Source organism: Arachis ipaensis, chromosome B10 (genome assembly GCF_059453495.1).
Source record: "Arachis ipaensis isolate K30076 ecotype BB chromosome B10, ASM5945349v1, whole genome shotgun sequence".
NCBI lineage: Eukaryota > Viridiplantae > Streptophyta > Magnoliopsida > Fabales > Fabaceae > Arachis > Arachis ipaensis.
In genome coordinates this window covers 127,335,400-127,407,488 of record NC_142435.1, presented here as the reverse complement: position 1 = coordinate 127,407,488, position 72,089 = coordinate 127,335,400, and the positions used below count along the sequence as shown (strand labels likewise).

The following is a 72,089-nucleotide window of genomic DNA, read 5'->3' as shown; positions in this document are numbered from 1 at the left end:
AATTGCGGCAGTCATTTTTGCTTTAAGGATTTGGAGGTACTACCTTTATGGTGAGACCTGTGAGATCTATACGAATCACAAGAGTTTGAAGTATATATTCCAACAGAAGGATTTAAATTTGAAGCAACTGAGATGGATGGAGTTGCTAAGGGATTATGATTGTACCATTTTGTATCATCCTGAAAAGGCAAATGTTGTGGTAGATGCCCTTAGTAGGAAATCTATGGGTAGTTTGGCCCTTATCACTCTTGCAAGGAGACCAATTGTTGAAGAAATCCATCAATTGGAGGCCGGTGGAATTCAATTTCACTTTGGAGAATCAAGAGTTTTCTTAGCACATGTTCGAACCCAATCTTCCGTGATAGAACAGATCAAGGCTGTACAAAGTGATAACCCGAAGTTAAGAAAGCTTATGGAAGATGTTCGCAATTAAAAGAACTTAGACTTTTCTCTTGATCAAGATGTTTTGCATTGTGGTCAACGCTTATGTGTGCCAAATAACCATGAATTGAAGAAAGCTATTTTGGAGGAGGCTCACAATTCTAAGTACACAGTTCATCCAGGCTCCAATAAATGTATCAAGATTTGAAACAATTGTTTTGGTGGGAAGTGATGAAAAAAGACATAGGAGTTTTTGTTTCTCATTGCTTAACTTGCCAACTAGTTAAAGCTGAACATCAAAGACCTGCTAAGTTATTGCAACAAATTGAGATACCTAAATAGAAGTGGAAAAGGATTATGATGGATTTTGTAACAGGTTTACCTTGCAATTTTAAAGGTTTTGATTCAATTTGGGTAATTGTGGATAGAATGATGAAGTCAGCCCACTTTCTTCCGGTGAAAACAATTTTTAGTGCGGCTCGGTATGCTAAAATTTATGTTGATAAGATAGTTATGCTACATGGAATTCCAGTGTCCATTATTTCAGATCGTTGACCTCAGTTCACCTCTCATTTTTAGAAATATTGTCAAAGAGTGTTATGAACTTCTCTGGATCTTAGCACAGCTTTTCACCCTCAAACCAATGGATAATCGGAGAGGACAATTCAAACATTAGAAGACATGTTAAGGTGTTGTGTTCTAGGTTTTGGTGAAAATTGGGACAGCTATTTACCTGTGATTGAGTTCTTTTATAATAATAGTTATCAAACCAGTATTCAAATGGCACCATTTGAGGCTCTTTATAGAAGAAGATATAGGTCACCTATTGGGTGATTTGAGATTGGTGAGGTTAAACTTTTGGGGCCAAATTTGGTACATGATGCAGTTGAAAAGATTCATTTAATAAGAGAACGTTTAGTAGTAACTCAGAGTAGGCAGAAGACTTATGTTGATAATAGAAGGCATAACTTAGAGTTTTCAGTGGGTGATCAGGTGTTTTTTAGAGTGTCGCCAATGAAAGGAGTGATGAGGTTTGGAAAAAGAGGCAAGCTTAGTCCTCGTTATATTGGTTCATTTGAAATATTGGATAGAATAGGTGCAGTTGCTTACCGCTTGGCATTGCCGCCTGAGTTGTGCATGATCCATCCAGTGTTTCATGTATGACCTATCTCATGTGCTCGCGCCACAAGCCATACAGCTAAAGGAGGATTTATGATTTGAAGAGGAACCAATGGCTATAGTTGATCTCCAAGTTAAGAGACTATATTTTAAAGAGATAGTATCTGTAAAAATTATTTGGAAAAATCATTCAGAAGAAGAAGCAACTTAAGAAGTTGAGGATTCCATGTGCGACAAGAATCCATATTTGTTTGAGTCTGAAAGTAATTATTATATGAGTTCAAAATTCGAGGACCGAATTTCTTAAGGAAAAGAGAATGTAATAACTAAAAGAAAAAAAAGAAAAGAGAGAGCATGTGGGGGCCACTTAAATATCCTTTTCTCTCCTTACACTCCTCGAGCTCTCTCTACCCCCTCTTTATCTCTCATTTTCTGTTTTTTTTTTACATTCTTTCATAAGAGAAAAACACTCAAACCCTCTCTTTTCCTTTATCTCCTCTTCCATTCTATCTTCTTTGTTCCAAAATTTTTACCCAACCACAACATACTAGATTTTATTTTATCTTTCTATTTTATGGCTAGTTTAATACATCACTTATACCCAAAGAAAAAAATTTATTTTCTCACAACCCCAAATCAGAGAGTTCATCTTAATGAGTGAAGGAAGCATTCAACTTTGGAGTTCTGGTTATTATTGAGATTTCAAGGTAACTCTTTGACTCAATAATAAGTTATACTCCAATTTTTGTCATCCTTATATTTGTGGATATAGAAAAATTCGAATTTAGGGTTATTAGGTTAGAAAATTTGAGAATTTTGTCAAAGTGAGTAAGATTATGTTAATTGACAACATTAGTAGCTCACGAATATCATTATTGTCATATTTCTAGAATTGTAGAGTTAATGAACATCATTTGGTAGTTCATTGACGGGCTCAGAGTTGCTTCTGGTTTCTTGGAATCAAATTGTGAGTGAATATTATATCTGTAATTGTTTTTAAATGTATTATCATTGGTATCTAACTTGGATTTTGAATTTTTGCATTTGAAATTATTTGATATCTATAAATTTTGAATTATTGGAATAGATATTTATTTTTGGAAACTCATAACTTTATAAAAATACACACGAGATGATATTCATATATTTTATAAAGCATACATATGTTTCTTATTTGACTTTGTTAAACTTTAATTAAATTTTTAGTATGCATGCTTATATATATATTGTATTTATTATGAAATTTAGTAATGTGTTATAAGCATTAGAGATTTGTTATAAGTAATTTGGCTTGAATTGGTTTGCGAGACTCTGACTAGAAAACCGTAGTTAACGGCGGTTATGACGTTAACCTAGTCGCATCTGGCTTAGACCTCAGCTAGCAGGGACGTTGCTAGCTTAACATGTAGGCCACACGTTGGATCTGTTATACCGTATAGGTACACTAGAAGAAAGGACTACCCTTAGAGTTTGAGCTGTCCTAAGGGTATAATATTCGATTTGATTTGACTTCTGGAATGAGAACTCCCATTTCAGTTCATCCATTCAATTACTTATATAATTATTACCATATTTACTTAATATGAATTTATTATCTCTAAAAAGAAATATTACTTTTAAGGTAAAGTTTGTATCATCTTGTGTGGGTTTTAAATATGATATTTGCTCACTGAGTTGCAAAATTCACCCTATTATATTCCCATATTTTTTTAGATACAGGTGTCATTCCAGGTTCCTTTCCACCCGCCCCTCAGTAGATTTTAGTCATTTCGGTGAGCCCTTCTTCCTACCAAGGGCTATGTGTTTTCGCAATGGAACCTTTGCTCAAAACTCTAGATTATGTCAATGATCTATATGTCACAAGCAGGGTCCTCATATGGGTTATGTTATTTTGAATCTCGAATTGTTTAGATAGTAATTATGACTTGGTTATGTAAAACGTATGGATTTAATTATATACTTTAGTTATCAACTTAATGTATATGATGCGAATTTTGACATGTTTGGTTATGGATATGATTGGAATATATTGTTGTTGTTGCCTTTGGAAATAGATGTTTATTATTCATATAGGAAGATAATATTCATGTTGGTAAGTGATGCGTAAGCATCTTTCCTATCTTTTCCTAGTGAATTTGTATTCAAATTGTTGAGTTTAATCAAGAATTAATCATCTTCTAGCCACTATGAATGCTACTTTGAGTTGTGTACAATTCTGTTTATTTCAGATAGCATTCAGATAGATTTGATGAGTTTCCATAGAAAAAGAGAAGAAAGTGAATGATGCTGTCAACTCTGACCTCCCTGTACTCCAACAGGAATAACATGAGCTACAGAGGTCCAATTGATGTGATTCTAGTGGTATTAGAAAGATAACATCCAGAGCTTTCCAACGATATATAATAGTGCACACTTCTTCTCCAGCACACTCGGCCTCAATGGCGCCAAACTTGGGATTCTCCAAGTTTGGCGCCACACTCAACCACTCCATGAAGTATAGGACGTTCAACCAAAGCCAAACTTGAGATTTCTCAAGTTTGGCACCAAGGGTGCACACATTGAAGAATGCATACAGTTCATTTGAAGCCCAACTTGAGATACCTCAAGTTTGGCGCCAGCTAAGGAGAACTTGGAAGATTGCATGCGGCCTCAACGGCACAAGTTTGGCGCCACCTTTAGCAAATCAGGTAGCCCCCAATTGACCAAGGAGCAGCACGAGATATATTTAATTAATTCTGATTAAACTTTTATTTTATTTATAAATAGGAAAATATATTATTTAGTTTTCAGAAATATAATTTACATTAATTAGGATTAGATATAAAAGGGAAAAGATTCAGCCCTTCAGGCTTCTCTTCTCTTCGACCTCATTCTGCAATTTTACAATTTTTTGAATCCTAGTTTTTCTCTTTGAACCATGAGCAACTAAACCTCCTCTATTAAGGTTAGGAGCTCTATTTATTTTATGGATTGATACTATTATTTTTCTGTTTTAATTCATGTACTGATTTCTATTTCAAGAATTATTTTCGTTCTTTATCTTATGAATTTGGGTGGAACAGAAGTATGACCCTTGTTCTAATTGAGTTCTTGTATAATTTGGAAAAACTCTTTACTTGAACAACAGCTTGAAAATAATTTCTCCTAAATTTCTAATTATTTGGATTTAACTGGATACGTGACATATAATCCTCTTATATTTGGGTAATTAGGGTTTTTGTGGCATATAAACTAGAATTGAACTTCACCCTCTAATTGGAATTAAGTGACCAAGGAATTGGCAGTTGATGAAGGTTAGAGGAGACTAAAAAGGTCTAAGGAATTATGGTTTAGTCATATATAGTTTGCCATGAATTGAATCTTGCATGATTAAAATGATTATTAAGAAAAGTCAATCCAGAAGATAGATATCTCTGAAGTCTTAACTATTTCTCCATATATATTTCACAACTTGTTTACTGCTTGCTTTTCTAATTCTCTGAATTACTGTTTGATGCATTTGAACTCTCAACACTCTTTTCTGTTTGTCTAACTAAGTAAATCACTCAACCATTGTTGCTTAGTCCATCAATCCTCGTGGGATCGGCCCTCATTTACTTGAGGTACTACTTGGTACGATTCGGTGCACTTGCCGGTTAGTTTGTGGGTTATAAATTCCACACCAAGTTTTTGGCACTGTTGTCGGGGATTGATTGTGATTGACAACTATTAGTTGTTTGATTGCTTAGATTAGGCGCTTTAGCTTTAATTTTACTTAATTTTACAATTTAATTTTTGAAATTTTTAGGTACTATTTTTCTGTAATTTCTGAAATTAAGTTTGGTGTCCCCTAGTTATTTTTATTTTAATTTTTCCTGTTTAATTTTCAAAAAAATTTCGAAATTATTTTGTCCTAGTTTTTCCATAATTTTTGAATTTTATTGCTTAATTTATTTAGTTGCTTCTTTTTATTTCTTTTACACAGGTTACCTCATTAGGAATTCTCTACACTCTGACATAGAGATTTTCACTTTTTTTCTTGTTTTATGTCTATTTATGAGCAGGAACAGGGACGAGGAACCCCTTATAGATTTTGATCCTGAACCTGAAAGGACTTTGAGGCGGCGCTTGCAACAAGCTAGACTTTACAAGGCTAGTAAAAATCTGAGTGAAACTCTTGAAAGGGAAGCTGCAGAGTCCACCATGGATCATAATCGTGCTGTGAATGCCATTATGGCAAATCTGAATGAGAATGAGCAACCTAGAAGAGTGCTTGGCTCATACACTTCTCCCAATGCAGATCTTTATGGAAAAAATATTGTGGTACCTCCTATAGCTGCAAACAACTTTGAGCTGAAGCCACAGCTGGTCACTCTTGTGCAACAAAATTGTCAGTATCATGAAATCCCTCAAGAAGATCCAAATCAGTTTATTTTTAATTTCTTGCAGATTTGTGATACTGTGAAGACGAATGGAGTGAATCCGGAAGTATACAAACTCATGCTCTTCCCATTGCTGTGAGGGATAGAGCAAAGCTGTGGTTAGATTCTCAACCCAAGGAGAGTCTGGATACTTGGGATAAGGTGGTCACTGGATTTTTGACTAAATTTTTTCCACCACAAAAGCTAACTAAGCTGAGGGTGGAGGTTCAGACCTTCAGACAAAAAGATGGTGAGAACCTTTTTGAAGCATGGGAGAGATTCAAGCTACTGACCAGGCAATGCCCTCCAGACATGTTTTCTAAATGGACTCAGCTAGATATCTTTTATGAGGGCTTATGTGAAATGTCCAAAATGTGTTTAGATAATTCTACAGGTGGTTCATTGCACATGAAGAAGACACCAGAGGAGACTACTGAGCTTATTGAGTTGGTTGCTAACAACCAATATTTATACTCATCTAACAGGAATCCTGTGAACTCTGGGACTCCTCAGAAGAAAGGCGTTATGGAAGTAGAAGCTTTTGATGCTCTTCTTTCTCAAAACAAAATTCTGTCTCAGCAGATGAATTTGATTACTTAACAATTGAGTGGGATGCAGGTTTCAGCTGTCAACACTCATAATGCACCTCAAGAGGGCCCTTATGACATGACTGGTAGCTCTATGCAAGGTGAGAATTATGATTATGCTCAATCTTCTTCTAAACAGGTCAATTACATAGGGAATACTTCTAGAAACCCAAATAATGATCCATACTCTAAGACCTATAATAAGGGGTGTAGAAATCAGCCAAATTTTGGGTGGAGAGAGAAACCTCAGAGATCACAAAATTTTAACAACAATTCTCAGGATAATTTCCATCAGAATAATCATAATAACCGCCAGTTTCAGACTCATCAACAACAACCACCTCAGCAGGCAAATTCTCAACCTCAGAAGACCACTGATTGGAAAGCATTACTGAATAGTTTTATGCAGGAAATTAGAGCTTCCATAAAAAACTTAGAGGTGCAAGTAGGCTAGTTGAGCAAGCAAATACTTGAGAGCCCTCCAAGTACATTTCCTGGTGATACAGTGGTGAATCCAAGGGAGGAATGCAAGGCTATCACTTTGATAAGTGGACAAGTGGCAAGTACAAAAGCACAAGTTACTGAGGAGCCGGTTGAAAAAGAAGCTCCAGAGCAGACTGAAGACACAGTAGTACACGCCCTTCCTAGGCGTGCAGACAATCCCTTCCTAGTCTCTCTTGACACTCATCCTACATTGCCTAAAGCTCCTAAGTAAAAGCCTAAGATGCCATATCCTCAGAGACTTCAAAAGGAGACCAAGGACAAGCAGTTTCAAAGTTCTTGGAAGTTTCAAAAAGTTACAAATTAATATTCCTTTTGCTGAGGTTTTGGAGCAAATGCCTCTCTATGTTAAATTCATGAAAGAATTGTTATCAAAGAAGAAGCTTTTAAAGGGAGATGAGACAGTGGCCTTGACTAAGGAATGTAGTACCATAATTCAAAATAACTTGCCAAGGAAGATGCCAGATCCAGGGAGCTTTCAAATTCCAAGTACCATTAGGAGCACAACCTTTGAGAAAGCGTTATGTGATCTGGGAGCAAGCGTCAATTTAATGCCCTTGTCTGTGATGAAGAAGTTGCAAATTCAAGAGGCACAACCCACAAAGGTAGCATTACAGATGGCAGACAAATCTATAAAGCCTGCATATGGATTAGTGGAGAATATCTTGGTCAAAGTGGGTAAGTTCTTTCTCCCAACAGATTTTGTGATTCTTGACACGGGGGAGGATGAGAATGGCTCTATAATCCTAGGAAGACCTTTCCTAGCCATTGGAAGAGCTCTAATTGATGTAGAAGTGGGTGAATTAGTGCTTAGAGTGCATAATGAGCAACTGGTCTTTCATGTCTTCAAGGATATGCATTCAGCAGGTGAAGAGGAGAGGTGCATGCAGATTGAGCTTATTAATCCAAACCTTCAAGAACCCCCTGATGATGCACAATAGAATCTGTAGCTCAAACCTCCTTTAGTGACAATCAATAAAATTCCTCCTGACATCAAATCTATGTTTGGTGTCGAGAATGCATCATCCATAAAGGAGGAGGTTCCCAAAAAGAAGAAAGTACCTAGGGCATGGAGAAACAAAAGGATTCCCACTGAAGACTTCTCCCCAGGAATGAAGGTGGTATTCATTGCATGTCCAATCCTGCCTCATACATTGAACAGGATCCTGTCTCTTGAGCATATAGAGTTGATCAATGGGAGCACAGGAAAGAAGTTCACAGTGAGGGCTAAAGAGCTGAGCCCCTATGATCCTCCTCTTTAGAGGTGCTGACTGTCAAGCTAGTGACGGTAAAAAATCACTTGTTGGGAGGCAACCTAACTACTAGTACCCTTGGTTTTGCAGTTACTTTGGTTTTAACTTTATAGTTATTTTTATTTTAGCATTATAGTTATTTGAGTTATGATTTTAAATTACTTTATCTCAATTTTTTTAGAATTTTCTTATTTTACATGTGTTTTGGTCATACAGAGTGATTAGAATAGGAACAGGAGCAATTAAAAGGAATTTTTGACACCCTGGAGTTTTTCTTTGCTTGGGGACAAGCAAACTTTTAAGTTTGGTGTTGCTTTTAATTTAAAAAAAATTGTCTCATGTACCACTCACGGAGCTTGAATTTAAAAAGAAAAGAAAAGAAGTGATGCATTGCATGGGAAATTGAGTTTATATTAAAGAATAGTCTTATTACTTAAATATGGCGGTTTTATCTGTGATTCTAAATGCATGATATGAACAGTGCATATTTGAATTTGAATCAAAGGATGTTGATGTATGAGGAATAGGAATTTAGAAAACTATTATGAATTCTCTGAAGTAAACAAAAGCTTAATCCTTGAAGAAAAAAAAATAGAAAAAGAAAAATAAAAGCAAGGTCCAAGGCTCTGAGCATCAATGGCTAGGGAGGTCAGACATGATTAAAAGCTCAAAGAGTTGTTTCCCTAGTCATGTGCTTGTGGTGTAAATGTGTCAAGTAATCCTTGAGACAAAACTCTAAGAGTCAAGATCAATTGCAATTAACAGAGTATGCCAAAGGCTTTGAGCATCACTGTCTGGGAGCAACTGAAAGAAAAAAATTAGAGTTTAAAGAGAGTTTCCCAGTTAAGTGCTTGTGGTGTTTTTGTGTCAAGTAAAGATTGAGACAAAATATTTAAAGTCACAGTTAGGCTCAAGGTGCAAAGCACCAAAGAAAAGAGAATTAAAGGATATTTGCTGTATTCAAGGATTAAACTGAAGTACAAAGATTAGAGAATTCATAATAGTATTTGGATTCTAATTCTGAGTGACAGTGACATTCCTCTGATTCAAAGGAGAGTGAGATGCCAAAACTATTCAGTATTGCAATAGATAAACCCCACTTCAAGAAGAGACATGAGCCTAATTGAACTCTCACTTCTCATGCAAATTCACATCTTAATCATGTATTAGTTTTGGTTGCTTGAGGACAAGCAACAATTCAAGTTTGCTTGAGGACATGTATTAAAAATTATATATCAAAGACTTCCAAATAATAATAATCACATAATTACTACTAGTAATAAATGTTATACAAGTAATTCAAAATAAAACTCAGATACAACACCTATCCCTCTGTATAAAATAAAAATCTTAAGCAACAAGGGAGAGAAAATTATATGAAAGCAACTTATCTCATAAATAAAGTCAAATAATCGCCCACAGCTTCAAACTGAGTCTTCGAACCTGTGTCACTGAAAGTGTGAAAAATTTTGGGGAGAACTAAACCACATGTTATCAGTAGAGAATGGGAATGCCGTAAAAGTATTGAATAAGATGCGAATAATTAACTTTACTCAATAAAATAATTTTTATCAAATCCTTGAAAATACTTTTTGTTTTACTCTAAATAATGAATTACTTTTCTTTAAATTTCTAAATTCAAAACAAATTCTAATCACAAAATTAGTGATAATAACCATCTCTCAGCCACATAATCTTTTCTCAATCACAACATCAGTTCTTAGTCACCTCAATACATCCACAAACTAATAGCACAAGTAAGAAATAGATCAACACACAAACAAATTGCAATAAGACAAATAGTACAATCACAGAGAAACAAGATAAGCAAACACAACCAAATACAAATGTACAAACAAGGATGATGCATGTCTAACCCTAGTGTAGGTAACGAGCTCATTTATCATTTACATACCCACTTCTGATGTTACCCGGAGTCCTTTGACCAGGTAAGGTTTTCCTGTTGGCAATACCCATCGCAAGAGTCTTTTGACTTGCTGGAAATCCACTGCAAGAGTCCTTTGACTTACAGGAGCATATGCTAGTTATGTGTGTTCTTGATACCTCTGTAAGAGTCCTCTTACTTACAGAATAGCATTATAGCTAAGTATTCCAGGAAAGCATTCTTAGTGGTCGCACCACCATTTATCCGACTGCCTTCTTGCAGCAGATTCTTGCATAATCATTCTTATTATCATCATTAGTTATCATTATCATTATTCATCACCAATTTCACATTCTTATACAGTATCTCTTCCTTCTCTATTTAATCATACTGTATAAACTTTACAGTTTTCACTTTTGCATCATCTTAACTCAGACCATTTTCAAACACTTTAAATCTAACCTTACACTTTAATAGAACACTCACTTTTTAATTTTATAAACAATCGATAACCATCATCAAACAAGCTCTTAAATATTCACTTTAGTTAAATCCTTATATTTTCATTAAGCTCTTATATTTTTATAAAAATTTGGACATAATCTCCCCTAAAAATAGGACTTAGCCACCCTTACGAGTTCTCTCTTTTTCAACAATTCACCAACTCTTTTATCAGCAATTATCACAACAATAGATTCTCAATAAATATCTCATCATAATTCAGTTTAACGGCTAACATTATATCATCAATTAAAATTATAATTTCCATCAATTATACTTTAAAAGTAACCCAGTCCAACTTCGAGAATTCATAACTAATATTCCAAAAATTAGCTTTTAACCTCATACAGTTTCGTTCACTATCGAATTACTAACTCGTTTTCAAAACTACTATTTTATCTAAAGATTCAGGTATTCAAAAAAATTGATTTAGTAATCAAACTTCAAACCCTTTAACAGTTTTCAAACCGAAATCTAGTTAATTATAAACCAATATTAACAACAACCATAGTGTCATCAAATAAACAATTCAATAGCAACCAACTTGACATAATCAACTGAAATCAGAATTTTCAGCAATTCTAAAACAATCAAAAAACCAGTAATAATCACAGCCTCAAACCAAAATCAATATGATCAGTTAATCACAACCATAACCCAAACTCAATTCACAACCGCATCAAACTTCAATCATAATTTAGAGTAATCATAATAGCTAACTATTCTCAAACATATTTCAAGCCATTTACATCAATTAATCAATTTTCAACCATTATTAAATATTTACAATTATCCAATTAACTTTGTAGGCATTCTAAAATTAAAATATTAAATTTTAAAAATAAATATCCTACCTCAATGTGTAAAAACCCAGAAGTTAAATGTGATAACCCCTTTTTATTCTTTAATTCACAATAGTAACGGTGACATCAGTTCTCTTGGAGTAGGAGCAACAACGACCTCAACATCAATTATAGCTTTTTCGAACGATAAACCAGCAGCGACTAAAATAGAGACCCATAATTCTATAATTAAGCCAGGAGAAAAATAGAGAAACAAGATGAAAATAGACCAAGGTTTAAAGTGTTACAGTTTCAAGAATACGAGAATAAAAATCAAAACAGGAAGGCTGGGGCTATCTTCGACAGCAAAGTAGCATCTCCATCAAACTTGATGGTGACAAAATGGCTACTCTGATGGCGATGCATGACTCACGGGCGACCGTGCCAGCAATGGCGAGGACAGTGACTCCTCTAGCTCGCATGGCTCTGTCTCCCTCTCTCCTTCACGTCGTTCTCTTCTCCATGATGGAATCCAATAGGGACGGCGGCGACATCAACCGCGACGGAAGTGGCTTCAATCAACAGTAACGGCATGCATAAAGGTGACAGAACCCTTGGTGGCAAGACGCGACGGCTTCGTTCACCACCTCTCCTTTCTCGCATCTTCGGTCTCTCGAGCTCCCTGAGCGACCATGGAAACGCGGCAGGACGAGGTTGAACGGGGGCGTTGCAACTCAGTAACGGCGACGCGATGGCAGCTCACAAGGATGACAATGACGGTGGCTCCTCGTGGCGGTCGCACTCCTCCTTTCGACCATGTCAACGGCGACAATGAGCCCCTGTACCATCGGTGCGGAATCCCTCCCCCTCCTCTTCTTCCTTCTCTTCTCCGTTCCGTTACTCTCCCTCTTTGATTTTCCATTTTCTGAAGTGTGCGTTACATTTAGGAAGAAAGGGGGTAAGGGGTTAGGGTTAGGATTTCTCAATTTAGGAATTAGGATTTCTGATTTGGAAACTTAGGGTTAGGGTTAGGTTTTTATAAAGGAATATAGATAGAATAGATATTTTGATAAAAATTAGTGGATAGAATAATAATTTTAAAATCAAATATACTATATTATAAATATTTAGAAACAATTTTTATCAACATGTTGCTAAGTTCAAATAATTATTTCTAATTTAAATTATAAAATAAATATATTAATCATATTCTATAAAGTACGATTTCAATCCAAATATCAATTATCTAAATTAAATTATATAACTTTTTATCATTTTTCCAATACCAGAATTTTAATTTCAAATTATATAAGATAACTAATTATAATAAAATTATTCAAGAATATTAATTAACATAAAATCAAAGTATTTATAAAATCAATTTAATCATTCTTAATAGATTATTTTTTAAAAATAAAAAATTTGAATTAAATCATAAATTATTCGTAATAGAAGTTACTTAAATTAAATTACACAATTCTTTTTTATTTTTCAATTACCAAAATTATAATAAAGATGATATAAAAATCCTAATTAATTTAAACTCCTACTGTTATGAAAATTACATATAATGTAACAGCCCAGACCACCCGCTAGCACGATATTGTCCGCTTTGGCACACAAGGCCTCACGGTTTTGCCTTTAGAGATAGGGATGATAGCCGAAGCCCCAAACACTCACTCGTCAAAACGCGTCATGCTACAGAGAGATATCCACACCCTTATAAGGCATGCTTCGTTCTCCTCTCCAACCGATGTGGGACCTTACATATAACTCCTAGCTAATTATTTTTAAATTCAAAGTATCATAAAGTTTTATTTAATTATGTTTAGTAAAATAATTTTCTTAGAATAAAATTCTCATCAAATATAATAAATTTAATTTTTCAAAAACTCAGGATGTTACACCATCTACCATGACCATGTGACCCACTCGACCTACCTCTACTACCTGTCGTCATGTTTGAACGTCGAATATATTAATCACATATTAATAACATAACAAATACCAGGAATAATAACATAAGAAGAAACTCAAAAAATAACAAATAATTCTAAAAGTGTTTTAGTTTAGTAAACTAGAAAAAAAGGAAATTACATAGCGTTTTAGTTTTAAAATAATTAAATTATAATGAATAAGTGTTTTGAATAGTTTAGTAAACTAACAAGTGCCTATAGAGCAATAAAACACTAATTGCAAAGGAGAAAATTTTCTTTCATAAGAACCAAAATGAATATATACATGTATAGTTCTCTTGTAAATGTAATAAATATTTATCATAACACCAACTTAACAAAATCAAAAACATAAACTAAGATCAAAATAATTATTATTCAAATTAACAGTTGCACAAAAATACAACAACCCAATAATCAATTATAACCATTTTAAAAATATAATTTTAATTTTTTCGATTTCACTAATAATCTTATAAAAATTTCGACAGAGTCTCTCCTAAAATTTGGATTTCTCCACCCTTCAAGGATTTCATCCAAACCAAATATCCATCAACTATTCTCAATTGGTTAATTTTTTCAATCACTATTAAGGTAACATACAAACAGCTCAATCATTATTAATACAGTCAAGTATTTTTCAAACAATTTCAATAGCAGGAATCAACAAATAGCTCAATAATATAATATTTTTCAGTAACCTCAGAATCTAATCTAACCTATTCTAACCTATCCTAACCACCTAATTCCACTAAAACAGAAAGTTAAATTAACTAAACTCTACTAACTATTTAATTAACCTTGAAAGTAGACCAAGAGAAAACGAAGAAGAGGGGTGGAGGTGCAGTAGTGGTAGAAGCAGAAACGGCAGAGGCATTACAACAGCGACGACAGGGACGTTCAGCAGTGGCGACAACGTCAAAGGTAGAGGTGGCAACGTTTACAAAAGTGGCAGTGGTGGAGGAGGATGACAAAGAGGAGAGATAAGACGGTTAGAAAGAGTGTAGGAGGGTAAGAGGTTAAAGAGAGAGAGAGGGGGGGAGGAAGGTGAGAAGTTAGAGAGAGAGAGAGAGAGAGAGAGAGAGAGAGAGAGAGATTGAATTCGAAATGAAGGGGAAAGGGGTTTGTGGTTCCAATTTAGGGCACGGTTACCGTGGATTTACCGACGAATATTTTCGATGGTAACGCGATGCAGATCACCAAAACGCAGCGTTCCACTAAGCGTGTCTACTGTCAGATTCTTCCGACGATTGTAAAACCCCAGATTTTTAGAAATTAAATAATATTTTATTTATGATTTATTATATTTATTTAAAATTATTTTTTCAGAGATTTTTATATATAAACCGGGCAATTTCTTTATTATAATTTAAAGCTTTAGTAATTGAAAATAATGAGAATTTTATATGCTTTAATTTGAATATTAATCTTTTGAACCTTATTTTATGAATAAAGCAAAATTTATTTAATTTTCTCTAATTCTTGAATTAGATTATTTATTTGAAAGTAATTTGTAAGTTAATTAATAAATAGTATTTTTATAGATAATTATTGTTGGATTAAAACTGGTTTTCAATTACTACATCACCCATATTTTTATTAAAAATACACTAACCCTATTTTCCCAGAACAAAACACTAACCTAAGTGACACCCTCACCTCTCTTCTCACCACAGCCGCCAACCCCTTCACCCAAAACACACACCTAAGGATGCACTCCCTCACCCACCCTCACGCCGTCGCTCATCCTCAGACAACTCACCCATATTGACGCTTGGAGGAGAGGAAGAAGAGCGTCGCCAGACCGGAGAGGGATGTCGCCCCACCGCTGTTCATGCTTATCGCTGCCAGCTGCACCGTCGCAGAGGAGGGAGCCCGAAGGAGAAAGAGACGAATGCAAGAGAGAAACCACGAGCGAGGGGTGATGACGGGGCCTCTATTGCTGCTACCATCATCACCATTGGAGACCTCGTTGTCGAGCTACTGCGCCACCGCTACCGCTGTTGGAGTCGCCAAGAAGAGGAGTTCGAACGGGAGAGAGAGAGAATATGGAGGTTGCTGCTGTGAGTGTCGCTGTTGGAGGAGAAGGAAACCTCGCCACCGTGTCTGGCTTCCAGAGAACGGCGCTGTCGTTGCTGGAAGCACCGTCGAAGGTGCTGCTGCCCCATGTTCTTCATTCCTTTGATGCAGTAAGTTGTTTTGCTCTGAAAATTCGTTTAATTGCTATTCCGTTATATGTTGCTGAGATTTTTACGGCATTATTGTCGTAGGGTTGAGTTTTGATTATTGCATGTCACGATTAAAGTTGCTGCTGTTACTGCGAAAGTAGTATGGAGCTGTGGTTGTGATTGCGGCTATTGTGGGCAGGAAGGATAAGAGTCTTGACACATTTTGTAGCTTACGGATTTTGACTTTTCGAGGTAGGGGCTTTTTCTTGAAACCGTTTTATTATCAAGAATTGTTACAAGTCGATATTGATATGAAAAATGTAAAGCCCGGTTAAATTATAGATAATAAATTAATTATGTGCCAAGGAGATTAATAAATTAAAATTTATAATTTGAAAAAGTAAAAATAATTAGGCTGCAAATTAAAACACTAATCTCAAAGGTTTTGACCCAAAGTTAAGCTAAAAGGCCTAAAACGAGTGAACTAGGCCTCACTTGAGCCCAAGGCCCACTCATAACACCCACCCACTTAGCCATTTCAGCACAACTTTTCCCCTTCATTAAAGATAAGAAACCATTGAAGAACAGAGGAAGTGAGTGCCCTAACTATTGTCACTATTCACCTTCCCTTTTAATTTCCCATATCTTCCAATCTGAAACTCTGATTGACGAGCCATTTGTGATCACTTGTTCGTCTCGGAGTCCTCTTCAATTCTATTTAAACAAAGTGGTAAGAAACTCTAAATTTCTTGCTCAGTTTGCTCTCTTTATTAATTCCGCACTTTTGATTTGGGAATTGAAGAAATTTCAATTTTTTATGTTTAGGAGAGGTTCAACCTTGAGTTCTAGTGGAGTTTGAACCCAAGATTGTGTAAGACAAGGTAAGAAATCCCAATCTCCCACTTTTTCTGGTGAATATTGGTGCTAGATTGGATTCAAGGATCACTTTAGTGTGGAATTGGCGGAGTTTGGACCGGCGGAGGTTGGAGTTGCTAGGAGGAAATCAAAGTGTTAGAGAAACTGCCGACTAGAGATATTTGTTTTAGTTTCAAGTAGGTATTATGTAAGATTATGTGAATGCTTAGGCTAATTGTCCCTAAGATATGATTGAATAGAATTGGTTGATGTTGTGTTAATTTGTTGTGATTTTTGTGAATTGAGTGGTTAGTGAATGATATGAATGTGTATATAAATGAGTTGAATTAAATATGAATTGTGGTATGCTTGATTTATGATGGATATTGAGATGAAAATTGGGCTGGAGGCCGTGATAGGGTGAGAAAACCCATATAAGGTGAGTTAAGGTAAGTTGATGCAAGTATTATGTTGTGGAATTGATGGTTTGGTTTTTATTATTAATGAATTAAATGTTGGGATTGATTGATGATGTTAAAATTGAGTTGATTAAACTTTGTATAGTTAGGAAATGATAATTGAGTGTTTAGAAGGCCTAGAAATGGTATTGGTATGGTTTGGAGCAAGTTCAATTTGAGAATTTGTCAAAATGAGCATTGTGCAATATTTGATAAAAATGAATTTTTGACCAACTTCGATGGGCCATAACTTGGCGCTTGGAGTTCGAAATTGAATGAAATTAGTCTTGAATTAAAACTAAGGGAAAGATCTTTAAAACTATATAAGAATGAGAGAAAATGAAATTTTGTAGAGGAAGTTATGAATGTGTGAAAACTGAGGCTTAGGGCTGCAATTTGAAATGTTGCAGAAAACCAAAATTTTGGCATGTGTGCCCACGCACACAATGGTGTCCACACACACAATGGTGCCCACACACAGAACAGATTGGGTAAAAATACTCACGTGTACGCATGCCCAGAAAATTTTCAAGTTGTGCATACACACAGGGGTCATACCCACGCACAAGCTGGGAATGGCATTCTGGTGGATGCATACGTAGAAGCCATGTTTTCTAAAAAAATTTCTCTATTTTTAACTGTTTGGCTTTTTTGGCAAGCTTGTAAACTTCTGTAACTCCTAATTAAGGTCTGATAACTAGTTTTTAGACTTGGAAACGAGTGTGAACTTATAGATTTGATTAAATTGATATTTTGAAAGAGGTTGTGGATCAATATGAATGGTTATTAATGAAGGCTTGTGACTAATATAATTACTGAGTAAAGATTTTACTGTAAAATAAACTGAGATGTATTCTAGCAAGGTCGGTGGTATAAACCGCTTGTGTACGCGTTGATGTTACTCTTGGCAAAGACGTGACAAGGACAGTAGTGAATCTCGCTTGCGCTGAGCTGAGTTATGCCAAGACAAGGACCATGGTTGATCCCACTTGTTTTGTGCCTCTCTTTGATTGTAAGGGTGGCTGGGCTTACAATTTTCAGAGTAATGCCTCCAAAAGAAGGTGACAGGGCACTAATCCCTTTTAGACCAACATCTGACAAGTCTGGGGTAAATCCTTCTGGTGATGCACGACAGAGAAACAATATTCAGGTTAGCTACCGGATCAGGTTCTAGCAGTATAACTAACACGTGAGCTCATGGCCAGTAGGACAGACATGCATCATATGCATTATGTAAAATTGTTTGAGTGTGAATTGTTTTGATTTGCCTACTTGTATATCTCTACTTAATTGCTAACTGTTATATATGTTATAACTGTTATTGATTGTGTTTGCATCTACTGGTTACAATTACTAAAATCAATGCCAAATTTTTGTGGTATTGAATTGAAAAGAGACAGGCCGAGTAAAGTATGGGATGAGATTGAGAATTGGACCATGAATATAGTGAAGTATATAGAGTGTTTTACCCGGTTTTAGATTAGTATAACCTTAGGCTTGGATCTCGGTTGTTGGAGCTTAGGATTGCCTAGTGGATTCAGGTAGTTTTATATCGTCTCTATTTATAACTATTACCCTGTTGGAAACCTTTTGGTTCTCACCCGTTTTGGGAAACAGGACGTCACGCACCTCGCTGAGCGTGTTGGATTCTCTCTGTAACATGTAATACCCGGTCTAACCGAAATTAATTAAATAATAAGTTAAATGGGAGCGACTATGGTTGGAAGATTTGGCAATTGAAATTTGATGATTTAAATATGATATTTGGATTCAGTGAAATTTTCCGAGTCGAAAAATATAGTTTTCTGCGCAAAAGCGCGCAGTGAAATTTTGACCGGCAGTACCGGCTGAGATCTGTCTGGTACTACAGCTGAGGAAATTGATTATGAATAAATAAGATTAAGAAATGAGGAATTATAATTAGGGAAGGTAGAAATATTTGAAGTGCGATTTAGAGCGCTAATCTTAAAGGTTTTGGTCCAAAATTGGGCCAACGGACAAAAATAAGTGAACCGGGCCTAAGTGGGCCCAAGACCCAACATATATAAACATTAGTTATGATTATTTCAGCTCATTTTGCCCTAAAGAAGGGGTGTTGGGCGCTGATTTGAGAAGAGAGAAGAGAAGAGAGAAAACCTAACTCTCTTTGATCTTCAAACCACCATAACTTGAGCTACGGAGCTCCGATTGACGAGCCGTTTGTGGCCACGCATCGCTCTTCTCATCCTCTACAATTCTATCTAAGTTTTGTGGTGAGTATTCCATTAATCTCTGCCCAGTTTTCGAAATTCCCCACTGTTACACGTTTTTGGATAATTAATGTTGAAATCTTGTGATTTTGGGTGTTTAGGGATACTCCAACATGGATTCTAAGTGGGTTCTATCCCTACTTCATATGGGCTGAGGTAAGAAGTGCTCAAACCCTTGTGATTTGTCATTTTTATGAGCCCTAGGTTGATGTATATATGTGATATTAGTTATGTTAGTGTATTTGGTGATGTTGGTGCACAATTGGGAGATTGGTATTGCTTGAGGAGCTTTGGTGAGGTTTGGAGCTAAGGTTGGTGAAGACTTCCATAGAAGAGGCTCAATTGGTTTGGCTACAAGAGGTACGGTTTAAGTTTCATTTAAGTACCGTGTGTTGTGATGAGAATTCCTAGGCTAGATGCCCCTAGGATTAAGTTTGGATTGTGTAAATGGTTGGTGCTAATATGCATAGTTGGTATGTAATGTGAATTAATGATTTGGGTTGAGAATTGTGTGGCCTTGTATACTTGGTGTATTGAGAATTTGATGTACTGGGTAATGAGTATTGATTTGTGGTTTATGCATTTAAATTATGAAATTGGGCCGGAGGCCGTGAATTTTGGGCCGGAGGCCGGAAAAAGGTAAGAAAGATAAGTTGATGTGTGCATTGTATGATGACACAAGTGATTGGATGAATTTCAGATAATGAATATATGAATGATTGGGTTGGTTATTGAATAATAAGGTTTGAGGAGTTGAGGTGTGGGATTTGGTAAATTTGGGTGCAATTATATAGATGAGGTATATTTGGTTTTGGTTGAGATATATTATATGGTCATATATGTGATTATGATTATTGATGCCTTGATGGTATGATGATGCATTAGAGATATGTATGTCGTGATATATGCTTGAGGAATGATTAAGGTTGATTTGTGGGTGAAGCCACGTGATAGTGAGTACGATATTGATTATGTATAATGATGGTTGATTGGAAATAGTGTTGTTGAAATTTGGCATGAGAAAGAGTATATGATATGTAAATGTGTTTGAGTTTGAGAAAGTGTCAACGTGCGAGTTGAAGAGGCTTGATGTTGATTTTGGTATATTTTGATTGATTTCAAAGAAAAGGCTGAAATTGGCATGTTTTGATTGATTTTGAAAAGAGTTGAAAATGTCTTGTTTTAAAAATGGCACTTTGTGGTTTTGTATGAAAATATGGTTTTTGGGCATACTTTGACGGGACATAACCTGGACTACGGATCTCTGTTTTCTGCCAAATCTGTTTAGAAATGAAATTGGATCCGGGATGTCCATGCCGTTCAAAGAACGGGTGAAAAACGATTTAAAATGAGAGAGTTATGTCCGTCGGAAGATTGGGGGTTGAATCTGTAAATTCTGCAGCTTTTAACTTAGAAAATTTTTAGCAGAACGACCCTACGCGCGTAGGCGCACCTGGCGCGTGCGCGCCGTTCTTCCAGAAAGCACCATCCACGCGTGCGCGGGCGCGTCGATGTGCTGTACCAAATGCCCAGCCATTTTCCAGAGAGTTGTGCCAGAGTTGTGCCAGTTTTGTGCCTGGGCGCAAGAGCACCCACGCGTACACGTGGCTGACGCTTGCGCGCCGTTTGGATATTTTTCAACCCGCGCATTCGCGCGTATAACACTTGTGCGTCGATGAGTTTTTGGCCATCCACGCGTGCGCGTGGAGTACGCGTGCGCGTGGCTCTGTTTTCATGCCAAAGTTGATTTTTGAGTTTTTAAAGCCAAACCTCATACTTTTAAGCCTCCGATCTCACCCCTTATGTATTAAATCATTATGGTATGCCTAGCAATGAGGAAGGAGCTAGGGGATGTGGTAACTTGCGAGTGAAGCAAGGGAAAAGGTTATGATCAATGATGATCAGATATGATTATATGAGATATGGAGGATGACGGTGGAAGTACCGTGTAAGCCATGAGCCGAAAGGCTATAATTATTGATAAATGGCCAGTTCTTGATTGAACCATGGGCCGGATGGCTGAGTTATTGTCGGGTTACGGCAAAGCCATTAATGTTTATGGCTGAGTATAAATGCATATACGATTAATGAATGAATGTGTTAAATGGATAATAATGGAAAATGTTGAAATGTGATGTGTGACCCCGGGTAGTAGGCAGTGGCGTTGTCCACTTGCTCCTGGTATGAGACGGAAAATGATGTTTATGATAAATGAGTTTAATTATGGAGTTTTGAATGAATGTATTTGTGATACCTGGGTAGTAGTAAGGGTTGTGGTTCGTCCCACTTGCTCCAGGTTAATGTTTGAGATTTGATAACAATGAGGATTTATAATATGAATTGAGATTGAATGAATAATGATGAAAAATGTCAAATGTAGGCATGCTTGTGTTTTCTCTCTGGTTGTAAGGGTGACAGGGCACCGATACCCTCTAATGGCGACAGGGCGCAGATATCCTCTAATGGCGACAGGACGCAGATACCCTCTAATGGCGACAGGGCGCAGATACCCTCTAATGGTGACAGGGCACATATTCTCTCTAATGATATTAATACGCAACAGAGAGACTGTGCCCGGGTTAGCTACCGGACATGTCGGGTTGGCTTGATAACCGACAGATGATATCATCAGCCATAGGGCAGGCATTCATCATTTGCATATGTTTGAATTGTTTGGGTTTGCCATTTGTTTTGGATTTCTACATCATATATGCCATGTTACCTGACTATATGCTACTTGTTCTACTTGTACCATATTTGTGTATTACTTGCCTGTATTGCTTGTGTTTGTACAACTGAGATGCCCTCATGCTGGTGTCGGTGGGTGTGAGGGCTGTTCTTGATGGGATGAATTGACGATGCAATTGCATGATGATGATGATTATTGAATGAGATAATCGGAGCTCTCTGGGTAGACGCAGTGATGTAGTTTCACTAGCTCCAGGCGAGGGTATGATGTATTGATATAGAATTGCTGAGGCAGAACAACTAGTGATGGTTTTGCTTATAATTCTGAGTCTGATTCGTGAAAGAGTCAGCGAGTTGGGAAATATGTGAAACATGAATTAGATTTAGCACTCCCTTATGACAGTTGCCTATTCATGGATTAGCGAGAACCTAGGATGAATATTTGGTGAAGAAGTTTAGGATGCTTAGTGAGTTTTTATTACAGTGCATTGTATCTATTTGGCACTTTTACCGTACTGGGAACCCATGGGCCCGGGGTTCTCATTCCGTATATATCTCTTGTTTTTCAGATACAGGTCCAGGTGCTCAGAAGTAAGTTGTGGGTCGTCTGAGAGACGGCGAAGATCTTTATTTCCTCTACTTTGTGTTTTGATTAGAATCTCTCCACCTTTGTTTTGAAAAGATTATATTATGTATTGAACTCGTTCGGAACTTGCCTATAGAGGCTCTTATGTTTCCTTTGGGAGAGATTAGGATATGCTGTTGTCATCTACTTTCATACTGTACCCTAGCCGGCCTAAACTTCGCGGGTCGCGACTAGTGGCTATTTACTTATGTTATATATATCTATCTCTTAATCTCCTTTATGCCTTGTCCGTATATCGCGTTTGGCTTAGCAGTTTAACTTTTCGTTGTCGAAACGTGAATGATACGCCTTCGTGATTTTATTTCTACTCTTTTCAGGCTTCTCGATTAATACTCTTTTCGAAAATTACCTATATTTATATATTAAAAATCCACCTGAGAGTCGTACCACCGTAATATCATTGACTTATGACTCGAGCATAAGAATTTGAATATTAGGGTGTTACATTATGGTATCAGAGCAGTTCGTCCTCGTGAGCCTGAGGGATGGAACTGCTTATGCTTCAATGCATACTCTGAGTCTGTGCCTGTGCTAGTTAGGGTATCTAACTGATACATCTAGCATGAAGTCCATGAGTGTACCTTTGGTACTTTGAAGCACTATACTTCCGATATTGAGACTGATCAACTTAATATCGATTATTTAGTGTGTATAGGAACCAGATGGCGCCTCGTGGACCCGATCGTAGACGTGAAAAAGACCGTATTAATACGCAGGAACCGGAAATTAACCCGAATAACCCGATAAACCTTATGGCTGCGTTGGAGAATATGACTACTGCTATGCAGGCCACTACGGAGGCTCTTGGGCAACAGATAAACAATAATGGCAATGGCGGAAGGGAAGCTCAGGGCCTGATGACACTGGCGACTTTCTTAAAGGTTAATGCACCTAACTTCAAGGGAACCACCAATCCGACTGAAGCTGATACTTGGTTTCAGGCCATGGAGCGAGTACTGCAAGCGCAGTTGGTACCTGAAGAGCAGTGTGTTGAATTTGCTACCTATCTACTCACGGGAGAAGCATCGCATTGGTGGCAAGGGGCTCGACGCCTCTTGTAACAGAGGAATGATCTTATCACTTGGGATGCCTTCCAGGTGGAATTCTATAAGAAATTTTTTCCGAATTTCGCCAGGACAGCCAAGGAATTGGAGTTACTGCAACTAAAGCAAGGTGCTATGTCCGTATCTGAGTATACAGACAAATTTGAGGAGCTATTCAGATTTTCCCGCATGTGTCAAGGAGCTCCGGGAGACTTCGAGAAATGAAAATGCATTAAGTATGAAGGAGGGCTCCGGAGCGACATCTTAAGTTCAGTGGGACCAATGGAGATCCGAACTTTTTCAGAGTTCGTGAATAAGAGCAGAATTGCTGAAGAGTGTGTGAAAAGGAGGGTTGCAGAGAAAGGAAGTCATAGAAAGCACAACCAAGGATTCGCACCAAGGAGTCGAGAGTTTAAGGAGAGAGGATACGTACAACACTTTCTCCAAGGACAGACTAACTTTGCGACGAGTGAGGAGTCCCAAAGGAATGGTAAGGAAAAACGGACAGCGGCTGCTTCTGATGTTTCGAGCTGTCAGAGATGTGGGAGTCATCACCCAAATAGGCCGTGCCGATTGGGGTTAGGTATATGTTACAAGTGCGGGTTACCAGGGCATGTATCAAGAAATTGCCAACAAGGAGAGAGTCAGGATGCGGGCCGATTGCGACTGTAAGATTGAGGTAATTGCAATAATCAGGCTTAAAGGACAGTGCGTGATTTTATAATACTGCCTGTACAGTAAAACTGGGAATGTCAAGCTTAATATTAGACTGAGAAGCAAACCGGATGGTCCGAGTAAGGATTTGCCTTACTACAAATGGATAAATGCCTGAGATGTAAATGATTTTCTGTTGAGAATGATGTGTTGTGTTTGTTATGTAGTTGGTTGATTTCTGGATTTTTGGTGAAATGGATTGAACCCGTGACTTTTAGTTCCTTTGATTTAAATAGATAAGGAATGGTCCTAAATGATGGTTTTGGAAACGTTGGTTTGAAATGCCAGTCATGCTAAGTTGTGGTTGTGAGGAAGTAAGTGATAGAACTCGTACTAGACGAGAGATCAGAATAAAGCAGCGGAAACTTGTGGAAGCAGTAACACAGGATAGCTATGAATAAGAGCTGTAAAAGTTTACTATAGTATCTTATGTTTGAATACTAGAAGGGTTAAGTGGGTTACTGCAAGTAATGATCCCCAATAGTTGGAATTGATTGCGGCTGCGAGCTTTGATGGTTCTAAAGCAGATGAGAAAATTATCATTGATGCATAATTGGATTTAGATGATGAGAGAGTGCAAGTTGTCGTGTTTGAGAGATGAGTATCATGATGTTTGGTCATAGTGACCTTGGAATTAGATTGAGATTTATAATGATTGGTTTTGAAGGACGAATGTGAAAACCACTAAATTGGAATGCTGATGCGGTTCTGAGATTGGTTTGAGGGAACCCGTGACGGGTGGTAAACCCCAATTTTTGGGGAGGTACTGTTGAAAATTATTCCCCAACAATTTGAAAGAGCATTGGTTATGGTTTTGAAGATGATTTTTGATATGAGTAACTTTAACAAAAGAGATGTGTCTCGAATGCTTTTATAGATTGTTAAAGGAAAGCGGATTCTTATGATTTTGTTAAATTGTTAATTCCAACTCATTTGCTTTCTAGAAATGAAAGGGGTTTCTGATTGATGAGTCAGAGACTTTATAACAGCAAGTCATGTGGAAATTCGAGGGTTTGAGAATAAGAAAGTAAGTTTAGAGGCTATGCTTGGAGTTGAGCTGTGATTAGTGGTAATTGGCTTGGCAGAGAGCGAGGATAGTGATGGAGTATCATTAAGGTGTGGTGATGATCTTTGATTGATTACAGTGATGTGGGACAATGGCTGTGATTAACGACGATGGTAATATTATTGATGACATGATTTGAGATTTAATAGGGTGAGTTGATGAGACGATAAAAGTAAGGAACAAGACTGTTGGTCGGCGTTGGACAAATGACCGAGGACCTCGAATATAGAGAAGTCAGAGCGCGGCAACGGAAGCGCGTAGAATAAAAGGACCTTGGGACTGTTATGCGTTGGATATAGAGGCAGACTATGCTCGCGTACTCGCAGTGATGGATGGAATTTTCGAGGGCGAAAATTTCTGTTAGGGGGGTAGAATGTAATACCCGGTCTAACCGAAATTAATTAAATAATAAGTTAAATGGGAGCGACTATGGTTGGAAGATTTGGCAATTGAAATTTGATGATTTAAATATGATATTTGGATTCAGTGAAATTTTCCGAGTCGAAAAATATAGTTTTCTGCGCAAAAGCGCGCAGTGAAATTTTGACCGGCAGTATCGGCTGAGATCTGTCTGGTACTACAGCTGAGGAAATTGATTATGAATAAATAAGATTAAGAAATGAGGAATTATAATTAGGGAAGGTAGAAATATTTGAAGTGCGATTTAGAGCGCTAATCTTAAAAGTTTTGGTCCAAAATTGGGCCAACGGACAAAAATAAGTGAACCGGGCCTAAGTGGGCCCAAGACCCAACATATATAAACATTAGTTATGAGTATTTCAGCTCATTTTGCCCTAAAGAAGGGGTGTTGGGCGCTGATTTGAGAAGAGAGAAGAGAAGAGAGAAAACCTAACTCTCTTTGATCTTCAAACCACCATAACTTGAGCTACGGAGCTCCGATTGATGAGCCGTTTGCGGCCACGCGTCGCTCTTCTCATCTTCTACAATTCTATCTAAGTTTTGTGGTGAGTATTCCATTAATCTCTGCCCAGTTTTCGAAATTCCCCACTGTTACACGTTTTTGGATAATTAATGTTGAAATCTTGTGATTTTGGGTGTTTAGGGATACTCCAACATGGATTCTAAGTGGGTTCTATCCCTACTTCATATGGGCTGAGGTAAGAAGTGCTTAAACCCTTGTAATTTGTCATTTTTATGAGCCCTAGGTTGATGTATGTATGTGATATTGGTTATGTTAGTGTATTTGGTGATGTTGGTGCACAATTGGGAGATTGGTATTGCTTGAGGAGCTTTGGTGAGGTTTGGAGCTAAGGTTGGTGAAGACTTCCATAGAAGAGGCTCAATTGGTTTGGCTACAAGAGGTACGGTTTAAGTTTCATTTAAGTACCGTGTGTTGTGATGAGAATTCCTAGGCTAGATGCCCCTAGGATTAAGTTTGGATTGTGTAAATGGTTGGTGCTAATATGCATAGTTGGTATGTAATGTGAATTAATGATTTGGGTTGAGAATTGTGTGGCCTTGTATACTTGGTGTATTGAGAATTTGATGTACTGGGTAATGAGTATTGATTTGTGGTTTATGCATTTAAATTATGAAATTGGGCCGGAGGCCGTGAATTTTGGGCCGGAGGCCGGAAAAAGGTAAGAAAGATAAGTTGATGTGTGCATTGTATGATGACACAAGTGATTGGATGAATTTCAGATAATGAATATATGAATGATTGGGTTGGTTATTGAATAATAAGGTTTGAGGAGTTGAGGTGTGGGATTTGGTAAATTTGGGTGCAATTATATAGATGAGGTATATTTGGTTTTGGTTGAGATATATTATATGGTCATATATGTGATTATGATTATTGATGCCTTGATGGTATGATGATGCATTAGAGATATGTATGTCGTGATATATGCTTGAGGAATGATTAAGGTTGATTTGTGGGTGAAGCCACGTGATAGTGAGTACGATATTGATTATGTATAATGATGGTTGATTGGAAATAGTGTTGTTGAAATTTGGCATGAGAAAGAGTATATGATATGTAAATGTGTTTGAGTTTGAGAAAGTGTCAACGTGCGAGTTGAAGAGGCTTGATGTTGATTTTGGTATATTTTGATTGATTTCAAAGAAAAGGCTGAAATTGGCATGTTTTGATTGATTTTGAAAAGAGTTGAAAATGTCTTGTTTTAAAAATGGCACTTTGTGGTTTTGTATGAAAATATGGTTTTTGGGCATACTTTGACGGGACATAACCTGGACTACGGATCTCTGTTTTCTGCCAAATCTGTTTAGAAATGAAATTGGATCCGGGATGTCCATGCCGTTTAAAGAACGGGTGAAAAACGATTTAAAATGAGAGAGTTATGTCCGTCGGAAGATTGGGGGTTGAATCTGTAAATTCTGCAGCTTTTAACTTAGAAAATTTTTAGCAGAACGACCCTACGCGCGTAGGCGCACCTGGCGCGTGCGCGCCGTTCTTCCAGAAAGCACCATCCATGCGTGCGCGGGCGCGTCGATGCGCTGTACCAAATGCCCAGCCATTTTCCAGAGAGTTGTGCCAGAGTTGTGCCAGTTTTGTGCCTGGGCGCAAGAGCACCCACGCGTACACGTGGCTGACGCTTGCGCGCCGTTTGGATATTTTTCAACCCGCGCATTCGCGCGTATAACGCTTGCGCGTCGATGAGTTTTTGGCCATCCACGCGTGCGCGTGGAGTACGCGTGCGCGTGGCTCTGTTTTCATGCCAAAGTTGATTTTTGAGTTTTTAAAGCCAAACCTCATACTTTTAAGCCTCCGATCTCACCCCTTATGTATTAAATCATTATGGTATGCCTAGCAATGAGGAAGGAGCTAGGGGATGTGGTAACTTGCGAGTGAAGCAAGGGAAAAGGTTATGATCAATGATGATCAGATATGATTATATGAGATATGGAGGATGACGGTGGAAGTACCGTGTAAGCCATGAGCCGAAAGGCTATAATTATTGATAAATGGCCGGTTCTTGATTGAACCATGGGTCGGATGGCTGAGTTATTGTCGGGTTACGGCAAAGCCATTAATGTTTATGGCTGAGTATAAATGCATATACGATTAATGAATGAATGTGTTAAATGGATAATAATGGAAAATGTTGAAATGTGATGTGTGACCCCGGGTAGTAGGCAGTGGCGTTGTCCACTTGCTCCGGGTATGAGACGGAAAATGATGTTTATGATAAATGAGTTTAATTATGGAGTTTTGAATGAATGTATTTGTGATACCTGGGTAGTAGTAAGGGTTGTGGTTCGTCCCACTTGCTCCAGGTTAATGTTTGAGATTTGATAACAATGAGGATTTATAATATGAATTGAGATTGAATGAATAATGATGAAAAATGTCAAATGTAGGCATGCTTGTGTTTTCTCTCTGGTTGTAAGGGTGACAGGGCACCGATACCCTCTAATGGCGACAGGGCGCAGATACCCTCTAATGGCGACAGGACGCAGATACCCTCTAATGGCGACAGGGCGCAGATACCCTCTAATGGTGACAGGGCACATATTCTCTCTAATGATATTAATACGCAACAGAGAGACTGTGCCCGGGTTAGCTACCGGACATGTCGGGTTGGCTTGATAACCGACAGATGATATCATCAGCCATAGGGCAGGCATTCATCATTTGCATATGTTTGAATTGTTTGGGTTTGCCATTTGTTTTGGATTTCTACATCATATATGCCATGTTACCTGACTATATGCTACTTATTCTACTTGTACCATATTTGTGTATTACTTGCCTGTATTGCTTGTGTTTGTACAACTGAGATGCCCTCATGCTGGTGTCGGTGGGTGTGAGGGCTGTTCTTGATGGGATGAATTGACGATGCAATTGCATGATGATGATGATTATTGAATGAGATAATCGGAGCTCTCTGGGTAGACGCGGTGATGTAGTTTCACTAGCTCCAGGCGAGGGTATGATTTATTGATATAGAATTGCTGAGGCAGAACAACTAGTGATGGTTTTGCTTATAATTCTGAGTCTGATTCGTGAAAGAGTCAGCGAGTTGGGAAATATGTGAAACATGAATTAGATTTAGCACTCCCTTATGACAGTTGCCTATTCATGGATTAGCGAGAACCTAGGATGAATATTTGGTGAAGAAGTTTAGGATGCTTAGTGAGTTTTTATTGCAGTGCATTGTATCTATTTGGCACTTTTACCGTACTGGGAACCCATGGGCCCAGGGTTCTCATTCCGTATATATCTCTTGTTTTTCAGATACAGGTCCAGGTGCTCAGAAGTAAGTTGTGGGTCGTCTGAGAGACGGCGAAGATCTTTATTTCCTCTACTTTGTGTTTTGATTAGAATCTCTCCACCTTTGTTTTGAAAAGATTATATTATGTATTGAACTCGTTCGGAACTTGCCTATAGAGGCTCTTATGTTTCCTTTGGGAGAGATTAGGATATGCTGTTGTCATCTACTTTCATACTGTACCCTAGCCGGCCTAAACTTCGCGGGTCGCGACTAGTGGCTATTTACTTATGTTATATATATCTATCTCTTAATCGCCTTTATGCCTTGTCCGTATATCGCGTTTGGCTTAGCAGTTTAACTTTTCGTTGTCGAAACGTGAATGATACGCCTTCGTGATTTTATTTCTACTCTTTTCAGGCTTCTCGATTAATACTCTTTTCGAAAACTACCTATATTTATATATTAAAAATCCACCTGAGAGTCGTACCACCGTAATATCATTGACTTATGACTCGAGCATAAGAATTTGAATATTAGGGTGTTTCATAACACCCTACCACACAGAGTCTTTTGCTTAAGTCATAAAACTAAGGTGGCGAGATATTACGACCTCTAAAAATAATATAATAATAATAATAATAATAATAATAATAATAATAATAATAATAATAATAATAATAATAATAATAATAATAATAATAATAATAATAATAATAATAATAATAATAATAATAGTTGAAAGGAATTTATACCGAGGAGCCTGTGAAGAAAAGTTTAAAACAAAAGTCATAACGCTCACGTAAATGAAAAACTTGCGTATGAAGAAATGTAAGATATATTTATAGGAATAATAAAAAGGGAGTGTCAGAGATACAATTAACAAAGCTTTCAACTCGGTTCGCGAAGATAAATCAGCTATAACATACAAGTATGTATGTATATATATATATATATATATATATATATATATATATATATAAGAGGATCCCAAAATGACCCAAAGTAGAAAATGACAACATGTTTCTCTGAGTCAACCCCTAAGAGGGACAAACATAAAATACAAGGTGGAAAATCTATATACATACATGAATATAAACAAAGATACGACCCTGAGTCCCAAGAGTTCTTCGCTTTATCAACATTTCCAGAATACAGAGTGGTACTTCTCAACCTGCATCTGAAAAATAACAATATTATATGGGATGAGAACCGGAGGTTCTCAGTATGGTTAAGGTGCCACATATATAATAAATAAGGTCCTGGAAAAGGCAGAGGCAATCCTAGAACTCCGACACTCAAATAAAGTCTTAAAGGAATAAATTCAACCATAAATTTGGTAAAACTCTCTAAGGTACCCAAGTCACAATATAACTCTAACCATTTCTTTCACTTTCATCTAACATAACATCCTAATGCATTTTACCGCTTATTAATAAATCATTGTTAACCAACCTTTACCACTGGTCCAACCAGTCACGGCCTATGGCCCAAATAAACTCAACCCGACCTCCGACCCATTTCAAAATAAATCATCATTATTATCGGTCCACCACCAAAGTACCCAAAACGGAAAGACAATCACAAACACAAGAAAATACAAGGCAAACATATTTAAAGAACAGTTACAGCAATTACCACAGTTACCAGTTATATAGAATTTATCAGATAGGCAAACAAAAATAAGTATGCTCACCCAAACAAAGCAAACAAATGCAACATGATGCATGCCTGTCCTATTGGCCGTGAGCTCACGTATTGGTTAAACTTCCAGAACCCGACACATCCGGTAGCTAACCCGGACATTGGTCTCTAGGTTGCGCATCTCTCGGATAAACGAAGGAGAGTGCCTTTCCACATCGAAAGAGTGTGCCTTTCCACCTTGCAACCAGAGAAGAATGTGGGAGAAACAATACGAAGGAGAGTGCCTTTCCACTTTCCCCACAACCTCATCACGACAAAAGAGGGAACTTCCGTCCTTAACTTGCCATCCAAACACATTTTCAAGTTAACACGCAAGCGGGATCACACCCAGATCTTGCCATCTCGACCATTTCGGCCACACACAAATCTCGACCATTCTGGCCACACACAGTCATCCCTAATCTCATCATTAATATCTCAATTTAGTTACTCTTGACCTTCCTTTACTTTCAAGTAACCTTCCTTTTCATAGCCTAATCTCATCACTACACTTAAAACTAATCTTTAGGGGCTAAAGAAATGAAAATAGAAGTTTAGAGGTTTAAAATCATGTTTAAAACACAAAAATCTCATTTGCTAAAAATAGCGGTCACACATATGTGTGGGCCACGTGTACGGGTGGGAGTTCATTTCTGAAAGTTCACGCGTACGCGTGGGCCACGCGTACTCGTGGGAGTACAATTTTCTTTGCTCGCATACGCAAGCACCCTACTCGCGTGCGCAAGATACCCAACCTGAATAGGTTGGTCGCGTACGCAAGTTATGCAGAACAGCAAAAATGCTTAATGCTGCAAAATTTTCAGCTTTGCACTCCAAACTTCCGATGTGCATAACTTTTACGTTTTAAAATATTTTTTATCCGTTCTTCGAACGACGTAAACTTCACGGACTCAATTTTCATAGAAAGCAAGTTTGAAATCTTTTGGGGTTCCAGAAGCCATGTTATGACTCGACAAAATTTGGCCAAAAACCAATTTTTCACGAAGCTCAAACCTCAATTCCATTTACACCAAATACCATTCCCACTTCCTATCTGAATATTCAGCACATACACATATCATAGCATTTCAATACAATTCTACTACCCACTCACCAAATCACAATCCTTCAAACTTCACTTTTTATCAATTTACACCCTAAGTTTCCACTTCCATCAACAACATCATCACTATTTTATTTCACACACACACACACACACACATATATATACCATCCATATCATCAACTTGTCGACAATACACAAACACCAAAGAGCATTATATTCCCACCATAACCATGATCACCAACACATGTTTAACTTATATCATCAATCAAAATCATAGATACTAGGCATCCAATACACTTAAACATTCCAGCCTATCCTACGGTTCTCTAACCTAAGCTTTCACACGATATTATATATTAAATACCAGAAACCTAAATCATAGCTTAGCCGATTTCCCAAATTAGTAGAAAAAGAAATTGAAACTATAAAGTGAGTTTCTTACCAAATTAGTTATTAGGTTTTGTAGAGCTTGACGCTGCGATCGCGTGGCCGCAAACGGTGCGGCGATCGGAGCTCCGAATCAAAAATTATGTGGATTTGAATCACCACCAAGGGTTTTGCATGTTCTTTGCTCTCCTTCAACAATTCCCAGCGTGTTTCATTATGAAACAAGGGAGAGCAGCTGAAACTCTTATTAATTATGGGCTTGGATTGGGCCTTGGGCCCATTTGGGCCCGGTTTGATCGGTTCGGTCCGTTTGGCCCAATCTTGGGCCAAATTTTTTGAAATTAGTGTCTTATTTTAATTAGCTCTATCATATTAAACTATAAAATTTTATTTTCTAATTTCTTAGATTAATATTTATTTTATTGACTAATTATTTACCCATTACTCAGGGTTTACACTCTACAAACAAAGACTACTTTTGGGATTTTTATTTTGTACTTAGCATATATACGTTTATTTTCTCTACTTTTGTATTTTAACTTGTACATCCCTCTTAGAGGTTAATTTTGGAGAAGCAGGATTTATGTTTATGTTAGCATTTTAGGGCTGTATATATATGTACTCTAGACGGCCTTTACTTCACAGGTCGGAACTAGTAAATTGATATGTATCTATCTCGTATATATATATATATATATATATATATATATATATATATATTATATATATATATATATTATCTCTTCTAATATATATATATATATATATATATATATTTCTGTATATATATATATATATTTCTGTATATATATATACAGAAACAGAAGAGATAATATATATATATATATATATATATATATATATATATATATATATATATATATATATATATATATATATATATATATATATATATATATATTATCTCTTCTGTTTCTGTAAGAACGTATTTTTCTTTTAGATGTCGTAACGTCTCACCACCTCTGATTTATGACTTAAGCGTAAAGTTCTGTGTAGTAAGGTGTTACATTATGTTATCAAAGCAATCATTCCCGTAGAGTCTGAGGGACGGACTGACTATGCTTCTGAGCATACTCTGAATTTTGTTTATATGCCATTTAGGATGTCTACCTGACATATATAACATAATTGTTCACGAGCATACTTCTGGGAATTTGAAGTACTAGGCCTGAGATATTGAGACTAATCACTATAATATCGATTATTTAGTGTGGACAGGACCTAAATGGCATCTCATGGACATAGACGAGGTGGAAGACGAGGACGGAGAGGTAATGAGGAAACCGTACTGGTAGGTACTCTGACTGATTTCGTCACCGCGGTGAGAACGTAGCTACGACCATTAATGTTGCTACTACTGCAACCAACCGAGCGGTGGATCAGATGGAACAACAAGCTGGAAGTGGTAATGAAAGTGGTAATGGACATGGTGGTAGAGGTGATATTCTAAGTATCATGGTACCAATGGAGATAGGGAGCTTTTCGGAGTTGGTCAACAAGAATTGAGTGGTGGAAGAGTGCTCGAGAAAGACTGTTTTGGCTAAGAGTAACCGCTAGGAATCCTATCGGAAGGAGAAAGGAAAGAGCTTTACACCAAGGAGCCAAAATTTCAAAAGAAATAGTTACGTCCCTCTACATCCTCAGGGTTAGGACAATTACCGAAGGAATGACAACCACCATGGAAATGGAAAGAGAAAGCAGGCGAGAACATATTCAGATGGATTGAGGTGTTTCAAGTGCGGGTTACCAGAGTATAAGGCAAGAGATTGTCCATGTAGGAGGGCTAAAGATGCCGGTCGAGCTCAATAATAGGGCCAGAATTTTGCCATGATGACGAACGATGCAACTAGATCTGATTCTTTGATCCGAGGTGATAGGGAAGCTGGTAACCAAACTCTAATTGCATTGTATAATATTGAAACACCGTGTTTATTCATATTTTATGATGGAGATGAGGGTTTAGGACTGAAAGTATCAAACTTAAAACCAAACTTTAACTCAATTGTGCCATTTAGAATGTTGTTGTTAGGGCTGGCAGAACTTAGGATTTAGTTAGAGGGAGTAACGGAAGAAGAAATTTGTTTGACCGAGTATTTTCCTGTAGGGAGCATCAATTATGTCTGTGAAGAAGAAAGACGACAACTGGAGGCTTTATGCGAGAGAAAGTGCTAATGAATCTTTGTAACTCGATCTGTATTTTCTTTTGTAAAATACATTAAAGTTTTTGTTTCGGATTCCTTCTTAGAAAATAATTTGATCATCTTCCCAATTCTATTCTTTTATCGCATGTATCCATGCATGAATAATGTACCTTTCACGTGAGCCTGAGCTTTTTTTTTAAACAGTCAAACGATCCTTAAATTCTTGGAAACTTGCCATTGAGTTGAGTTGCCTTCCTTTGTGAACTTGCATATCTTTAAAATCATCTGAGACTTATTTTATTTCATATTCCTTGTTCTTTTTATCAAGAATTCTTGATTTAGATTCTTTTCTTGAGATGCACTTTAATTCTCTTTCTGATGCATTTCGTTGTTTTTCTACGATCTCGCTTGATCGCAGTACAAGGTATCCTTCCGATTTCTCGTGAATACTGATCATGTTGTTTGTTCTCTTTTGAGCTTAGTATCCTTGTGATATGGATTTTACAAAACCACAAACGATCGGTAAGTGCACTAAGTCGTACCAAGTAATACCACGGGAGTGGGTTATCGTTTTCACGAGAATTAACGGAGTAAACAAGCAATAATCACTTGATTATTCTAGTTAGACAAGCACAAACTTAGGGTTTCAATATCAAATAGCATAAAAACAAAGAATTAAACAAGAGTAAACTAAAATTGGTTTAGAAAGTAATATGATTAAGAGAGTTAAGGTTTTAGAGATGTTGAGACTTCCGAAAAAAAACTTTTCACTTTCTACCTTGATCATGCAAAGATGTATCTATGGCAAATAATTAGTAATCAAACCCCAATCCCTTGGTAATTCAATTTTCCTTTAACCTAATTAATTGCTAATCCCTTAGTCAATTATTTAAGAAAAGAGGTGAAGCACTTCTACTAATTTAAAGACCACACAATTCACAAGAATTATTCTTAGTTGATTCGATGTTACTTATCATGTCTAGTTTTCAAACTTAAGAATTATGAAAATAAGTTTTCAAGCTTAAATCAATTAATTAACTTTTCCAAGATATTTAAAGAATTCAAGTTAGAGAAGAATTGTTTCCCAACACATTCAAATCATTCGGATGAAGAACGAAAATTTTTTCTTAAGAAAATATCAATACATTAATCAAAGATAGAAAAGATAGAATATTAGTTCATAAGAATCAATAGAGCTCCTAACCTTAACCGAGGAGATTAGTGGCTCATGCTTCAAGAGAAAACCTAAAAATTATGAATTGTAAAAATTGCCGAAGAAGAGAAGGAAGAAGGATCACGTGTGTGGCTCTCCTCTCCTATTTATGCTAACCCTAAAAGCTACTTTAGAATTTATACTAATTTAAAAAGATACTAAATTAAATCCAATCTAATTAATTAAGTCTTAATGACTCTTAATTAGCTAATGATCTTTCTTGTAATTCTAAATTTGGAGCCTTGCTAAGTTGAAATCATGGGCTTGAAACTTCAATCTTGGGCCAACAAAACACTTGAAGTTTGAGAAATTAGTGAAGGATTAGAAAGGATTAGAGAATCATTGGAGGCCCTGGAAGGTGGCCCATTTGTGCGTGGAATGCATGGCCTGCCGTGCAACGTGTGGCCAAGTTTTGAGAAGTGTGGCCTCTGTTTTAAGCTAGCCGTCCCAACATGCATTCCCGCTTCCCATGGCCAAGTTTTTGGCATCAATTGGCCCTCTGTTTACTTCCATGCATCCCACAACTGGATCCCCATGTCCCACGGCCAGGCTTGTGGCAGCCATGGAGTGTATTTTATGGCATGAGTGTAGCTACCTTAGCCGCATGTCCACTATAGGCTATTATATATTATTAGAAATCTCTGAATGTTAGATTTTTAACTCCACTAGAATTGCATAATTTGAATTTTTGTAGCTCATGTTATGCTCATTAGAGTGTGGAGAGGTCACGTTGCACGGTTAGGTGTCCATGTTGCAGGCTGGTTGTTTTTAGACGCTGAAAGGAAAGGGTCGTTCAAGGCCCAAACTAAATGGCCACTATAGACTATTATATATCGTTGGAAAGCTCTAAATGTTATCTTTCTAATGCCACTAAAACGACTTTATTTGGACCTCTATATCTCATGTTATCCTTACTGGAGTATGAAGAGGTTAGGGTTGCAATTTCTCTTTGAACTTTCCTAGCTTGTTTCCAACTCTTGCTTCCCTGGGAGGTTACTTCCTTTTGTATGCAATATTTCTTGGATTTCCCAAAGGCTTATTGGGTTTCCTCTCCCTTTCTTGGTCCTATTGTTCCTCTTGCTTGTTGATTGTGCTTGATTTTAACAATTTTCTACACACACCAAAACTCAAAGCAAACTCGAAGAAACATTGATTAAAGCACAAAAATCTCCATTATAACAAGAAAATCACTAACTATATTTAAAGAAATCATAAATAAAATAACTAAAGATGCTCATGCATCACAATACCAAACTTAAAATCTTGCTTGTCTCCAAGCAAGAAAAGAATTATGCACAAAAGAGTCCTCTAAATTGGAGTGGGTTGAAGAATTCCTTGACATTTCAGTGAGTGAAGTGATCAAGTGACAGTGAGGTGAACTCTGAATTGTGTGAGCATGTATGGATTCCAGTGCTTACTAGGCTTACAATTGAAAGTCTTAGAACTTAGCAACTTCATTCAGATGATATTTTATAGGTCTCTTTATATATTTTCACCTTGAAGACCGCTTCCTCTTTTTCTTTTTTTGGGTGTTTTGTACCTTGAGCCTAGCCGTGACTTTAAATGTTGTCTCAAACTTTGCTCGACACAGAAATACCACAAGCACTTAACTATGGGACTCTTTGAGTCCATGCTTCTTTTTATTCTTCCCAGTCAGTGGTGCTCAAAGCCTTTGGCTTCTCTTTTATTTGCACTTGGCTTTGACTCTAAATATTTTATCTCAAGATTTTCTTGATATAGTCACACCACAAGCGCTTAACTAGGAAAACAACTCTTTGAGCTTTAGTTCTTTTGAACCTTCCTAGCCATTGGTGCTTAGAGCCTTAGGCCTTACTTTTTGTTTTATTTTTTCTTTCTTGCTGTTATAGATTTTTGAGATCCTCTATAATACTTCTATAAACATCATTCCATGTCTTAGAGCTCCCCATGTAAAATTTCACAAACACATAACCTCATGACACAATCATACTATCAGGACTTCCATTTCTCTTAATCTTTACTTGCCCCAAAATTTAAAAATTTTCTTCAACTTTTTCCATTCAAAAACTCTTTGTTGCATGATTAAGGATATTGGGTGCAAACAATTTCAAAAGTGAGGTAAAATAAGGAAGATTAAATCATGATTATCAAAATAGATGCAAGATATAAGAAATAAAAGCTCAAAGATAGAGTTACCTCCCTTTTCATCATCTTTTAGGCTATGTAGAGCATAGCCTCCAACACCAAAATTAGAGTGGTTGCTTGTCCTCAAGCAACAAAGAAAAACAATGGTGATGAAATTATGAATAAGCGTGGTTGGCTAGTAAAAACAAATAAGTGATGCAAGAGCTTATTCAAATAAAATAAACATAATTAAAAACAAAATGAAATTAAAGACACAATGAAATAAAATAAATAAGTTGCTAATGCGTTTGCATGGGTGAAGTGTGGCAACACCAAACTTAGTGTGACACACTCAATGAGAGGTTGGGCCAAGTACCCAGTGAAAAGCAAGCATCATGTTGGTGTAGCAACATCAAACTTAATACGTGAGATATATATGCAACATGAAGCAAAGCAAAAAGAATGATGAAAAGAGGTTACCTAATGTTGGGTTGCCTCCCAACAAGTGCTCTTTTAATGTCATTAGCTTGACGTGTGGTTCTTGTTAAACTTGAATTCTCTTCCTCTTCTTTTAATTGGTTAAGAGAAAAGATTTTAATGGAGAAGAGGAGAAAAAGGATACCATCCGATATGGTTGCCTCCCAATAAGCATTCTTTTACTGTCTTTAGCTTGATTCAAACCGCTTTTTAGGATAGAGGATGGGTTGATTTTTGTTGACCGTCTCCTTCTCATAGATATTGTCTTTTGTTCATTGACCACGATCCTTCTTCTTGCTTTCCTCGATTGCCTCCACCTCTTCTAGTGCTTCTTCTTTTTCAGGACTTAAGTGTTGTGTAGTGCTTGGAAGGACCCCTTTATCAATAACTTCTTGGATTAATGGGTCAATTAAATCAACTCCCATGTAGCTCTCTGATTCACTGGAGTATGGACACCTTTAATTGATTCCCTTACATTATTTTGTAGGATTTTGCATTGTTTCTCTTGAGAAGGAATTTGCTTGTTCCTTTGTCACCTGTTCGGTAATCAATTCCACATGTTTCTCCAGAATGTTGATGGAAATTTCTTGGCTTTCGAAATTCATTCGTGTCTCATGTGTGCACCCTTTAGTGTATTGAGCAAATTTAGCAAAAAACTCAGCAACGGTATTCTCCAGTTTGTCTATGGCAAGCTCAATAGATGATGGTTCTTGATATGAATAATTAAGAGGTGGGTTGAGGCTTCTTACATAAATTTAGTAAGGGATTGCTCTAGTTTTTTCCATGAAAAGATCAAGAGATGATGGTTCTTGATGGATAGGAACTGGACCACTAAACTTTTCTTAGTCTTGACTTTCCCACCCAAAATCCTGATAGTTCCTCTATCCACGGAAATGTGAATCATTCTTTGAGTGTGAGTAGTAACTCATGTGGTCTCTCTCCATTATTTTTCTTGACATAAAATACCAAACTGAATAAAACGCACCATGTGGTAAAAAAAATAAAAGAAGAAAAAACAGAAATGGAATTTTAAGAGAAATCGAAAAAGAAAAAAGGTCTAATCTAGGTAATCAATTGATTGGTTTGCTGTTAATCTTAATTAGTTCCCGACAATAGCACCAAAAACTTGATGCGGATTTTATAAAACTACAAATGATCGGCAAGTACACCGAGTAATACCAAGTAATATCACGGGAGTGGATTCTCGTTCTCATGAGGATTAACGAATTAAGAAAGTAATAGTCACTTGATTATTCTAGTCAGACCAGCACAAATTAGGGTTTCAATAGCAAATAGCATGAAAATAGAGAATTAAATAAGAGTAAACTAAAATTGGTTTAGAAAGTAATATGATTAAGAGAGAAGGTTTCAAAGATGTTGAGACTTCTGAAAAAAATACTTTTCACTTTTCACTTTGATCATGCAAAGATGTATCTATAGCAAATCATTAGTAATCAAACCCCAATCACCTAGTAATTCAATTTCTCTTTAACCTAATTAATCGCTAATCCCTTAGTCAATTATTTAAGAAAAGAGATGAAGCACTTCTACTTATTTAAGGACCACACAATTCATAAGAATTATTCCTAGTTGATTCGATGTCACTTATCAAGTCTAGTTTTCAAACTTAAGAATCGTGAGAAGAAGTTTTCAAGCTTAATTTAATTAATTAACTTTTCCAAGATATTAAAAGAATTCAAGTTAGAGAAGAATTATTTCCTAACACATTCACATTCTATGGATGAAGAACGAAAAATTTTTCTTAAGAAAACATCAATGCATTAATCAAAGGTAGAAAAGCTAGAATATTAGTCCATAGAAATCAACAGAGCTCTTAACCGTAACAAAGGAGATTAGTGGCTCGTGTTTCAAGAGAAAACCAAAAAATTATGAATTGTAAAAAGTGTCGAAGAAGAGATGCAAGAAGAATCATGTGTGTAGCTCCTCTCCTATTTATACTAACCCTAAAAACTACTTTAGAATTGATACTAATTCAAAAAGAAACTAAATCAAATCTTATCTAATTAATTAAGTCTTAATGACTCTTAATTAGCTAATGATATTCCTTGTAATTAAAATTCAAAACTTAGAGCCTTGCTTAGTTGAAATAATGGGCTTGAAACTTCAATTTTGGGCCAACGAAACACTTGAAGTTGGAGAGATTAGTAAAGGATTAGGAAGAATTAGAGAAGCATTGATGGTCCTGGAAGGTGGCCCATTTGTACGTGGAACGCATGGCCTTGGCCGACCAATGTGTGGCCAAGTTTTGAGAAGTGTGGCCTCTGTTTTAAGCTAGTCGTCCCACGCATGCATTCCCACATCCCATGGCCAGGTTTTTGGTATCAATTAGATCTCTGTAGCTCAAGTTATCTTTGTTGGAGTATGAAGAGGTCAGGGTTACAATTTCTTTTTGAACTTCCCTGGCTTGTTTCCAACTCTTGCTTCCCTAGAAGGTTACTTGCTTTTGCATGCAATATTTCTTGGCTTTCGCAGGGGCTTCTTGGGTTGCCTCTTCCTTTCTTGGTCCCAATGTTCCTCTTGCTTGTTGATTGTGCTTGATTTCAATAAATTCCTACACATACCAAAACTCAAAGCAAACTCCAAAAAAATTGATTAAAGCACAAAAATCTCTATTATAACAAGAAAATCACTAACTTTGTTCAAAGAAATCATAAAGAAAACAATAAAGATACTCATGCATCACCTTTCGACATAAACTCGATCTTATTTCAGTGCCGTGTATGATTTCTAGATGTGACCATCGAGATATTAGTCCCTTAGAACCCGACTTATGGACACGGAAGACGGAACTTGTAAGTATGCGACATCACGAGGTGTTATGAAGCTTTGATTTTTGCAGATTGCATTGCTGATGACCAAGTTAACTTGCAAGGATACATATTTAGTGTAGATGCCTGAATGTGAGGAGAGTTTCCAAACTCTGAAAGAGACGCTAACTACAGCACAAGTGCTTGTGTTACCTGAACCTCATGTGATATTTGAGGTTTGTTGTGATGTTTTATTAAAGGGTCTAGGGTGTGGGCTAATTGGTGCGCAAAATTGAACTCCACAAGTTTCACACAGATGAATCAGCAAGTGTACCGAGTCGTCCAAGTAATACCTCAGGTGCGTGAGGGTCAAATCCCATGGATATTGTCGGATTGAACAAGCAATGGCTATCTTGTAAATCTTAGTCAGGCGATTAGAAAAGGTGGTTGTTTGTTTGAAAGCATAAATAAAATAGTAAAGAAAAAAATACCAGGTTGGTGTGAAAACAATGATAGAGATTCAGTTAAGGCTTCGGAGATGTGTATTCTTTCTGGATTAACTTTTCTTACTGTCTACTTCAATAATGAACGATTCATTCAATGGCAGCCGTAAGTGATTAACTCATGTCCTCTCATCAAGTTAATCTCTTCTAAACCATAGTAGTCCACCATATCCGAGCAACTCATGTCCTCTCATCAAGTTAACTCATGGCTTTCCACTATAGCCGAAGGTGAATAACTAAGCAATCCACTCCCCTTCGCGATCCTACTTAAAACCTCACAGACAAGTTCGGATCTTCCGGATCAAGGAATGCTGCTTCTCTGACTCTAACTTTAACACCACAGAGACCTCAGTAACCCACGGTCAATGGAATTTTATGTCACTTATCCAAATTCGCCCAGGTATGCTCTTGGAGTCCGCAGTGGTTCAATGCTATTCGGGTCAAGACTCACATGGAACCCATGTAGAACAAGGATGAATGTCACGGTTCATCCTCAATTAATGAGATGAAGACTGAAAATGCACAAGAGAATGGAATCAAACATGTATTAAAATAGAAACAGTAGTATTATTAATCCATGAGAATCAGCAAAACTCCTAACCCTAACTTAGGAGGTTCAATTGCTCATACTATACAGAAAGTAATAGTAAAACATGCAAAAGAGAAAAGATCAAAAGTAAAAAAGGTCATCCCTAAAAAATGTGATCTTTGTTCTTTTTATACTAATCTAATAATGAAAAGAATACAAAAAAGTATGATAGAATAGACTAAAGGTGCAAAAGTCCACTCTTGGGCCCACTTTGGTTGAGTACTTGGGCTGAACTTGGCGTCCAATCTTGAGGGATGGACATTAAACACCCATTAGGGGGTTGAGCCACGCTGCCTTATGCTTCTAGGTGGGTGTTGAATGCCCCAAAGGGGGTGATTGGGCGTTCAACACTGGCTTGAATCTCCTTGGGGCGTTGAACGCCAGAAAGGGGGTAGTTCATTGGCATTCAACACCCAATATGGGCAGGCTCCTTCGAAGAAAAGTATAAACCATTATATATTGTTAGAAAGTTTTGGAAGTTAGCTTTCCAACGCCATTAAGAACGCGTCATTTGAATCTCTGTGGCTCTAGAAATGCTCGTTAGAATGCATGGAGGTCAGAATCTGACAGCATCTGCTACGCTTTCCTCGCCTCTGAATCGGACTTTGCCAAAACTCCTCAATTTCAGCCAGAAATTACCTGAAATCATCAGAAAACACAACTCAAAGTAGAATCTAAAAATGTGAATTTTGCACTAAAACCTATGAGAATATAATGAAACTTAAACAAACATAACTAAAACAATATGAAAATGATGCCAAAAAGCGTATAAAATATCCGCTCATTAGAACACTATACATAAACTGTTGCTTGTCCCCAAGCAACCAAAAATAAAGTAGGATCAGAAAAAAGAGAAGGGTACAATAAATCTCAAAATTTTCAATGAAACTCAGTTCCAATTGATGAGCGGGGCTAGTAACCATTTACTTCTGAACAGTTTTGGTATATCACTATCCTTTGAAGATCAGAAGTATTGACATCTTTAGAAACTCAGAATCTGGATGATATTATTGATTTTCTTAGTTCAACTTTTCTTGATTCTTGAACACAGCTTCTTTTTTAGCTTGGGCGTGACCCTAAGCGTTTTGTTTTCTAGTATTACCACCAGATACATAAACGGCACAGGCACTTAACTGGGTGAACATAATTGGATTGTGATTAAGCTTTGCTAGAATCCCCAGACAGTGGTACCCAGAGTTCTTAGGCACGCTCTTTTGCTTTTTGGATCACGACTTTAACTGCTCAGTCTCAAGCTTTTTACTTGACACCTTCACACCTCAAGCATTTAGGGAAGGAGCTCATTTGAACTTGTTAGGCCAAGATTTTATTTCTTTAGACCCTTCTAACTATTGATGCTCAAAGCCTTGGATCCTTGCTCTTGCCTTTTGGTTTAAAGAGCTATTGGCTTTTTTTTTTCTTTTTTTCTTTTCTTTTCTTCTCTTTTTTTTCGTTTTCTTTTCTCTCTTTTTCTTTCTTTTTTTTTCGCTGTTTTTTCTTGCTTCAAGAATCAATTTTTTTATTTTTCATATCACTAATAATACTTCTCTTTTTCCATCATTCTTTCAAGAGCCAACATACTTAACTTCAACATCAAATATACACTGTTAATTCATACATTCAGAAGGTAAAAGTAATTCCACCACATCACATAATTGGACTATTCTTATTATATAACTTGAGTTTATGTATCTCACTTTTCTTTTTCAAATAAAATTTTCTTTTAAGCATAGTGAGAGATTCATGGAATATTTTATAGCCTTAAGACATAAACAAGGGTGATCATGCACTAAAAACAGGAAACAGACAATAAAACACAATGGAAAGCAGAAAAATAACATAGGCAAGGGAATGGAACGTGACCACCTTAGTGACGGCGGCTACTGCCTCCTCTAGTGGATCCAATGGAGCGTTTAAGCTCCTCTATGTCTCGTCCTTGCCTTTGTTGCTCTTCCCTCATAGCTATTTGATCTTCTCTTATATCATGAAGGATGATGGACTGCTCCTGGTGTTCCAACCTCAGTTGATCCACATTGGAGCTCAATTCCCCTAGAGAGGTATTCAGTTGGTCTCAATAGTCTCTAGGAGGAAAATACATCCCTTGAGGCATCTCAGGGATTTCTGGAGGCGGCTGTACAGGCTCTTGTGCAGGCTCTCTTACATGCTCCATCCTTCTTTTAGTGATGGGCTTGTCCTCCTTAATGGGGACATCTCCTTCTATGACAATTCCTGCTGAATTGCATAAGTGACAGATAAGATGTGGGAATGCCAACCTTGCTTAGGTGGAGGGCTTTTCTACCACCTTGTACAGCTCTTGAGGTATCACCTCATGTACCTCCACCTCATTCCCAAGCATAATGCAGTGAATCATGATGGTTCGGTCAATAGTTACTTCGGACTGGTTACTAGTAGGGATGATAGAACGTTGGATGAATTCCAACCATCCTCTAGCTACGGGCTTGAGGTCAAGCCTTCTTAGTTGGATAGGCTTGCCTTGAGCATCCCTCTTCCACTGAGCTCTTTCTACACAAATGTCTGAAAGGACTTGGTCCAGCCTCTTATCAAAATTGTCACTTCTAATGTAAGGGTATGGGTCTCCTTGCATTAATGGTAGTTGGAGTGCCAACCTTACACTTTTCGAGATAAAATCCAAGAGAAACTCTCAAACCACGGTGCGCCAATTTTTGGGATATGGGTTCACACTAGTGTCATGCTTTTTCGTGACCCAAGTATTGGCATAAAACTCTTGCACCATTAATATCGCAACTTCCGGGATAGGATTGGTCAGAACTTTCCAATCTATTTTCCGGATTTCTTGTTGAATCTCTGGGTACTCATTCTTTTTGAGCCTAAAGCGGACTTAGGGAATCACCCTTTTCTTTGCCACTACTTCATAGAAGTGGTCTTGATGAGTCTTGGTGATGAATTTTTCCCTTTCTCAAGATTCAGAAGCGGAGTCAATGGCCTTTTCTTTCCTCTTTCTTGAGGTTTTACCAGACTTTTGTGCCATTCTTAGGGATGGTAGTAGTAAAAAAGCAAAGCTTTTGTAACACCAAACTTAAAAACTTTGCTCGTCCTCGAGCAAATATGAGCAAAAGGGAAGAAGAAAGTAGAAGAAGAAAAGAATAGTAGAGATAGAGAGAGAGATTCGGCCAAATAGGGGCTAGTGTGTATGAGGTGTGTGGTGGAAGGGTTGTAGGAAGGATTATTTATAGGAGTGGGAGAGGGTTGAGTTTCGGTTATGAGGGGGTATGGGTGGGAAAGATTTAAATTTGAAATTGGTGGGGGTTAGTGGGAATTGATAGATGGGAGTGACGAATGGTTTTGGGAAGAGAAAAAGGTGATGTGGATGTGATTGGTTGAGGGTGTGTGTGGAAAAAAGGGAAAGTATGAGAGATAGGAAGGTGGGATAGGTGGAGATTCTGTGAGATCCACTGATCTTGAGAGGCTAGGGAATTCGAATTCCCTGCTCCCTTGTGGGCATTGAACACCCAGCTTCTGCTCCTTGGCTAGCGTTCAACGCCAGCTTCTTGCTCCATGTAGGGCGTTGGATGCCCATTAGGGTCTCCCTTCCTGGCGTTCAACGCTAGGTCTTTGCTCCTTGTAGGGCGTTGAACGCCTAGGATGGTCCCATTCCGGCGTTCAACACCAACACAGCTGCTCCCTCTTGGGTGTTGAACGCCCACACTTCTCCCTGTGCGGCGTTCAACGTCGGCTTTCTTACCCATATAGGGCGTTGAACGCCCCTCCTGCCTCTTTGTCTGGCGTTCAACGCCAGCAAGGGGATCACTCCAGGGTGTTCTGTTTCCATCTCTGAATGTCTCTATCTCTGACTACTGCACATGATCACAAACTTTAAAAAGGAAATAACTATAAAAATAACTTAGTATAACTCGAATAGAAATAACTGAAAAAAATAGGAATACTATAATTATTGTTGGGTTGCCTCCCAACAAGCGCTTCTTTAATGTCACTAGCTTGACAGTCAGCTCCTTTACGGAGATGGATAGGGGCTCAGAATTTCACCCCTTACAGTGAACTTTCTTCCTGTGCTCTCATGGATGAGCTCCATGTACTCTAGAGACAGGATCTTATTCACAGTGTGTCGAATGACTGGGTTGTCTGTGAAGAGAACTCTCATGCCAGGTGAGAGGTCTTCGGTGGGGATTTTTTTATCCCTCCAGCCTTTAGGTACCTTTTTCTTAGTACCTTCATTCTCATTGCTTGATGATGGTTTCTCAATACCAAACTTAGATTTGGTGTCGGGGGCTCTGTAAAGCTCTGCACAGAGAGAGATGGTTAGAACACTAAGTGTTGTACAGTTGTCTCTCCTTTAGGGAGGAAGTTAGTTTTAGGCATCTTGCACAAGATGTGATATTTCCACAACTGCAGAATGAGCTCCCCCTTTGCCACATCAATTATGGCATTGGCAGTGGCTAGGAAAGGTCTTCCAAGGATGATGGATTCATCCTCGTCCTCTCCAGTATCTAAGATTATAAAATCTGTAAGGATGTAAAAGTTTTCAACCTTTACTAAGACATCTTCTACCAGACCATATGCCTTTTTCAGTGAGTTGTCTGCCATCTCTAATGAGATCTTGGCAGCTTGCACCTCAAGGATTCCCAGCCTCTCCATGACAGAGAGAGGCATGAGGTTTATGTTTGCCCTAGGTCGCATAAAGCCTTCTCAAAGGTAATTGCCCCTATGGGGCAGGGGATTAGGAAGCGTCCGGGATCCAGTAGTTTTTGAGGTAGTTTCTGCTGAACCAAGGCATTGAGTTCCTTGGTGAGCACGGGAGGTTCTTCCTCCAATGTTTCTGTTCCAAATAATTTGGCATTCAGATTCATCAGAATTCATAAGTACTGAGCAACTTGCTCTTCCCTAGTTTCCTCTTTCTCATCAGAGGAGGAGTATTCTTCAGAGTCTATAATCTACAACAAGGCATTCAAGGGAACCTCTATGGTCTCCTCATGAGTTCTGGTTTCTTTTAATTCTTCCAAAGGAGGGTCTTTAGTGGGCGTTGAATGCCCAGCTACTCCCATTGTGGTGTTCAATGCCAGAACTTGTCCCTCTTTGGGCGTTGAACACCCAGCCTCTACTCCTTGGCTGGCATTCAACGCCAGAAGGTCCTCTTCAGATTCGGCCTCAGTTTTCATACTGAGAGCTTTACACTCTTCTCTTGGGTTTACTTCAATGTTACTTGGAAGAATGTTAGAAGGGATCTCAGGGATCCTTTTACTCAGCTGATCAATCTGTACCTCCATATTCCTAATGGAGGATCTTGTTTTAGTAATGAAACTGTGAGTGGTCTTAGAGAGATCAGAGACTATAGTGGCTAAGTCAGAGAGGCTCTGCTTAGAAGTCTCCATCTGTTGCTAAGAAGGTGGGAATGGTTTGTTATTGAACCTATTTTAGTTTCTTCCACCTTGGTTATTATTGAAGCCTTGCTGAGGCTTCTGTTGATTCCTCCATGAAAAGTTGGGATAATTCCTCCATGATGAGTTGTAGGTGTTTCCATAGGGTTCCTTGTTGGGATTCCCTGAGGAATTTCCCATATAGAACTTGTTCCATCATGTGTTGATCTGGATCAAATGCATCTCCTTCATAGGAAGCTTCTTGAGTGCTGTCAGCTGTAGCTTGTGATCCAATCAGATGCTGAGAGATCATGTTGACCTGTTGGGTCAGGATCTTGTTCTGAGCCAATATGGCATTTAGAGTGTCAACCTCCAAGACTCCTCTCTTCTGAGCTACCCCATTGTTCATAGAGTTTCTCTCAGAAGTGTACATGAATTGGTTATTTGCAACCATGTCAATGAGTTCATGTGCCTCTTCAGGCGTTTTCTTCAAGTGGAGTGATCTACCAGCAGAGTGGTCCAATGCCATCTTGGACAATTCAGAGAGACCATCATAGAATATATCTAGCATGGTCCAGTCTGAAATCATCTTAGGAGGGCACCTTCTGATCAGTTGCTTGTACCTCTCCCATGCTTCATAGAGAGATTCACCCTCTTTCTGTCTGAAGGTCTGAACTTTCACCCTAAGCTTGCTCAGCTTCTAAGGTGGGAAGAACTTGGTCAAAAATACATTGACCACCTTCTCCCAAGAGTCTAGGCTTTTCTTAGGCTGAGAAAATCCAGTCATAACCTAGCTCTGTCCCTTATAGCAAAAGGGAAAATCATAAGTTTGTAAATCTCTGGACTCACTCCATTAGTCTTGATAGTATCACAGATATGTAAGAAATCAGAGATGAATCTGTTGGAATCTTCCTATGGAAGTCCATGAAACTGGTAGTTCTGTTAAACTAGAGTGACCAATTGAGGCTTCAGCTCAAAATTATTTGCACTAATGGCAGGTATAGAGATGCTGCGTCCATAGAAATCAGAAGTGGGTGCAGTAAAGTCACCTAGGAGGCTAGGACCTTCCTTGCATCTCCTCTGTCATTGGGATTGGCTGACATGTCTGTATTCTCTGCTTCTTATTTGAAAAGATCCGTGAGGTTTCCTCTGGAGTGTTGTGCTCTAACTTGTTGTAAATGCCTTCTTAGAGTCCTCTCAGGTTTAGGATCAGGATCAAAGAGAGGTTCTTTCTCCATGTTCCTACTCATAAACAAGAAAAGAAAACCAAGAAAAGAAAGAATGGGAGTTTCTATGTCAGAGTGTAGAGAGCTCCCAGTGAGATATCTAGAGAAGATAAGAAGAATGAGGGTAGAGAGGGGAGGTAGAATTCAAAATAATAGAGAGAGATATATGCTTGAGAATTCAAAAATTAAAAAGAAAGAGATTTGAAAATCAAGATATTTTTGTTTTATTTTTATTTTATTCATTTATTTCGAAATAATAAAGAAGAATAAAAGAAAATTAAAAGCTAGAACAACTAATTAACTAAAAAGATTTGGAAATTAAATGTGATTCTAAAAGTAGTTTTCGAAAATAAAAGAAAGAAAAAGTCAAACAAAGATTTTGAAATTCAAATTTAAAAGAAAGTAAAGATTCAAAAGTTAAGAGTTTTAATTTTAAAAGGAAGATAAGATAAGTAAGTTTTAAAATTTAAAAAGAAAGATAAGATAAAGATTTTAAAAAGATTTAGAAAAATAAGATTTAAAAATTTAGAAATTTTGAAAATTAAACTTTAAAAGATAGTAAAGATTTAAAAAGATAAGAAATTAAAATTTAAAATTTTAAAAGAAGAGAAGATAGGAAGGATTTAAAGTAAAAAGATATGATAAAGATTTGAAAAAGATTTGAAAAGATAATATTTGAATTTTGAATTTTGAAAAATATTTTATTTTGAAATTTGAAATTTGAATTTTAAATTTTGAAATTGAATTTTAAAATTTGAATTTAAAATAAGATAAGATAGGATTTTTGAAATTCAAAGAAAGATAAAGAAAGATAAGATAAAGATTTGAAAAAGATTTGAAAAGATAGGATATGAAATCTAAAATTTAAACTTTACTAACAAGAAAACACCAAACTTTAAATTTTTAAATCAATATAAGAAAAGATAGCAAGATTTTCGAAAATTTAAAAAAAGATATAAGAAATTTTTTTTTGGATTTTCAAATTTTAAGGAAAAAGAAAAACAACTGAGAGATACCAAACTTAAAAATTTAAGATCAAATGACACTAATTTTTGAAAATTAAAAGAAAAACAACTAAAATCCACCAAACTTAAAATTTTTAAAATTAAACAACAGAAATATCAAGAACAATTCGAACACAATGAAGAATACTTAAGAACAATTTTCGAAAAACTAAGGAAAGAAAAACAAAGAAACACCAAAAAGACACCAAACTTAAAAATTGACACAAGACTCAAACAAAAGAAAAGAAAAAGATGATTAAAGATAAAAAGTTTTTTTTAAAAGTTATTGAAAAAGAAAATAAGAAACACAGTTAAAAGAGCAATAAAACCTACAAAAAATACCTAATCTAAGCAACAAGATAGTCTGGTAGTTTGTCAAACTCGAACAATCCCTGACAACGGCGCCAAAAATGTGGTGTGCGAAATTGAACTGCACAAGTTTTGCACAGATGAACCGGTAATTGCACGGGGTCGTCTAAGTAATACCTCAGGTGAGTGAGGGTTGAATCCCACGGAGATTGTCGGATTAAGCAAGCAATGGCTATCTTGTAGATCTTAGTCAGACAATTAGAAAAGATAGTTGTTTGTTTGAGAGCATAAATAAAATAGTAAAGAACGAAATACCAGGTTGGTGTGAAAACAGTGATAGAGATTCAGTTAAGGATTCGGAGATGCGTATTCTTTCCGGATTAACTTTTCTTACTGTCTACTTCAATAACGAATGATTCATTCAATGGCAGCCGTAAGTGATTAACTCATGTCCTCTCATCAAGTTAATCTCTTCTAAACCATAGCAGTCCACAATATCAGAGCAACTCATGTCCTCTCATCAAGTTAACACATGGCTTCCCACTATGGCCGAAGGTGAAGACCTAAGCAATCCACTCTCCTTCGCGATCCTAATCAAAATGCCACAGACAAGGTTGGATCTTCCGAATCAGGGAATGCTGCTTCTCTGACTCTAGCCTTAACGTCACAGAGACCTCAGTAACCCATGGTCAATGGGATTTTATGTCACTTATCCAAAGTCACCCAGGTACGCTCTTGGAATCCGCAATGCACTCTCTAGCTGTGGTTCAATGCTATCCGGGTCAGGACTCACACGGAACCCATGTAGAACAAAGATGAATGTCACAGTTCATCCTCAATTCATGAGATGAAGACCAAAAATGCACAAGAGAATGGAATCAAATGTGTGTTGAAATAGAAATAGTAGTATTATTAATCCAGAGAATCAGCAGAGCTCCTAACCCTAACTTAGGAGGTTCAGTTGCTCATACTGTACAGAAAGTAATAGTAAAACGTGTAAAAGGGCAAAGATCAAAAGTGAAAAAGGTCATCCCTAACAAATGTGATATTTGTTCTATTTATACTAATCTAATAATGAAAAGAATACAAAAAGTATGATAGACTAGACTAAAGGTGCGAAAGTCCACTCTTGGGCCCACTTTGGTTGAGTACTTGGGCTGAACTTGGCGTCCAATCTTGAGGGATGGGCATTGAACGCCCATTATGGGGTTGAGCCACACTGCCTTATGCTTCTAGGTGGGCGTTGAATGCCCCAAAGGGGGTAGTTCATTGTCGTTCAACGCTGGCTTGAATCTCCTTGGGGCGTTGAACGCAAGAAAGGGGGTAGTTCATTGGTGTTCAATGCCCAATATGGGCAGGCTCCTTCGAAGAAAAGTATAGACCATTATATATTGTTGAAAAGCTCGGGAAGTTAGCTTTCCAACGCCGTTGAGAACTCATTATTTGGATATCTGTAGCTCTAGAAATGTACATTTGAATGCATAGAGGTCAGAATCTTACAGCATCTGCTACGCTTTCCTCACCTCTAAATCGGACTTTGCCAAAACTCCTCAATTTTAGCCAGAAATTACCTGAAATCATCAAAAAACATAACAACTCAAAGTAGAATCCAAAAATGTGAATTTTTCACTAAAACCTATGAAAATATAATGAAACTTAAACAAACATAACTAAAACAATATAAAAATGATGCCAAAAAGTGTATAAAATATCCACTCATCGCTGATGCAACACCAGAATGTTGTGGTTTTTGCTTCATGGTGGACGAAATTGTGATCACATTAATGTAGTACTCTTTGTTATTGTATGGAATCATTATTATGGCTCTTTACTATGCGTGGACACAACTCCGTTCAACTAACCAGCAAGTGTACTAGGTCGTCCAAGTAATAAACCTTACGTGAGTAAGGGTCGATCCCACAGAGATTGTTGGTATGAAGCAAGCTATGGTCACCTTGCAAATCTCAGTCAAGCGGATTTAAACATGATATTTTATTAGATTAAAATAAACAATAAAAGGGATAGAGATACTTATGTAGATTTATTGGCAGGAATTTCAGATAAGCGAATGGAGATGCTTTTCGTTCCTCTGAACCTCTGCTTTCCTGCTATCTTCATCCAATCAGTCTTACTCCTTTCTATGGCTGGCTTTATGTGATACATCACCACTGTCAATGGCTACTTTCGGTCATCTCTCGGGAAAATGATCCAATGCCCTGTCACGGCACGGCTAATCGTCTGGAGGCATCACCTTTGTCAATGGCTTCATCTTATCCTCTCAGTGAATAATCTGCTCACGCACCCTGTCACGGCACGGCTATTCATCTGTCGGTTCTCGATCATGCTGGAATAGGATTTACTATCCTTTTGCGTCTGTCACTAACGCCCTGCAATCGCGAGTTCGGAGCTCGTCACAGTCATTCAATCATTGAATCCTACTCGGAATACCACAGACAAGGTTTAGACCTTCCGGATTCTCTTGAATGCCGCCATCATTCTAGCTTACGCCACGAAGATTCTGGTTAGGAGATCTAAGAGATACTCATTCTAGCTTAATTCATGTAGAACAGAAGTGTTTGTCAGGCACGCGTTCATAAGGGAGAAGGATGATGAGCGTCACACATAATCATCACCTTCATCACGTTCTTGGGTGCGAATGGATATCTTAGAAGCGAAATAAGATGAATTGAATAGAAAACAGTAGTACTTTGCATTAATCTTTGAGGAACAGCAGAGCTCCACACCTTAATCTATGGAGTGTAGAAACTCTACCGTTAAAAATACATAAGTGAAAGGTCCAGGCATGGCCGAGAGGCTAGCCCCTCTGATCTAAGAACCAGGCGTCCAAAGATACCTAATACAATAGTAAGAGGTCCTATTTATAATAAACTAGTCACTAGGGTTTACATGAGTAAGTAATTGATGCATAAATCCACTTCCTGGGCCCACTTGGTGTGTGTTTGGGCTGAGCTTGAGTGTTGCACGTGCAGAGGCCATTTGTGGAGTTGAACGCCAGTTTCTGTGCCAGTTTGGGCGTTCAACTCTGGTTTTGGATCCTTTTCTGGCGCTGGACGCCAGATTTGGGCAGAAGGCTGGCGTTGAACGCCAGTTTACGTCATCAATTCTTGGCCAAAGTATGGACTATTATATATTGCTGGAAAGCCCTGGATGTCTACTTTCCAACGCTATTGGAAGCGTGCCATTTCGAGTTCTGTAGCTCCAGAAAATCCACTTTAAATGCAGGGAGGTCAGAATCCAATAGCATCAGCAGTCCTTTTTCAACCTCTGAATCTGATTTCTGCTCAAGTCCCTCAATTTCAGCCAGAAAATACCTGAAATCACAGAAAAACACACAAACTCATAGTAAAGTCCAGAAATGTGAATTTAACATAAAAACTAATGAAAACATCCCTAAAAGTAACTAGATCTTACTAAAAACATACTAAAAACAATGCCAAAAAGCGTATAAATTATCCGCTCATCACAACACCAAACTTAAATTGTTGCTTGTCCCCAAGCAACTGAAAATCAAATAGGATAAAAAGAAGAGAATATACTATAAATTCCAAACTATCAATGAAACATAGCTTCAATCATATGAGCGGGACTTATAGCTTTTTGCCTCTTGAATAGTTTTGGCATCTCACTTTATCCATTGAGGTTCAGAATGATTGGCATCTATAGGAACTTCAGATTTCGAATAGTGTCATTGATTCTCCTAGTTCAGTATGATGATTCTTGAACACAGCTTCTTTATGAGTCTTGGCCGTGGCCCTAAGCACTTTGTTTTCCAGTATTACCACCGGATACAGAAATGCCACAGACACATAATTGGGTGAACCTTTTCAGATTGTGACTCAGCTTTGCTAAAGTCCCCAATTAGAGGTGTCCAGGGTTCTTAAGCACACTCTTTGTTTTTGCTTTGGACCTTGACTTTAACCGCTCAGTCTCAAGTTTTCACTTGACACCTACACGCCACAAGCACATGGTTAGGGACAGCTTGGTTTAGCCGCTTAGACCAGGATTTTATTCCTTTAGGCCCTCCTATCCACTGATGCTCAAAGCCTTGGGATCCCTTTTATTTGCCCTTGCCTTTTGGTTTTAAGGGTTATTGGCTTTTTCTGCTTGCTTTTTCTTTCTATATTTTTTTTTTTCTAATTTTTTTTTCGCCTATTTTTTTTCTTTTTTTTTCTGCAAGCTTTGTTCTTTGCTGCTTTTTCTTGCTTCAAGAATCATTTTTTTATGATTTTTCAGATTATCAAATAACATGTCTCCTAGTCATCATTCTTTCAAGAGCCAACATATTTAACATTCTTAAACAACAACTTCAAAAGATATATGCACTGTTCAAGCATACATTCAGAAAACAAGAAGCATTGTCACCACATCAATATAATTAAACTAAGTTCAAGGATAAATTCGAAACTCATGTATTTCTTGTTCTTTTGAATTAAAACATTTTTCATTTAAGAGAGGTGATGGATTCATAGGACATTTATAACTTTAAGACATAGTTACTGACTACTAATGATCATGTAATGAAGACACAAACACAGATAAGCACATAACATAGAAAACGAAAAACAGAAGAAATAAGAGCAAGAAATGAATCCACCTTAGTAATGTCCTTGAGCTCTTCTATTTCTCTTCCTTGTCTTTGCTGCTCCTCCTTCATTGCTTTTAGATCTTCTCTGATTTCATGAAGGATGATGGAGTGTTCTTGATGTTCCACCCTTAGTTGCTTCCAATAATTGTGTGGAAGAAAATGTATCCCCTGAGGTATCTCAGGGATCTCTTGATTTGCAGTCAAATGTTCTACCACTGAGCTATAGACCCTTGATGGAAGCTTTTGTCTTCCCTTTCCTCTTTCTAGAGGTTTCTCTGGCCTTAGGTGCCATCAATGGTTATGGAAAAAACAAAAAAAACTATGCTTTTACCACACCAAACTTAGAATGTTGCTCGCCCTCGAGCAAAAGAAGAAAGAATAGAAGAATAAGAAGAAGATATGGAGGAGATGGAGGGAGAAGTGTATTCGGCCATATGGGTGGGATTTGGTGGGAAAGAGATGTTGAATTTTGAAGATAGGTGGGTGTATGGATGTGAGTGGTAAATGGAAAACAGAAGGGATGATCATAAATGGAAAGAGAGATGATGAGGTAGGTGGGGATCCTGTGGGGTCCACAGATCCTGAGATGATCCTGTGGGGTCCACAGATCCTGAGGTGTCAAGGCATTTACATCCCTGCACCAATTTAGGCATGTAAAATGCCCTTGCACACAACTCACAACTCTGGGCGTTCAGCGCCAGGTTGGTGCCCATTTTGGGCGTTCAACGCCCCTTTGCTGCCATTTCTGGCGTTGAACGCCAGAACCATGCTTGTTCTGGGCGTTCAGTGCCAGGATGCTCCCATTTTGGGCGTTCAGCGCCAGAACTATGCTCTGTTCTGGCGTTTGAACGCCAGACAGATGCTCTTCCAGGGTGTGATTTTTCTTCTGCTGTTTTTGATTCCGTTTTTGAATTTTTTGTTTATTTTGTGACTCCACATGATCATGAACCTAAGAAAACATGAAAAACAATAAAAATAAGAATTAGATAAACATTGGGTTGCCTCCCAACAAGCGCTTCTTTAATGTCAATAGCTTGACAGTGGGCTCTCATGGAGCCTCACAGATGTGCAGAGCTTTGTTGAAACTCTCCAACACCAAACTTAGAGTTTGGATATGGGAGTTCAACACCAAACTTAGAGTTTGGTTGTGGCCTCCCAACACCAAACTTAGAGTTTGACTGTGGGGGCTCTGGTTGACTCTGCTTTGAGAGAAGCTTTTCAAGCTTCCTCTCCATGGTTGCAGAGGGAGATCCTTGAGTTTTGAATACAAGGGAGTTCTCATTCCATTGAAGGACTATTTCACCTCTGTCAACATCAATCACAGCTCTTGCTGTGGCCAGGAAAGGTCTTCCTAGGATGATGGATTCATCCTCTTCCTTTCCAGTATCCAGGACTATGAAATCAGTAGGTATGTAAAGGCCCTCAACCTTTACTAATACATCTTCTACTTATCCATAAGCCTGTCTTCTTGAGCTGTCTGCCATCTCTAGTGAGATTTTTGCAGCTTGCACCCCATAGATTCCCAGTTTCTCTATCACAGAGAGGGGCATGAGGTTTACTCCTGAACCAAGGTCACATAGAGCTTTAAAGATCATAGTGCCTATGGTACAAGGTAATATGAACTTTCCAGGATCCTGTCTCTTCTGAGGCAATGTCAGTTGATCCAGATCACTTAGTTCATTGATGAACAAGGGAGGTTCAACTTCCCAAGTATTAATGCCAAATAATTTGGCATTCAGCTTCATGATTGCACCAAGAAACTTGGCAGTTTGCTCTTCAGTGACATCCTCATTCTCTTCAGAAGAGGAATACTCATCAGAGCTCATGAAGGGCATAAGGAGGTTCAATGGAAGCTCTATGGTCTCTAGATGAGCCTCAGAGTCCCTTGGTTCCCCAGAGGGAAGCTCCTTATTGATCACTGGACGTCCCAGGAGGTCTTCCTCCTTGGGATTCACGTCCTATCCTCTCCTCATAGGTTCGGCCATGGCGCTTATGTCAATGGCCTTGCACTCTCCTTTTGGATTCTCTTCTGTATTGCTTGGGAGAGTACTAGGAGGGATTTCAGTGATCCTTTTACTCAGCTGGCCCACTTGTGCTTCCAGATTTCTAATAGAAGACCTTGTTTCATTCATGAAACTTACAGTGGCCTTAGATAGATCAGAGACTAGATTTGCTAAATTAGAAGCATTTTGTTCAGAGTTCTCTGTCTGTTGCTGAGTTGATGATGGAAAAGGTTTGCTATTGCTAAATCTGTTTCTTCCACCATTATTAAAGCCTTGTTGAGGCTTTTGATCTTTCCATGAGAAATTTGGATGATTTCTCCATGTTGAGTTATAGGTGTTTCCATAAGGTTCACCTAAGTAATTTACCTCTGCTATTGCAGGGTTCTCAGGATCATAGGCTTCTTCTTCAGAAGGTGCCTCTTGAGTACTGTTGGATGCAGCTTGCATTCCATGCAGACTCTGAGAAATCATATTGACTTGCTGAGTCAATATTTTATTCTGAGCCAATATGGCATTCAGAGTATCAACCTCAAGAACTCCCTTCTTCATAGGCGTCCCATTGCTTACAGGATTCCTTTCAGAAATGTACATGAACTGGTTATTAGCAACCATGTCAATGAGTTCTTGAGCTTCTGCAGGCGTTTTCTTTAGGTGAATGGATCCACCTGCAGAGGTATCCAATGACATCTTAGATAACTCAGACAGACCATCATAGAATATATCCAGGATGGTCCATTCTGAAAGCATGTCAGAAGGACACTTTTTGGTCAACTGTTTGTATCTTTCCCAAGCTTCATAGAGAGATTCACCTTCTTTCTGTCTGAAGGTTTGAACATCAGCTCTAAGCTTGCTCAGCTTTTGAGGAGGAAAGTACTTGGCTAAGAAAGCCGTGACCAGCTTATCCCAAGAGTTCAGGCTGTCTTTGGGTTGAGAATCCAACCATAATCTAGCTTTGTCTCTTACAGCAAAAGGGAAAAGCATGAGCCTGTAGACTTCAGGATCTATTCCATTAGTCTTAACAGTATCACATATCTGCAAGAATTCAGTTAAGAACTGAAAAGGATCTTCAGATGGAAGTCTATGAAACTTGCAGTTCTGCTGCATCAGAGAAACTAATTGAGGTTTCAGCTCAAAGTTGTTTGCTCCAATGGCAGGAATGGAGATGCTTCTTCCATGTAAATTGGAGTTAGGTGCAGTAAAGTCACCAAGCATCTTCCTTGCATTATTATTATTTTCGGCTGCCATCTCCTCTTCCTGTTCAAAAATTCCTGAAAGGTTTTCTCTGGATTGTTGTATTTTAGCTTCTCTTAATTTTCTCTTCAGAGTGCTTTCAGGTTCTGGATCTGCTTCCACAAGAATGTTCTTATCCTTGCTCCTGTTCAATAACAAAGAGTACTACATTAATGTGATCACAATTTCGTCCACCAAGTTTTTGGCAGAGGCCATTTGTGGAGTTGAACGCCAGTTTCTGTGCCAGTTTGGGCGTTCAACTCTGGTTTTGGATCCTTTTCTGGCGCTGGACGCCAGATTTGGGCAGAAGGCTGGCGTTGAACGCCAGTTTACGTCATCAATTCTTGGCCAAAGTATGGACTATTATATATTTCTGGAAAGCCCTGGATGTCTACTTTCCAACGCAATTGGAAGCGCGCCATTTCGAGTTCTGTAGCTCCAGAAAATCCACTTTAAGTGCAGGGAGGTCAGAATCCAACAGCATCAGCAGTCCTTTTTCAACCTCTGAATCTGATTTCTGCTCAAGTCCCTCAATTTCAGCCAGAAAATACCTGAAATCACAGAAAAACACACAAACTCATAGTAAAGTCCAGAAATGTGAATTTAACATAAAAACTAATGAAAACATCCCTAAAAGTAACTAGATCTTACTAAAAACATACTAAAAACAATGCCAAAAAGCGTATAAATTATCCGCTCATCACTTCACGATATTGAGGCCAAATAAGTAAATTATCTGACTCATGACCAGGAACTTGTTACGGTTATGTTTCCATTAAAAGTGTGGAGGCACTATCTGTATAGAGTGAAATTCTAAGTCTTCTCTGATCATAAGAGCTTGAAATACCTCTTTGATCAGAAAGAACTAAATAAAAACCAAAGGAGGTGGATGGAGCTGTTGAAGGATTATGCCTTTGAACTGAGTTATCACCTAGGAAAAGCTAATATGGTGGCAGATGAATTGAGTCAAAAATCTCTAAGCGTCACTTGGATGATGATCAAAGAAGAAGAGTTATTGAGAAAGTTTGTGAATCTCAACTTGGGTGTTAGAGAGGTGGCTAGGAGTGTATGTTTGAACCCGCTGCATATCTCTAGTAACGTTAAGGTTGAGATTCAAAAAGCTTAGCTGAATGATCAGAAGCTGCAGAGAATGCTACAAGTGATTGGGCAGAAGAAGCAAGGAGAGCTTATCCAAGATAGAGAGGGAGTTTGGAAATATAAAGAGAGGATCTGTGTGCCGAATGTGGGAGATCTGAGATAGGAAGTGTTGACAGAGGCTCATAAGAGTAAGTTCTCAATTCACCCTGGAATAACAAAAATGTATCACGACTTAAAGGCAATGTTCTCGTGGCCAGGAATGACAAAATGATATGGTGGAACACATGTCTAAGTGTTTGACGTGCCAGAAGGTGACACCAAAGGCCACCCGGGATGTTGCAACCTTTTGAAATTCCATAATGGAAGTGGGAAGGTATCACCGTGGACTTTTTGTCGGGCTTGCCAATGACTAGGACATGATTTGATGTGGTGTCGATGACTGTTGATCAATTGACAAAGTCCGCTCATTTCTTTCCTATCTGTATGATTTATTCCTTGGAGGAATTGGCGAGGCTGTATGTTAATGAGATTGTAAGATTATATAGTGTGCCTATGACTATAGTGTCAGATAGAGACCCCCGATTTACTTCAAGGTTTTGGGGAGCTTTTCAGAAGGCGTTCGGAACTCGATTATACTTAAGTACAGCATACCATCCTCAAACCGATGGTCAATCAAAGAGGACAATACAAACTCTAGAAGATATGTTAAGAGCTTGTGTGCTGGACCAACCGATGAGTTTGAATTGATATATACCGCTAGTGGAGTTTGTATACAACAACAGTTACCATGCAAGCATCGGAATGGCTCCGTATGAGGCTCTATATGAGAGAAAGTGCCAATCTCCACTATATTGGTATCGGGCTAGAGAGGCAAGTTTGTTAGGGCTTGAATTAGTGGCTGAGAGGACAGAACAGATTAAGAGGATTCGAGCCAAAATTCTTACCACTCTGGGTCATTAGAAAAGCTATGTTGATCGAAGGCGGAAGCCTTTAGAGTTTGAAGGAGGTGACCACGTGTTCTTGAAGGATACTCTGACTATGGGTGTAGGTATAGCGATAAAGACAAAGAAATTGAATCCCCGTTACATTGGTCCATTTCAAATTCTGAAGAGGATTGGGCCGGTGGCATATCAGATGACTTTGCTGTCACATCTTTCGAACCTGCATGATGTATTTGATAAACCCCAATTTTGTGGTTTATCTTGGGTTGAATTTAGTAGATTTTATCAACTTATCTCATATTTATTCAATGAAATAGCATGGTTTTGTGAATTTCTCCTACTTTGTGCTTAAGAGTGAAAACATGCTTTTTAGTCCATTGATAAACCCAAATTTTGTGGTTTATTGATGAGTCCATATTTGATGGTATATTTTGACTCAACTGGGATGGATTCTAGCACATGAACTCACGCTTAAGCACCAAAATAGCATACTTTTGTGTTTTGTCCCTGATTTGATCCTAAATGTGAAAACATGCAATTTTGTGCTTGAAATGAGCAATTTAATTCCACTTTTATGTCATTCGATGCCGTGATATGGTTTGTGAGTGATTTCAGGCCTTAGAGGCAAGAATGGATGGCTAAAAATGGAAGAAAGCATGCAAAAAGGGAGAAAACATGAAGAAAACAAGGAAAAGCACACACAGCGGAGTGGATCACGCGGACGCGTGGCCTGGCAGAAACGCAATCCACGCAAACGCGTGGACGACGCTTCTGCATCACTTTTCTGCGACCTGAACGTAACAGAAATTGCTGGGGGCGATTTCTGGGCTGTTTTTGACCCAGTTTTCGGTCCAAAAAACACAGATTAGAGGCTATAAAGTGGGGAAATGCATCCATTCATTAACAAGTCTTCCATTATTCACTTTTCATAATTTAGATGTAGTTTTTAGAGAGAGAGGTTCTCTCATCTCTCTTAGGTTTTAGGATTAGGATTCCTCTTAAAGGATTTAGGAATTTAACTCTTTATCAGGTTCAATATTCATTTTATATTTTTATTTATTCTAATGCTTTTATTCATATCTGCCTTATGTTACCAATTTGGCTTATGAACTCTTTATGTTTAGATTGATTTTCTTTTATTAATGCAATTGAGGTATTTCAGATTTATGATTTTTATTTAGCTCTTTATATTCTTGGCTTTAATTGATTTGGAGACTCTTGAGTTATCAAACTCATCGTGATTGATAATTGTTATTTTTGCTAATTGAATTGAATTCCAATAACTCTAGTCCTTTCTTAGAAATTGGCTAGGACCTGAAGATCAAACTAATTAGTCCACTTGACTTTCCTTTGCTTTAGTAAAGGTTAACTAAGTGGGATTAAAACTCAATTCGCATCACCATCGATAAGGATAACTAGGATAGGACTTTCAAATTCTCATACCTTGCCTAGAGTTTTCTTAGTTATTGATTTACTAATTCCTGCAATTTATTTCTCTTGTTCAAACCTTTTCAAAACCCAAAAATACTGTTTTTCATAACCAATAATAATTCATACTTCCCTGCAATTCCTTGAGAAGACGACCCGAGGTTTAAATACTTCGGTTTATAGATTTTATTGGGTTTGTTACTTGTGACAACAAAACTTTTGTACGAAAGGATTCTCTGTTGGTTTAGAAACTATACTTACAACACGATTAATTCCATAAATTTCTCTACCGACAGAAAATCCGATCGTCAGCGACCACACCCCTTGTGCGAAGGAACGCAACCCCCTTTCCCGTTCCGTGCGTCCGCACTACCCCTTGTGCGTCCGCATAGGCTGCTATTCACCTTCTGTCCGCAGCGCCCGCACGCTTATGTGCGTGTGAATACTTCCTTTTTCTTCTCTGTGTGCGTCCGCACACGACCTTGTGCATCCGCACATGTCACTTTTCGAACGTTAATTCGAAAAGAGGAACATTCGCGCTTCAGTTCCCCAACCCCCCCCCCCCCCCCAAACCTTTCCTTTCTCTTCTTCTCTGAAGCAACACCACCCAACCCCTTATTCCAGACCACCACCAACCATCACTTCCAGCCGACGTCACCACCGGCGACAACACCACCGTCGCCGACCCTCTCTCTCTCTCTTCCCTCTTCTTTCTTTCTCCTCTCTCTTCTACATTTTCCCCTTTTCTCTTCTCTGTACCGCGCTGCCCCATTCCCACGACAGACCCCTGCGGCGCCACGATCGTGCACCTCCTTCTTTCTCCGTTCTTCCCTTCCCCCTTCCTTCCTTCTGCATTACAGGTTTCACCCCCTGTTCCCCTACTCCTATTCCATTTCCAATGCCTTATTTAACATTATTTTCATTCTATCTTTAATTTAGTTTTAGTCATTATGTGGTTATAGGTTAGTTGATTTATGTTTCAGATTGAATGTTGTTAAGGCTGGCTAATTATTTGGATTTTGCTGGGACTGAATGCTGTTATGTATGAACTGTGAATGTTACTGTGAATGAACTGTGACTGCTGAAGTTTACTGACCTATGAATGCTGTCTTCATATTCTGCACATAACCTGCCTGATAAAATGCTTGAATGGAATTTCTGATTCAACTTCTATGTCTGATCAACATAAATTTTGAATTTTCTTCCCATTTTTGCATTGTTAATCTTACTTGTGCAATTTTCTGTTTATTGTGGATGCTGCCTGAGATGAGTGGGTTTATGCACTCTGTATTCCTACTAAAATATCAAACTGAACTTGACTCTGGGCTATGATTTCTTTGGTTGATGTCCATTTCTGCTTGCATAACAAAGAGTGGTGGATACTCTGCTGATTATGTATCTAGTTGATCATTTTGCTGAAACATCAACCTGAACTTGATTTCACCTTTGTGATTATCTTGTTTGATGTCCATTTTTGCTGTGCATACCACTCTTTAATGGATAACCTGCCAGTTATGTACTTAATTGCTGATTTTCAATGTAAACCCAAATCGGATTGAAATTTACAGCTTTGATCATTCCATTTGGTACCACTTAAGTGCATAACCTAAATTTTGTCAGTGAATTGATGCTATTGCATATTCATGAAGCTGTTAAAAATAGACAACCACATACATAGCCACTTGTTCCTTCATGTTTTTGAGCAATGCAATTTGTGCTTTAATCAAGCATTACTTTGGACAAGAAGCTATGTGTATGTGATCATTTCTTATCTTTTCAACATGAATAGGTGCATGCTTTCACTGTGGCCTTGATTATTGCCCTTTATGCCAAGTTTTGCAAAATCTTTCAATTTCTAATGCAAAAGTGCAATAATCAATGCCTCTCAATTCAATTCACTTGCATTGCATACCTAAGTCCTATGTAAGCTTTAATTGTTGTTCACTCATTCATTTGTCAATTAGGTTACTTGATTTTGGGAAAATGCATTTTCTTTTGAGCATTCAACTACTTTTTACATATTTTTCCTTAATTGAGTGTTTGTTTATCTTATTTGAATTGTTTAACTGTTTTCTTCTTCCTTCTATAATTTTTATCTGTTTCTCCTGAGTTGTACTCTGTTTTTGTCTTCTTTCAGGATGGCTCGCAAAGGGAAGGAGAAAGCCAATCCTTTGGCTCGTCCTCCTCCTGTGCCTCCGAGTAACCAACCAGACTCATTCATTAATGCTGAAGCCCAAGAACAATATAAGAAATTGGGAAAATGAGCCTTTCACTATGAGCGAAAGCTAAACCTGCCTGAGAAATATGCGGATCAGATCTTTAACAGATTAAATTTCTATCATTGGAAATTCGTAAAATTTGATCTGGTGGAAGTAAATGAACACCAGGTCAAGGAATTTTACACAAATCTCCTAAAGAGGGATGCCCAAACTGTTTTTCTGAGAGGTGTCACCCTGGACATCTCTGATACTACTTTAGAGGCCCTCTTGGATATTTCGCATATTCCTCTGGCTCGTGACACCTATCCTCAGATAGTGAAGGACGTGACAACGGGCAAGCTGTCATTGGATGTGGTCCTAGAAAAGATTGGCCTGCCTGAGGCCAGATGGGAGTACAGCAAGGGAAACTAGGCAGTCCCGTTGAGCATTGCGTGTAGTGACCTAAACCCTGAGGCAAGGATCTGGCAGCAGATCATTGCCGACTACATTCTTCCGAGCACACATGCCACACATATCAGAGTCCATGTGGCAGTTTTGCTGTGGGCTATTCTGGAGGGGAAGAGGATCTCTGTTCTTCTCCTTATCAGAGAGTCGATGTGGAAGGTGAACCAACAACAGAAATACAACATTCCCTTCCCATCGTTGATCACCAAATTAGCAGCTCTATCTGGAGTAGAGAGACGCCCAACAGACCAGACGTCTGTCTACATCAGTAAGCAGCCATTCCTGCCATACGGCGACTGCGATGGACCACCGCAGAAGAAGAGGAAGACCACTGAGCCTCCATCATCAGCAGCAGACCCTTCAGCACCTCCTACAGCTTCCGTACCCACACCTCAACCCCAGACACCCTATGAGCTGGGTCGAGAGATCATTCAGCTTCTTTACCGTTTTGAGCGCCGCAACGCTCGCCGCTTCCAGTGGATAGTGTAGAAATTCGAGGGTAGAGACCCTGGGCCACCTCCTCCAGATACACCAGAGCCTGAGGCCGAAGAGCCTGCATCTGAGGAGCCGGCAGCTGAAGCTGGCCAGGCAGTCGAGCACCCTGAGCAGAGACCGGCGGAGCCCATGGTTAAGGAGGTAGTAGTTCAGAGAACTGAGGAGCCTAGAGTTGAAGAGCCGGCAATTGGAGCCGAGCTGACAGTAGAGATAGCAGCAGAGCTAGCTGACCAGGCAATTGAGGAGCCGGCAGTTGAGGCCACCCCAGAGACATCACAAGCCCTCATCGTTTATCAGCGTCACCACCACCCACCACCATCTGACGGTGGAGCTTCTCATGGTTGACCCCCCCCCCCCGATTGATTCTTTTGGCACTGAGAACAGTGCATGATTTAAGTGTGGGGGAGGATCTACGACATTTTGGGTGTAAACATTCTCTCCTAAACACTCTTATTTAGTTTATTTTCAGTTTTATTATGCTTTTGTAGATATTGTTAGCACTTTACTTTTTGCTACTGTTTAATACTTTGATGTATATATATATTAACTTACTTCTAGTTATCTTTGGTATTGCATTTTAATTATGGTGTGTGTGTGTGTGTGTGTGTGTGTGTGTGTGTGTGTGTGTGTGTGTTTTGAGCTTGTTTGCTTGGTATATAGTATAGATATAGATTGTGATTAGATGATATGAATAGCTTATGCCTAGCTCATTTTGATCCTAATTGTTCATGTTACTTTTTGCTTGTTGAAAATTAGGAAAAGAACTAGGAAATTTTGAAAAATTTGCATCCATCACAACATACATACATATAGAAAATAATTTTGGTAAAAAACAACAAGAACTTCTCAAGAATTTTGGGCTTTCTATTGAATTGAATGGAAAAAACTGTTTTTCAAACTTGCTTGAATGGCTTTCTTATGGAACATAAAAGAGTAAAGAACAAATACCTTGTGAGATCTTGAGCTATATTGAGTGGTTACACATTTTGACCACTAATTTTGTTCATTGTGTGCTATGTGATGAGCGGATAATTTATACGCTTTTTGGCATTATTTTTAGTATGTTTTTAGTATATTTTAATTAGTTTTTATTATATTTTTATTAGTTTTTATTTAAAAATCATATTTTTGGACTTTACTATGAGTTTGTATATTTTTCTGTGATTTCAGGTATTTTCTGGCTGAAATTGAGGGACCTGAGCAAAAATCTGATTCAGAGGCTGAAAAAGGACTGCAGATGCTGTTGGATTCTGACTTCCCTGCACTCAAAGTGGATTTTCTGGAGCTACAAAAGCCCAATTGGTGCGCTCTCAATTGCGTTGGAAAGTAGATATCCTGGGCTTTCCAGCAATATATAATAGTCCATACTTTGTCCGAGATTTGATGGTCCAAACAGGCGTTCTAAGTCAGCTCAAGAATTCTGGCGTTTAACTCCAAAACTGGCACAAAAGCTGGAGTTAAACGCCCAAACTGGCACAAAAGCTGGCGTTTAACTCCAAGAAAAGTCTCTACACATGAAAGCTTCAATGCTCAGCCCAAGCACACACCAAGTGGGCCCGGAAGAAGATTTCTGCATTAATTACCTATTTCTGTAACCCTAGCTAGGCTACTAGTTTTCTATAAATAGGACCTTTTGCTATTGTATTTTCATCTCTTTTACACACTTGATATACTTTTGATATACCTTTTTACGTTTGGGGGCTGGCCTCACGGCCATGCCTGAACCTTGTTCTTATGTATTTTCAACGGTAGAGTTTTTACACACCATAAATTAAGGTGTGGAGCTCTGCTGTTCTTCCTGAATTAATACAAGTACTATTGTTTTTCTATTCAACTCAAGTTTATTTCTTCTCCAAGATATTCATTCGTTCTTCAACTTGATGAATGTGATGATCCGTGACACTCATCATCATTCTCACCTATGAACATGTGCCTGACAACCACCTCTGTTCTACTAGCAATGGCTTGAATGCGTATCTCTTGGGTTTCTAATCTAAGATTGGAACCTTCATGGTATAGGCTAGAATTAATGGCAGTCATTCCTGAGATCCGGAAAGTCTAAACCTTGTCTGTGGTATTCTGAGTAGGATCTGGGAAGGGATGACTGTGACGAGCTTCAAACTCGCGATTGTGGGGCGTGTGACAGACGCAAAAGGATCAATGGATCCTATTCCGACATGATCGAGAACCGATAGCTGATTAGCCGATGTTGTGACAGAGCATCAGGACCATTTTCACTGAGAGGACGGGAAGTAGCCATTGACAATGGTGATGCCCAACATAAAGCTTGCCATGGAAGGGAGTATGAATGATTGGAAGAAGGCAATAGGAAAGCAGAGGTTCAAGGGGAACAAAGCATCTTCATACGCTTATCTGAAATCCACCAATGAATTACATAAGTATCTCTATCTTTATTTTATGTTTTATTCATCTTTTAATTATCAATCCTCCATCACCATTTGAATCTGCCTGACTGAGATTTACAAGATGACCATAGCTTGCTTCAAGCCGACAATCTCCGTGGGATCGACCCTTACTCACGTAAGATTTATTACTTGGACGACCCAGTGCACTTGCTGGTTAGTTGTGCGGAATTGTGACAAAGTGTGATTCACGTTTGAGAGCTCCAAGTCTTTGGCGCCATTGTTGATGATCACAATTTCGTGCACCACTATGTCTCTTCTATGATTGTAATCTTGGTTTTGCTTGATTCTTTATTTCCAATGATTGATGTTTTGTATTGCATTGAGCATGATTGAGGCCATCTTTGTCTAAAAGCTTACTTTTCCCATATAGCCTACCCTTTGCATTTACCATTGTTAAATCCCTTTGAGCTTTATTTACCCCATTGTTCTTGGTATTAGCACATCACAGCCCTAAGCGAAAAACCATGGATTATCTTGGATTGTATCCTTGATTAGCTTAGGTTGAGAAATGTGTATCATTCAAGTGTGGGAGAATTTTGGAAAACATTGGTAGTGAATGAAAATGTTTAATTCGGGTATTCATTGGAAATTGTGAAAAATGGGAACAGTAATGTATGAACTACTTAACCATATGTAATTCTAAATTCAAAAAAAAACCTCTTCATCATAAAAAGGGCGCAAAGTCACCCTAAAGAGTAAACAAATGAATAAAGAATTGCATATGTGATGTTTTTTGTGAGAAAAGCATACATGAGTGCTAGTGAATAGAAAATGATGCAAGGTTAGGATTGCATTTCGCTTTGATTTGGTTGATATAGGTTGATGTGGATGACTTAAACTAATCAAGGATTCAATTGCATTTAGTCCACTTGGCCATATCTATTCCACCTTAACGCTAACCCCATTACAACCATATGAAGTCCTCATGATAATTTCATTCATGCATCACTTGTTGTTGATTGTTAGATGAAAAGCAAAACCTTCAAAGCATGATTAGGAGGAGATTTGAGTGATTAAACCCTTAGACACCGAGTGATTAGAGTACACACACACCTAGTGAGGGTTCAATTACTCAACTCTGTTTTCATACCTCTTATCATGTATTCTTGCAAGTTGCTTCATTTTGATGTCTTGAATCAATTCTTTAGATTTTGGTTGCAATGGATTATTTTCTCGCTTTGCCCTATTTGTCTATACTTGCTTGGGAATTTGTTTGTTTGTTTTCACCAAACCAATAGGATACTATAGATAGATACATAAGTATATATAGTATATAGTATACTTGCATGCATTTAGATAGTTGCATTTAATAAGTTGGTTACCCCTTTGATTACTTTCCTTGTTGGTTTAGCATGAGGACATGCTATTGTTTAAGTATGGGAAAATTGATGAGTCCATACTTGATGGTATATTTTGACTCAACTGGGATGGATTCTAGCACATGAACTCACACTTAAGCACCAAAATAGCATACTTTTGTGTTTTGTCCCTGATTTGATCCTAAATGTGAAAACATGCAATTTTGTGCTTGAAATGAGCAATTTAATTCCACTTTTATGTCATTCGATGCCGTGATATGGTTTGTGAGTGATTTCAGGCCTTAGAGGCAAGAATTGGATGGCTAAAAATGGAAGAAAGCATGCAAAAAAGGAGAAAACATGAAGAAAACAAGGAAAAGCACACACAGTGGAGTGTGCGTGCGCACAAGCGAGTATTTCCATGTGTGTGTGCGCACAAGTACCCATGCGTATGCACAGGAGCCCATTTAGCCAAGTGTGCGGCCGCACGCATCTGTGCGTCCGCACAGGTCCCAGTGCGTGCCTTCATTAAAAATGCACGTGACTCGCGTTTTCTGAGGCCTTTTGGCCCATTTTGGAAGGCTTGATGGCTGAATTGGAGTGCCGTATGAAGGGGAATTCAACACACTTCAAGAGAGCTCAATTAGATAGTTTTAAAGAGTAATTAGGAGTAGGAGTAGGAGTAGTGTAGCATTGCTCTCTTAGGGTTTCATTTCAATCTCCATTGTAGCATTTTATAGCAAGCTTTGATTTTGGATTTTGCTTCTTTAAATTGTGAGTACTCTCAATTTCCTCTTTAATTACATTGTCTTTACTTTCATTTCTTTTTGGTTCAAGTTACTTGTTCATATTTGCAATTTTGTGTTTCTTGAAGTTTTGATCAATGAATTTTATGTTTCATGCCTCCTTTATGTTTGATTGCTTGTTTGTGTTTGGTTTTGTTGATAGTTGGTTATAGTTTTCTATTTTCCTTTGCAATTTTCCATGTTTTACTTTTATGCACACAAGTTGTTTGTGAAAATGCCAACTCTAGATTTTGAGTATATTTTCACACCATGGCTTGTGGTTTGAGTTTCTAGAATACTAGAGTCATAATATCCGACATTTAGTGGTAATTCTTGGGTAATTAGTTGATTCTTGTTTCCATTGACGCTAGCCTTTTATCAACTAGTTTGGTAAGTTAATTGGGACTTATGGATTAAGGTCAATTATACTTGCTTGACTTACTCCTCGATGGTTGGGGTTGACTAGGCGAGATTGACTCATCATAATTACCATAGTTGTGGTTATGGCGATGATAGGATTCCTTGGATTTTCATTCCCATGTCAAGGCTTTTCTTACATTTATAGCATTTTTACTAGTTTTGATCTTACCTTCTCTTTACTTGCATTAATTAAAATTTTGAGCATTCCTTAGTTCTTTTATTTCTTAAGTTCCTTTAATCTTTCATTTCTTGATTTCAAAACCTCCCTTTTTGCCGTCTCTACAACCAAAAGTGTAACATTTCATTTGCATTCCTAGGGAGAACGACCCGAGGTTGAAGTACTCTTGATCTCGGTTATTTGATTTGAATTTAAACATTTGATTTGGGAATTAATTTTTGGTCTAAACTATACTTTCAACGACGGAATTCTATTTTGCAAAAATCTAGACTAACGATAAATTCCTAACTATCATTTATCTTGTGCTTAATTTAGGGAATTTTATCAACTTATCTCACATTTATTCAATGAAATAGCATGGTTTTGTAATTCTCCCTGATTTTGTGCTTAAGAGTAAAAACATGCTTTTTGGGCCTTAAAATTGCTAATTTTAATTCACTTTAATCCCATTTGATTCCTTGATATGTTTATTGAGTGATTTCAGAGTCATAAGGCAAGTATTGGATAGAAGAAGTGAAGAGAAAAGCATAAAAAGTGGAGAATTCATGAAGAAATGAGCATTTGGAGGGTTCATAGCCACACATACGCGTCATCTATGCGTACGCGTGAAGAGGACATTCAAGCCACGCGCACGCGTCGACCACGCGCACGCGTGACGCTAATCACGTGACTTCATTAAAGTGAAAATGCTGGGGGCGATTTCTGAAGCTATTTGATGTAGAACTCAAGATGGGTCAAGGGGGGAGAAATTAGTTAGTGTAGGAAGCATGCCTTAGGTTAGTTCTAGAGAGAGAAGCTCCCTCTTCTCTCTAGAAAATAGAGTTCTTAGTTTATTTTCATCTTAGATTTAGGTTTAATTACATGTTTTGATTTAGTTTTCTTTATTTTTCCTAGTTGATTTGCTTTAATTTCCTTAGTTCCTCTTGTTAATTTCTCTATTATGTCATTTTTATGTTATGAACACTCTTGTCAATTTCTATTTCATTTAATGCAATTTGAGGTATTTCATGTTTAATGTTGCTTTCTTTAGTTGTTGTTGTTAATTTCTTGCATTGGGTAGTGATAGATTTTAGTATTCTTGCAATTTTATGATGCTTTCCTTTTATGCCTTCCAAGTGTTTGACAAAATGCTTGGTTGGATGTTAGAGTAGCTTTTTGAGCATTCTTGGCTTGGAAAGAGAAATTAGGTAATCTTGAGTCATTAATACCCAACTAATGTTGGTGATCTAGAGTTGTTAGTTAATATTATTTTCATTGACTCTAATCTCTTGCTAATTCAATTAGTAAGTTGATTAGGACTTTTGGATTGAAATTAACTAGTCTTATTTGAATTTCTCTCAATGTGAAGATAACATTTTACCTTTTTCCTATATTGTAGATAACTAAATAGGATTAGCTCTTGTTCATTATTGTATGATGATTAGTGATTAGGATAGAAAGCCTACATTCTCCATCCTTACCATGAATGTCTCTCTTTAGTATTTGTTTTCCTTAGTTGTTTGCTTTATTTTCTTGCCATTTATATTCTTGCCCCTTTTATGCAAACCACCCTTTGGATACCATAACCAAGAATATGCATACCTCACTGCAATTCCTTTGAGAGACGACCCGAGATCTAATACTCTCGGTATTCTTATTGGTTTGCATTCGTGACAAACAAAATTAAAATTTGATTGAGGGTTACTTGTCGGTTTGGAACTATACTTGCAACGAAGTTATTTTCTCTAAACGAGAAGAAATTCTAAGCCAACGATAATGCTCTTTCACCCCTTAATTTGATGATTTTAATTCTCTTTAATTCCGTTCGATGTCTTGATGTGTTTGTTTAGTAATTTCAGGCTTAGGAGGCAAGGATTGGATTGAAGAAGTGAAGAAAAAGCATGCAAAGTGGAGAATTCATGAAGAAATGAGGATTTGGTGAATTCATGGCGACACATACGCGTGAGAGAGGAACTTGCCAGGCCACGCGTATGTGTGACCCATGCATACGTGTAACACTTGTCACGTGACGTCATTAGCTCATCCAGGCCCAAATCTAACTCATTTCTGAAGTATTTGAAACCAAAATCAAGAAGGAAGAAAGGGGGAGCAATTAGTGTAGCTTAGGAATCATGCTTTAGGTTAGTTCTAGAAAGAGAGAAGTTCCCTCTTCTCTCTAGAAATTAGCATTTTTAGTTTAATTGTATCTTTAGTTTAGGTTTTAATTCTTGTTTTCATGTAGTTTCTTTTACCT

The 72,089-nt window shown here is 37.9% G+C and overlaps 2 non-coding genes and 2 pseudogenes across 2 annotated transcripts; 3 read left to right on the top strand and 1 right to left on the bottom strand.

The window, feature by feature from the left end:
• Positions 1 to 1,807, top strand: part of LOC148581656 (uncharacterized) — a 3,555-nt pseudogene extending 1,748 nt beyond the window's left edge.
• Positions 1,808 to 6,110: 4,303 nt separating this feature from the next.
• LOC148581655 (small nucleolar RNA R71) lies at positions 6,111 to 6,218 on the bottom strand. Its single transcript, XR_015899600.1, has one exon. It is a non-coding gene; the product is annotated as a small nucleolar RNA R71 (small nucleolar RNA).
• An 11,672-nt stretch (positions 6,219 to 17,890) lies between these two features.
• LOC148581653 (uncharacterized) lies at positions 17,891 to 65,094 on the top strand (annotated as a pseudogene).
• On the top strand, positions 57,636 to 57,743 carry LOC148581654 (small nucleolar RNA R71). Its single transcript, XR_015899012.1, has one exon. It is a non-coding gene; the product is annotated as a small nucleolar RNA R71 (small nucleolar RNA).
• Positions 65,095 to 72,089: the final 6,995 nt, after the last annotated feature.